Here is a 72,089-nt window from a genome sequence, read left to right as displayed (position 1 = left end):
ATAGAAAATCATTTACTAGCATATACTATAACATAATTTACTAGCATACTCCCTCTGTTTCAAATTATAAGGCATTTAAGCTAAAAAATTTTGTTTCACAATATAAGGCGTTTTACATTACCAATATAAAATTAAATACAATTTTATACTATCAAGATAAGATTATAGGCTATTTTCTATTATCAACACAATATTTAATGTCAATTCTTATTACCTATGCAAATCTAACTAAATTCTTAATATGCGTAAAAGTGGTTTACATGCCTTATAATTTGAAACGGAGAGAGTATACTATAACACTATATTATTCAGACATAAATTGAGGGTCTACTCAGATACAGATGTTCAAATATCCGACTCGATTATTCTATAAAATGAAGTTAAGTTTTTAGTTTAAAAATGAAATATCTAGGTAAAGTAACATGTCGTCCTCTTTTTTTAAGTAAATAAAAGTGTCGGAATAACACTACTCTAAAATATAACATACTCCTAAAATGAATCAAAATAGTGATAATCACTTAATAATAAAAAACTTAGAACCACATGCATGCATTAATTTTTTCTCCTCTCTCCTTAACAAATTACCATCAGCAATTGAATGTTTTAATTTTACCTCTCACAGATAATAACAATCAAATGTTGCTAGTAATTCCTTACGAAAAAATTATAAACCACAACTTAACCAACAAAAAGAAAAGTTAGTGATGATCAAAAAAATTAGTTTCAAAACTAAAATTCCCTCACTAATTTTAAAAAAACTTACAGGATTATTAAAAAAGGTAAACATCGAAGGGCTAAGAAACTCCTTGCGCTTGTTAAGGATCTCGGTAGCCGAAGGCCCAGTATACGGCGGCGGAGAGTATTCGAAAGCCGGCATCTTAGGAGTCGAGATGACGTCATTTTCCGGCGAGGTGACGTCAGCTTTTGCCGTCGCCTGAGATGCAACAAAACGCCTTGAGCCACCACTTCTGGTGGCGCTAATTATCGCCCTCCTCATTTTTACTCTTAATTAATTTTATTAATTAGTTTTTTTCTGGAATTAATTTCTTTTTTTTTGGGAAATGTATATTATATTTCCAAAGAAGCAGGAATTTCGTGGGTTTTAGGAGTGAAATTTGACAAGAAAGAAGAAAGCAGAGGAGAGAATGAGAGGAAAACAATGAAATGTGACAAAGAGTTGGCATGGTTTGTGCTGATTTTATAGAGGAGAGAGAAAGTAAGTGAGGGATTTTAGGAGGAATACATCATCATCACGTGTACGTCTCTTTATTCTTAAAAACGGACTTTGGACCGTATTCATGTAAAATCTTATTAAATTTGTACTATTTAAATATTAACTTTTTGTAATTTTTAAGATTATTGATAATTAGAAGTATTAAGGGTTAAATTAATATATCGACAATCTCCAAATAAATGCATAAACTAATAGATATAGCTTATAGGAGGGAAAGGATATAGGAGTTAGCTCAAGTGGATAGAGCCCCCTTGGCCCCTGCTGGTTCGATGCTTACTTCCAGCATTATGTTGGGGTATTTCCTTAGCATGCTATGCATGCATTACCAGCCAATTTGTTGGTGTTTTCTACGAGAGTAATAATTTTCTTATTGGCTTTTATTTTTGTTATTTTGGAAATTGAGATTTAACCCTTTTTTTAGCTTTTAGGTTATTGTAGTCTTGTAGAATTTAGTTGTGAGATTGGGATATGTTCATTGGTTTCATAATAGGGGTAAATGGAAAAGGACTACAAACCGAATTTGGGTATTAGTTGTTTTAGGTGATTGATGAATGTATATAAAGATATTGGATTTTGTTGGATTTAAAATGTTACTATCTCATAACTAGGGTAAGATACCATCTTATAATAAGGGTAAACTATAGAGTTTTCTATTAAGTTTGAATAAATATAGGGACTAGGGTAATAAAAGAGAGGAAGTTAGAAAAAGAGAGAATAGAAGTTTTATTTTGAAAACAACTCAATATCCTCAATAAAAAATTGTAACTAATCATATTTTCTCATTCAACAATTTTTCTGAATATTTTGTTTCCTTATATCAAACCTGCAGGACTTCTTTCTATCAATTGAATAAAAGAGAAGGTACCGTAACGATATAAACAAGAATACTCATCCGAGCCATAGGAACATGTACATAGAGAATACGAGAATTTCCAGCCCATTCAAGGCCAAGCGTTAATTCTAATTCGACAATTGGTGGATCGATTGGAAATGAGAGTTTAGAGGAGGAAGAGACTAAACCATTATTCCCTCTCTTTTCTTCCCACTCCCTCACCGGTCCCCTCTGTAAAGATCTTTTCCTGCTTAGGTGAGCTCTACTTCCTAGCCCACTTGGTTCCCCTTTTTTGTGGTTCTATTAGCCCAGAGTACTTCTGGCGTTTTAAATTTTTCTATCAAATGATGTTATTTTTGAATACAACAAAATTAGAAACACTCTTGATTGATTTACCTTTGTATAATCCTAATTGTTATTATTACTTTTTAATTGCAAGTCACAACATGATTGATCAGTGAATTATATGGTGAACCCAAAATCAAATTAGGATTCTTATAGTTTCTCAGGATTGCATCACCTAAAAGATGATTTATGTCAACTGGCATTAGATTATTAGTATTACAAGGCAGATGAATATACAATAATCTACAAGACTACAACTAAATTTTCATATTTTTTAAAAAAATTGGTAAGAAGAATTCTTCTAAATTGCTCTCGTACAAGGCCCCCACCCAAAGGCCTGTTACAAGCCAGACACCTCCCTCCCCCAATCCCCTTCCCCTAAAATCCCAAGCAAATACTTGAGATAGAAATTGAACTCTACACCTTATTAGAAAAAATGGGAAAGCTCACCACTTGAGCCAACCCTAATTCCTTATGACTAAATTTTCATATATAAAGAAGGTACAAAACATGCAAGAGTAAGACCCGTGATCCATAGATGATGATAATATAATCATCCCATCCCATGTTATAGAAGTTGGCAATTCTACTTCCAAAACTCTCAATTTTAAACTCCACTAATAGGAAATAGGAATGGTTTCTCTCATTCACATGTAGATTGGCTTCACTGCCCTTATTGACTGATTTTCTGTTCATTCATTCTTTTCTTTGAATCAAATTAATATTCTCAAATTTCACGGGTTTCACCCGCCATCCTTCCTTTTATAACAACTACTAGCCTTCATATGCACGCGATGCGTGCGTTAATTTCAAATTTTGTTATTTTATTAGATACTCCATTCGTACTTTATTTATGATTAAACTTAAATGTGAAAAATTCAACAGTTAGATGAATTTAGATATATTAATTCGCTAATGTAAAAAAATAAAAAGGTTGTGAGTGATTGTTAACATTAATTTTTTGTGAATGAATATTGAACAGAAAGAACAAAAATAATGAGTTGGTTTAACTGAATTAAAGAATATCAAAGGTAGTGAATGTTCAGACTTTTCATGTGGACGTTATGTATGCCATCTTTTTTATAAGGTATAAAGATTTTGTCCATTTAATTTTTGATTGAAGTATTTGATGCATATACCATTTTAAACTTGTTTTAAATGGCAAGTTGGAATGAGATTTTTTAAATGATTTACTTTTGTAATTTTTTTCATCCCATTAATTAGATCATTAAGGGTATTTTAGTCACTTCAAAAGAGGACACCACACCTCCTCCCTTGGTTTATATAATAGAGATATATACCTATTTAGATACTTTCCACATAGCAAATATTTTTATTTGATACGTTGTAAAATAAAGATATTGGTTATAATCACGGTTAGGGTACTAATCGACCGAGTCACTATTTGACTTAGCATAGTTCAACATTGTCACTTGGTAAAAATAGTATATCTTCACGTTGTAGCATATGCAACTTTACTAATAAGTAAGGATGTCTTGGCCTAGTGGTTAAGATTGATGTCAAAGGTTCGAATCCTCCCTCCTCTTCTTTGTACTTTGTACCGCCTTCGTGACTCATATGGATCAAAAAAAAATATATATGCAACTTTGCTATGTGCTCACTCTTTCACCTCGTTTTCATAAGGGATTTATTAATATGTTGTAGTTTTGATGTAAAATTAAACTTAGATTAATATACAATATTCCTCCCATATTAATCATAACACTTTTCATATCTGGTTGTCCCCTATTAATTGCAACGCTGATATATTAAGCATGAATCCACTATTTTTTTTAATTATTTCTCACTCTAAAACTATATGTATACCTCACTTCTTTATTGGAAATGATAAAACTAAAATATTAACATCTTTCATGCACGAACCTCTATTAAAGGACCCACATAATTTATCCATAATATAAAAATACCCACTATCTTCAATCAATTCAACTTGAACAATAAAAAATAAGTTTCATTCTCTACCTTACATACTTCCTAAAATTTCGTGGAGAAGGGTATATGTTGCAATTAATGTGGGACTGAGGGAGTAGTAGGTTATAGACGAAGAACTAATATTTACGAAACAATAAACTACTTCCATCAAAGAATTAAGTTATAGTAACAAAAAATCTCCAAAAAAATGTCGTTATCTTACAAAAAAAGATATTAAATCTAATACTACCTCCGTTTCTTAATAAGTGCAACATTTCCCTTATTTGGAATAGTCACAATAAGTGCAACCAAACTCAAAATGGTAAAAAAAGTTCAATATTATTACAAATATGCCACCAAAAAGCAACAGGGGACCACAACTTTTTTTGTTTCATCACTTGAATTATTCTACTTTATTGTGGTCCCAATTTTCTCTCTCTATATTCCTTGGTATTCCCCCACTTTCTCTATGTTGCACTTATTAAGAAACGGAGGAAATATATAATAAATATAAGGTAATATTTGAGTAGAAAAACTCTTCAATAAAGGAATATGAAGTTTTATTAAGCATGAACTTAATACTAGTATTGGAAGAGAAACAAGGGGTTTCGATGCTAAAAAGTGCTAGAGTGATGAACAATGGTGATAGTCTCTGCTAGATGGAAAAAATACGACAAATGTGAGAGAAAGAAACAAGAAAATAAAGGAGGAAATGGACACAAATTTATTACTTCTTATTTGAATTTAGGAATAAACTAGTTATTAGGTTCGGGCTAAGTTTCGAGTAAGGAAAATTTTTATTTATTAATATTATTGATAGGAATATATCTTTAGAGGGAAGTTTCCCTATATTTGTTATTCTATGTATAGAGGTTTCCTTATGTGTATACATATATATATGGTGTAAATCATTAATGAGAAGGCAACAATTTTACCCTAATCTTATTCTTAACGGGCCGGTAATGGTGCCGTCGAGAAAGGCCATTTTTCGTCGAGCTTGAAGCGCAAGTTGTAAATCTCCAGCCCAATCATCATAATTATCTTGGCGAAGACGAGTGGGTGTGATATAGTCACCAGGGCGATCACCATGGCTAAGAGAAAAGGGGCTAGTGATATCAAGTTTTGGTGAAGAAGAGTCACCGGAAGCTTTGTCGCCTATCATGAAGAAGACGGCCGAGAGAGAAAAAAAATTTGATTAGGGCTCCGATACCATGTTAAGAATAAGATTAGGGTAAAATTGTTGCCTTCTCATTAATGATTTACACTATATATATATGTATACACATAAGGAAACCTCTATACATAGAATAACAAATATAGGGAAACTTCCCTCTAAAGATATATTCCTATCAATTATACTTAGATATGATAACAATAAAGATCTAGTTAAAATTTTAGCATATAAACTTGAAGTCACGGATCGAATCATACATTATGTAATTTCTAATTTTTTTTTTGTTGAATGTGGATTACATGGAGTAAGGGCCTGTTCTCCCCAGCTTATTTTCAGTTCAGTTCAGTTCAGTTCAGCTCCAATAAGTTTAGTTCAGTTCAGCTCCAATAAGTTCAGTTCAGATCAGTTCAGTTCAGATCAGTTCAGTTCAGTTCAGCTCCATTCTTTTATAATTATTTTGTTAAATATTATTATTATGTTGGTATAATTTATTTTACTAATTACTCTTATTATTATTATTATTATTATTATTATTATGATTATTATTAATATTTAAATATATATCATTACTATTAAGTATTATTATTATTATTATTATTATTGTTGTTGTTGTTTCTATATATTATTTTGTTTATTATAGCTTTACTCATTATTATTACTATTATTATTAGGAGGAACATGATTTAGGTCAAAGCACAAATAAACCCACTTTTTTTAGCCCATAAACCAATCAAATCGCGTCAAGACGGTTTATGATGTAATTTTTGCGGTCCAACCCAATCATTATTTTTATTACTAAATATTTTTATATTATTAAATCTAATTATTAAAATAGTAATATTAATATTAATTTACTTCTTAGATATTATTGTTATTATATATCATCATCAAGTATTAATATATTAATACAAATAATATAAAATAATTATTATTAATTATCATTATTATCATTAATTATTATTATTATTAATTTATGATTATTAATATTATATATTTATAACTATCATTTAAAAATATCCAAAATACTATTATTATTCATTATTATTACTTATCTTTATAATTATTATTTAATATTCATCTTATTCTTTTTTAAAATATTATTTATATATTTATTACATTCAGTTTATTTCAATTCAATTCAATTCAATTAAATTCAATTCAGTTCAGTTCAGTTTAGTTCAGTTCAGTTCAACTCTGATAAGTTCAGTTCAGTTCAGTTCAGCTCTGATAAGTTCAGTTCAGTTCAGCTCCAATAAGTTCAGTTCAGTTCAGCTGTTTTATGCCGAAGAGAACAGGCCCTAAATAAAAAAACTAATATGAACCCGGTGCACACTAATTAGTGTGCACCCGATCCATATCACCTGAGTTTATGATAGTGTATATTGATATGATATAGTGTATGTTAAAATGATATAGTGTATGTTAAAATGATATAGTGTATGTTACAGTGATATAGTGTATGTTAAAATGATATAGTGTATGTTACAGTGATATAGTGTATGTTAAAGTGATATAGTGTATGTTATAGTGATATAGTGTATGTTAAAGTGATATAGTGTATGTTAAAGTGATATAGTGTGTGTTAAAATGATATAGTGTATGTTACAATGATATAGTGTATGTTAAAGTGATATAAGGTATGTTAAAGTGATATAGGGTGTGTTAAAGTGATATAGTGTGTGTTAAAATGATATAGTGTATGTCACAATGATATAGTGTATGTTAAAGTGATATAGTGTATGCTAAAGTGATATAGGGTGTGTTAAAGTGATATAGTGTATGTTATAATGATATAGTGTATGTTAAAATGATATAATGTATGTTAAAGTGATATAACGGGTCACGTGCCTGGGCCTGGTCCATACTATTTTTAGTGTGAACCGGGTCCACGCAAGTCGAATTATGGAGTAAAATGACCTTAAAAAGAGCGCCACATGACATCATTCTTTATTTAGGAACGTCTTTTAATATATCCCCGGTTACTTATACGATTTATGCATGATGGAGTCATCTCATCTTTGACGTGAATAATATAGCCAGGTGTACTCCTGGCTTTAAGAACATATAAGTGCTTTGTGAATCATATGCTAGTTTGAAAAAAAAAATTGGAAATTCTGTTGCATGTGTTAATTAAGGAACGACGTAATAATAGATTAATGTATGGCCGAATATAGCTCAAAATTCATTTTCTTTTGGAGTCAACTCATGATATGTTATACAAATTATTATATCGTTTTGTCTATAATCGTACTTTTATATAAGCACTTTTCTTTTTTTAGCTTATACTAATGTATAATAAGAGAAAATTATGCTCAAAATTCATTCTTGGAAACTATAAGAAAAAAATAGAAAGAAAAAAATAACGAAGGAATACAAGAGATAAATGTTTTATTTTTAGTTTCTGGATTTAATTTACATAGTATGTAATTAAAATCTTTGAATCTAATCTAAATATTATCGAAATTAGATCATCTAATATAATTTAGGAATATGAGTTGAGATTTCAGTTTAAAAAATGGATCTTTTATAGAAGAACTTATTCCTTTTAAAAAATATCAAAAAGAAAATGAGACAAATGTTTTTTCAAAGAGACTATCATGCATTATGCGTAGTTTTTCTTTTAGTAGTACTAGTAGGTAAATGATCGATCATATTTTAACTTATGTCATTTAATATGCAATAGTAGAATAACTTTATTCTGATTCCTTCATACTAGCTAGCATTATCTTAATGTATAATGTATTATCTCAAACTAGTATAAGAAAACCATAGTATAATATGATAAAAGGGAGAACTCTCACCCATTTTTTTAATTAGCTAATTTATTGGTCCAAGCAAATTCAACCCTCATGAGTTAGGAGTAAGAAGGGAATTTCAATCCATAAAGAAACTTCCATAGACTAAAACTTGGGGATTTATACCTAGAAGCAAATATCCACACAAACGCCTCAAATATGGGGTTGATGAGACTATGAGAGTCGAACTCCCGGGCATGAGGTTGGGAGGTGGGAGCTCCAACCATTGGACTCCTACATGATTCTCGTTCACCCAATGAGATTATTGAATTCGGCTCCCTTCAACTTATCTTTATTAAGTTACTTTAAATTTTGTTAACTTTTTAAAACTTTATTTTAAAATTAAGTAAAAATTAATTGAAAAGAATGTAAACAAACCCTTAATTAATGACTTATCTTTATTGAGTATCCTCTAAATTATCGCAAAGTCTTTTAAATGACTGTCTCACGTTAACACTAACGTGAGACCGCCCGAATTTAACATTGAGCTGGAGGAAAGAGATGCAGGCGCGACACCGAGATGATAAATCCTATGACTTTCTCTCTCCGCCTCAACCTACCAACATTCTTCTTCTTCATCTTCTTTGTGCTTCACTTCGATCGCACTCGTGGCTTCGGATCGAAGCTTCACTTTCTCTCTCCTCTTCTCTTTTTAGTATTCATGGCGGATAGAGAATCTCTTAATCCCGGAATTCGTCTAGGTGTGAACTCAATTCGCTTACTTTTTTTTTCGTTGTTTAAGTTTTAATTTATGTGTTGTTGATGATTTATGATTTTGATTTTAGACTTGTTTTAGCTGATTTTTGTACTACATTTTGATGTGCGAAGAATATGCATGCTGATTTTCGTGATTAATTTATTGATTTAGTTGGATTTTTAGTTAATTGTTGTTTAGTGAATGAAAATTGAGTGTTTGGTGGTGAATTTGATTTTGCGAGTTTTATTTTTAGATTAATTATGAGCTCATTGTGGTGTTTTTCATGTTGTTTGTGTTCAACGACTGTGTAATTGATTATGCTCAAATTAAATTGAGATTTAGATTTACTTTTTTTTTTGTCTATTTCAAGTTATAGTTATAATTTTTCAATTAGTTAAGAAATTTTAATAATTAGTTACATATTTTTGGCTCTTAGTTATGGTTTTCTGATTCATAGTTAACTTTTGCTTAATAGTTATGAAATTTAGATACTTCCTCCGTTTTTTTTAGATTAATAATTAGTTACATACTTCTTCTCTTCTTAAAATCTCCACTAGGAACTTTAATTCCTTCATTAGACACCATTAGTAATAAATAAACTTTACACACACAAAACTCATAAAACCTAATTAATTTGTCATCATCAAAACCTCGGTAACATCTTTAAGTGAAAGATTATTTTAATTTGTCATCATCAAAATTATATTAAGTCAATAACTAAATGTATTTAGATGATTAAGAGGCATTTAGTGAAAGATGAAATGGCTTACTATATTTCACTCCTTTATTCTTACCTAAATTGTAGGTACAAACATCGATAACATCTTTATCATAAAGTCCTCTCAGCAACTACAAGAACCATCAAACATGAATTAATCAGGAGTGATAGCCTCATAAGCTAGGGTTGGATGTAAAAATAAAAGGGATAGATGCATTCTATTCAAAAGAATCTAGACCATTTCTAATGTTCCATTCATCTAAGAGTACTTATATAAGCTTGGTAGACATGACTTGATTTTACGACAGCACACATAACAATAATAGTATATCAACGTAATAATCAATATAATTCAGACCAAAGGTATCGTGGAGGAGCATTGTCTTATTGGCCACTCATCGTGAGAGGTCAAAATGGTCTCTCATAGGGGCACGCTTGACATTTCGTACGAAAAGACAAAAAAAAGACGCTGAAGTTTGGTACCAACTTATATCAAAGTTCAGTAAAATAGATATCAGTACCAAAATATCTCTTATTTCGATACCTAGTGTAAATGAACTTTGGTATCAACTTTGAACTTTGGTATCACTAATATCTATTTTAGTACAGAAATTTGGTATCAACTAGGGGTGAAAGTTATTCGAGAGAAAGTTATTCGGATAAAATCCAAAATTCAATCCAATCCAAATTTGCAATTTGGATCGGATTGAGATTTTTCAAGAAAATTGGATTTTCGAATCGGATTGAATCGAGGTTAATTGGATCCAAAAAATCCAATATAACCGAATAGTAATATGTATTGTATTGGACTTAAGTGCTTAAATGATATTTTTATATAAAAAAAACATAGTCCATACCCTAGTAGGCGTAGCACTTCAAATGTTCCCCTAAACCCCTAATTCCTCGTTCCTAAAACTACTAGGCTGCTATTGTGCTTAATTTATTTCATCAAAAAACTAGAGTTCTAAAAAATCGGATTTTCGAATCGAATCCAATTTAGAGTATGAAAATTCAGATTGGATTGAATTAGATTCAAACTCTAATTGGTTTGGATTCAGATTGGAAAACTGAAATCCAAATTTTGTTCGGATCGGATTGGATTAGGCCCTAATCCAAATCGTATCGAACTTTCACCCCTAATATCAACTTAAAATTTTGGTATCACAAATATCTCATTTGGTATAGTAAATACCTATAAAAAAACCATTTTGACTCTCATGATGAGAGGCCAAGTATTTCTCATCGTGGAGTGCTTCTTTAATTTGGTTATTTTCATTTTGGACATCCACTCCTCCAAAAAAAATGATAAAGCTAAAGCATAGTATTAAATTTACAATCAATCTTATCTTTGCATATAATGATGCCTATCATACGTGGACTGATTGATGTGATCGAATACAATAACCTATGTACAATTGTTCTTGTCTTGTATCTTGAAAACACAATTATGTAATTGTTTAATTTTCAACTACTTCACGCATTGATCTTTGGCATTTCATGAAATTTGATGTTTGATCAACATATTTAGCCCAATGCTCACGTAATGTGGCAATCAAGCACATCAATTGATGTAATTGTGAATATACACTACATTAGAACATTGTGACTTGCATGTGGCTAAGTTATTAGGGAAAATGTTTGAGTAACCCTTAGGGTTGCCAACCCTTTTAGACACATTATAATAAAATATTGATATGTATGTAATAAATGAGGAGAGAAGAGACATAAAAATAATGTTTTAATGTATTCCTAACCAATGAAAATTCAATAATAAAAGGGTTGGCAATAATCAATGTCCAGTTATTAGCGGGTTTATTATTGCATTCGAATAAAAAACATAGAATACCTTGCGAGTTCATTATTCACCTTGTTATTATTGTTTGATGAATTTCCCCGGAGGTGCACAAAATTTCAATTAATATCAGCTAAAGAAGGTTGCCTTGGAATGAAATAAGGATGCAATGTTTCAAGACTATAACAGTTAGGAAATAGGGTTTTGTAGTTTGATTAATGCAGAACAAAATCAATAAAATAATAAAGGTGAGAAAACAATAAAGATAACAAATAAATAACACAAGGATTTACGTGGTTCAGTCAAGATAGACCTACGTCTACAGGTGGGGGATTAGAGCTTCTTCACTATCATGGAGAAAAACCAGAGAGAATAATTACAAGGAGTCCTAAAATTACTAGAGGCTAAAAGTGTTTCAAAAGCTGTATGTTAAATAATGAACACCATGAAACCCTTTTATAACATAAGGTACCCCAAACAAAACCCTAAAAGATAACTCAAAACAGAAAAGATCGAAATCGTGTAAAAGTTAAACCGCCCGATCGGGCATCAACTTTCCAAATCTGCCGACGTCTCGGCCCCCGATGTGGCGGACCTGCGAAAACAGAATTTGACAAGTTTCAAATGCACCAAACTCAACAATAACGACCAAGGTACTAATCGTGTTTACTCATCAGTTCTCTAAGATTAACACAACCATTTCATTAAAAGTTACTTTTGTGTGAAAATTTGGAAACATACAAACTTATGCCAAAATTATGTAACAAGAGAAAATTCAAGTAGATAATATGAGATGTATAATGAAACACAAATATGAAAAAAAAAAAACACACTCATCTTTTACACCTTCTTAAGAAAGGGCAATCTCTCATATATGTTGGTTATATAGAAGTACAACCCTCTCATGACCCCCGAAAAATAAGGGTGCTTTGGATTCATGAAAAATTAAATAACATTCTAATATTTTGATTGGTTGAAGAATAACTTTGTTGTGACAGATAGATGTAATTAGCGAAGCAAAAAAATAATGAACAATTAAGACACACTAACAATGTGTTAGCTACGTCCACAAGTAGAGGAGAAATGATTTTATTACGTTTAGGAAAGAGTACAGATTACAGAAAATATAGAGGCAGAAGTTAATTATAGGATTTATATAGTACTCTATAATTAACCTAAACAGATGGGCATAATCCAGAGATTAAAATAGACTTGGTATGTTAAATAGCATAAGTCGACTCGCTAACCGGATAGAGAGACCTCCGTGCTTGATTAATCCTAGCGTCAGATAATTAATTCAACGCATAGTTCAAAATTTGATTATAACTCATAGGATTTACAACATTTATAGATAATATTTTATCAAGAACAAGAAACTATTGAGATTCTATGTAAAACTAAAAGATAAAAGAGTTATTAGAACGTAACAACATCGACATATCAATAATGTTGTACTTACTCTGTTATTTATTAGTTGACCCATTTCTTTAGTCACACTTGTTAAGACACTAATTTCAACCTTAATAGCTTTAATTATCAGTAAGGAAAAAGTAACAAAAAGTTGATATTTTTAAAATATGCATTAAAATTGATCTATCAAGATCTTCACATGAGTATATTTTTCATTAAGTAGAAATCAAAAGAGATACTCAATGTCATATATGCGAATAATATCAAAGTCAAAATGAGTCATTTAATAAAAAAACGGGTTCGAGTCTCAGCAAGAGAATCCATAAGCAGCACAACAAGATTCATGATTTAGCTAATTAATTTAGGAGGTTGTCAATTATTTTTGGACAACTTAAAATAAAAACGTGACCAGTATTTAGGAAAGGAGTATTAATTAATTATTTTATTTTATCTATATGGGCCACGAAGGCAGTACAAAAAAGAAGAGGGGAATTCAAACTTGTGACCTATCATTCACAACACCTCAATCTTAACCATTAGGCCAAGCTATCCTTGATAGGAAGGAGTATTATTTACTTAGTGCTATCGTAATTTTCTGCCGTAGACACGGTGCTTAGTTTTTGCCTTTTGCATACATCCAAAGGAAACCCAATTGATCCAACTTTTGAGTGAACTTATGGGTTATGGCTCACATAATATCATACTTTATGAGATACCTAAATTTCCCATAACAGAAATAACCATTACTACCAAATGGGAAACAAAAAACATGGATACATAAAGGAGTTAATTCTGATCAGCCGATGTCAAAAACCTGAAGTAAATTCAGTATTGTCTAAAAGTAAGATTAAGCCTGCCAGGCAGAAGCCCGGTTTCTTCGAACAAGAAGTGAGGAGCAGAATTTGGTATAATGGACGCGACACCATGAAAAACATGCCTCGATTCACCACCGAATATCAAGACATCTCCTGAGTCTAGAATCAGATTTTCTGCCTTGTTTGCATCCCTTTGATCTCCATACAAGAACTCAGCTGAGTCGCCTATCGAGAAAGAAACGACTGGTAGTCCTTTCTTGAGAGACTCTATACTCTCATCACGATCCTGAATGAAAAGAAAAAACCAAAGGAACCCATAAATATCAAAGATAGACACCAATAAACAAGAGAACCTGTAAAGCTGCTATTGTTCTTGCTTCCATTTTGGTTGGACAGAAAATGTATCAATATTTTTAGTTCCTAGTACACAGCAGTGAAGGAAAAAGTGATTTATGTAATCTATTGGGATTGGTTCGAAGGAAAACATTGTTAAACTGAATTCTCTTACAAACAGGAATCAAGTTTTGAACTTCATTAGCAGTTTAATTCAAGAGGACTAGAGAGGAAGGGAAGAAGTGAAGATCAAGGGATAGGAAAAGAATTGTGGCATTACTTAAGAAACTTAAATGTTTTCCACCATCGGAAAAACTAGGTTTCTTGAATAACGATTATCATCCCGACCAACAAGCCTAAAACATTTGACTTTCACTATCCTCGTTACAATATACAAACTTTAGTCATCATGTTCCTCCTCTCTTTCAAAAAGGGTCATATACTTAATACTTAACTCTATGCACTAAAACACATCAAGATGTTTCTAATTTCAGCAAAGGTAAAATATTTTGTGCAAAGTAAAAAAAGGAAGAAGATTGCATTACTTGTATATTTTCATAATATCTACTCTATGCACTAAAACACATCAAGATGTTTCTAATTTCAGCAAGGTAAAATATTATCTGCAAAGTAAAAAAAGGAAGAAGATTGCATTACTTATCTTGTATATTTTCATAATATCTACCTAAATCCCAGTTGTACCAACATGCCATAAGTAACAGCAATGTGAAAATAACAGTAAACAATTTATATGCCCAACGTTTTTCAGCAAGTTCTGGAACTATCTGGAGTACACAAAAAGGTGAAAAATTGCAAAAGTATATACCTGATGTAGACCAAGTCGTCCGGTCTCTGAGTAGAAGTTGACTATGCAAATGTCTGGATTTATCTGAGGAAGGATGTCTTCAGCACTGGAAACTTTTGAATCGCTCCTTATGAGAGCTAGTGAATCTAGCATAGCCCGATCAACCAACCCAAGAAACTCGGGGGGGATACCAGGTGGCTCAGACCTATCTATTCGTCTTCTTTTCTGATACTTCCTTGTCTGAGGATCCCAATCAAGACCAAGGCACATCATATGCAGTCGAAGTTTTCCTCCATATTTGTAACCAGGTTGGTAGAAGCCCCCAGGACCAATGCCAAGTTTTCTACATTTCCTTACTATAGAAACCTGGAAGAAATCCACAAACCAGTTATATATTATAAACAATAAATCCAGCGCACAAAATTTAGGTCAAGCAAGCTCATATATGTTCAGGATGTTCAGTCCCCTGAAAATTATATCATACATGATTATGCAATAATTTGAATATGATAACTACTAGATTTAGAACCTATTCTCTTCTTTCACCTAATGCAAGGGAATGAGCTTTTCTGATCTGAACTTCGCTATATTACTGATACTTGGTGAAAAGACTGATGTAAACCTAAGGGTCATTCCCACGTCACGGGGAGCTTCACCTGTTTTTCATCTAGTGGTGGATTACCCTAGTACAATACAAAACGAAGAAAGCATATATAAGGTAAAGTAGCTATTCATAGTGTTCCAGGACGATGTTGCACTTAACATTCTGACATGTTAATAGATAGTCATATGTTCCATTTTAAACCAAAAATGTATGAATAATCCAAAAATGGACCATTCTAAATATAGGCCACATATATGTGTTGCATGCTTGTTAGGAGTACTTAAAAGTTGAAAAATAGGTTCCTCAAATGATAGGAAGTCAGGATAGTTTTCCAGTATGACAAGGTCTAGTAAATCACCTGGTCACTGTTGGAGATGTAACTCTTTAGTAAGATCATCCCTGGCCTGAGCACTATTTGTCTAGGCTCATCGCTCAGCTTACCCACCTCAGGCACTTTTGCTTCATCCACAAAATCTAGAGATGAGCTCAGAAACCTGTAGTCATCAGCTTCAGACTGGCACATATCAAACACTTCAATAGGGGCGCAAGTCCTCTTCTTTGGGTATTTATTCCTATTACTACCATTATCTTTCACACTATGTTTGATAAATTTTGGCTTCCTGGAGTTTGCTGGCTCATGCTTCCCAAATCTATTCGGCAAAGAGTATTCATCCAGCATGAGTGTACAGCCTATATCAATCGGGAAGTCATTGTCTTTCACAGATTTCTCACCTGAGCCACTGCAACCAGAACTCACGGAGGGCAAAGAACATTTATCTTCTTGGTCAGCATCTACGACAGCAGGATGCTCAGGTTGCTTCAAAGAAGAAATAGGCACCTCTGATGCAGAAATTTCAGCCTTTGTATTTGGCAAAGAGCACTCCTCCAACACATGACAGTCTACAGCAAACAAACATACATCCCCTTTCATGGATCCACTGCAACCAGACTTCTCAGAGGGCCAAGGATGACTATTCTTCTGGTCAGCATCTACAAGAGATGGACGCTCAGGTTGCTTTGAACAAGGAATTAGCGCCTTTGATGCAGATATAGTAGTCTGTTTACTTACATCCATTGCGGAAGACTGGTTATTGGTTGAAAATAAGGAACAAATTGTGTTATTTCTAGCTGTTGTTGAGGCATTAGGCTGCTGCTTGTCGGTTTCATAACCCAGATGTTTCCTTATGGCATTTAAACCACCAAACGCTAATCTCTTCCGAACTGGTTTTGCACTGCCAACATCTCCTTGCTTGTCATTGGAAGTATGGTTGTTTTTACTCATTTCAACCTGTTTCCCGTTATTATTAATACTTGTTTTCAGATGAATCACCTTCAATCCAAAACATTGATAGCAGTTGCAGTCAAGTACCAAGAGGAAAAATGTATACTCATTATGTAACTTCTTGTAGTGTCTAAAATTCTCCTCCATATTAATACCTAGCATATGAAATATCGATCCAGAGAAGCATGGGAATCCTCTATACATAGGAGTATAACATATAGTGATGCTAAGCATTGAACACAATATAGATGATCCTTCTGCTCTAGGCTACCCATCCTCCTAAACAGCTGTAAATGGTAGCAATAGTGTACTTCCTCCGTATTTTTTTTTTATAACGTAATGTCTTTTTTTGTGGTTAAAATTCACAAACTTTGTCCACATTTCTAGTGCTAATATATATAAATACATATCATGTATGAATGTGTTAGATTTATTTCAGTGTATTTTAGAGTACAAAGTTTCTATAATTTACTAATACATGATCAGAGATATTTGCTATTTGGTCATATCAACTTAAACTTCATGAGAATATGGGAAGATTTAGTGTTCGGCGATGGTACTGCTATTACTTTCCAATCTCTATAATCAAGTACCTATAAGATCAAGTTCTTTTTAACTTGGAGAATTAGGAACTTAGAATTGAAACTGTTGACCTTGAGTTTTTGAAGATGACATATGACGAAGTCAAACTAATACTTCCTCCGTTTCTTAATAGATGCATCATATTGACTTTTTAAACTATTTAACTTCGACCATCTTTAATTACGAATTTACAAAGACACATGTCATAATTTGAATTGTTAATGGGTTAATCTCAACGTATATTGTCAAAATAGTATTTTTTTTATAACTTTTAATAATATTTAATTTGAGATATTGATGGTCAAAGATGTGTATTAGCAAGTGTGCCTGGACAATATGATGCATTTATTTTCTGTGATCCTGGACAAGGCCTAAGCAAATCAATTTTTCGGGTTCTTGTTAAAGTTCCTAAGTCTATCATGTTATTAATTTGTTCTATTTTTTAGGGGTTAAGCTAATAACTAAGTGAAACATCCTAATGTTACTCGAACCTATAAATAGTGCACTTCTAAACCTAGTTTTAGAGAGTAACTAATATAGCAAAAATAGAGTTTATAATATTTAATTGAATCAGTGAGTTCTTAACAAGTGTCATTGTTCCTACGTTGCTCGTTTGTTCCCTTAGTGAGAATTTGATATCATATATTCGTTTTGGGTTTAAGATTTTGAGTGAAATCTTGTCTTCAAGTGATCTTTGAGTGAAGCAAGAGAAAGGACTTTTAGTTAAGACTTTGAGTTAAGTCAAGAAAAAGAACAAAAGTTGTGGGAACTATTGTTGTGATTGGTGGTGTTCCTAGAGGAACATGAGTAGTGACTCAAGTGTGATAGAATTCGGCCTATTTTTAGTGAACAAAGTTGAGTCTAAAATCTCTTGTGGTCGACGTTTCTACTCCCTATTAGCCCTAAGATGGTTTTCCTCGTAACTTAATTCATGTCTTTACCTTGTTCCTTTCGTTATTTCTTTGATTCGGCAAAAAGCATATTCATAGTTCCTATCACTACAATTCACCCCCTTTTGCAGTGCTCCTAGACTAGGTTGCACATAGACGGATACAAGTACGGAGTGCGGATTCGGGTACAGGGACATAAAACGACGAGATTTTGAAATTTTAGGAATGGGTACGCATACCCATACTGGATACGTATTGTATCGGGTACGGGTACGAATACGTGACCTAGAAGAAGTACCCATGCTACATAGCTCCTAGATCAGCAACATAAACTTCCCATGTCCATTTCGCTTATAAATTACAATACTACATTATTACTCGTAAAACTGCTCTTCTCCATAAGTATGTCAAAGATTGATCTATAAACCTTCACAAAACTAACCCTAAACATTATAACAAGAATCAATCATTCTCAATTTGAACACAGAATCATAATTCAGTGTGTTAATCAGAAATTTTGTCACACTTAAGCATATCATTATAAACAGAACCTAACTAATGAAAATAAAATTTCTTTTAATCAGCAAGATTTTCCATTAAAAAGCCAACACTTAAGTTTATACATTCTTCAACAAAAAATTCTGCAATCAAAATGACTGGGATTACAATTATGCAGTATTAAAACTTGATCAAAACATGATATGAAGTTCTTGAATTATAACACGAAGCATACTACACATAATATGAACATAATCAAAACAAATTTCCATTAAAAGGTTCATTTTTTCCGTGTTACAGAACAAAATAAACAACAACACAAAATACCCAGTATGAAAAATTAACAACAATTACTCACATGTGCCATGGATGATGATGAAATTCTGCAACTGTGACGGAAAGCAGGTGGTCGGAGGAGCATAATACGGTGACGTTTTAAAGGAAGTACATCAGAATTAAGTTGTTGAATTTGTACAGTTTTCGAGGGAAGAAGAAAGATCAAACTTCAAAACTCAAAGGGTTTTTTTTCTTTTATGTTGTTGTAACTCATTACTTAGCTGATGATAATAATAACTGCACTTTACAAAACCTGAAAATTTACATAAAGGGCTATATACAGAAAAAAAAAAAAAAAAGTTAATATAGCATCTAAAATTATGCTTAACTTAACTACAGTTAATTTTATTTTATAATAATAAAAAAATCTCGTACGCAGGGTACAACAAAATACATTACCATAAGTACATATGCACACACGCCAACATGTCACATCTATTTATAAAGTTGGATGCGTTAGGGTCGGGAAAAATTCTGAAATGGGGCTATCGCATCCCCCCTAACATAATAGCCAACGTCCAAACTTTTCGTATCAAGTTATATTATATGTTTGACGCGTTAGGGGTATGGCGAAATGGGGTCATTTATCATAGATGACCCCCATATGACGGGAATGAGGCCATTTGTCATAAATGATCTCCATATAAGGGGGTCATTTGTCATAGATGATCCCCCCAAAGCGGGATCATCTGTCATAGTTGGGGGAGTTTGTCATAGATGACCCCCTAAAGGATAGGTTTAGTCTTTTAATATGTTTTGTTGTATTTAGCCTTTCTTTTGTTGTATATAACACACTCCAAAAATTTATTACTATGTCTTATATATATGGGATGGTTTCGATAAAAATATAAAATATATTAGGAGTATATTTTGTTTTTGGGTATATCTTATAGAATTAAACTTTCTACTCTAGTTAGGTTTTCTAATATATTTTTTTTTTTTTGGTTTAAAAAAGAATTTCTAATATTATTAGGATTATCTTTATGTTGTAACCTATATATTAAGATCAATGGATTCAGAGAGTTTTACCCAAAATCTAGCATGGTATCACAACCACAAGAAAATTAACCCTCTCCAACCCACACTTTTTTCTTCGATCTTGAGCACTTATCCACGGTTTCTCCCTACTGCCGATCAGTGCTCCACCTCTTCCGACTTTCTGGAGCCAATATGACAAATGAAGCCGACCCCAAACAATCGTCCTCTATACCTCCTCCTCCTACGGCCAACCAAATTATCACTCGGCGTCCGTCACCAACATCAAGAACGACATACATTTGATTATTAATCGTGAGAAGGTTCACTACTCTAATTAGATAGAAATGTTTGAAATACCTTGTCATGCCTATGATGTTTTAGATCACATTGACTTTACCAAATCCTGCCTTGCTAACATGACTAACGCTCTTTGCCTCTTTGGTAACGTCTTGACTCAGTCGTCAAAAAGTGGTTTTTTGGCACTATCTCATCAGATCTATTACAAACCATCCTTTACCGTGGTTCAACCGCTCAAGACACGTGGGATCGCCTCAAAGCAATATTTCAAGACAACAAACATACTAGCTTGGCTATTTATCTTGAGAATCAGTTCAATACTTTGCACCTCTCTAATTTCTGTGGCATTACTACCTATTGTCATCAATTAAAGAACCTCCGCGATCAGCTTTCTAATGTTGATCAACACATCTCCGAACAGAAATTGGTGTGTATTATGCCTAGTCGCCAGTCTTGTCAATACTGACTTTGACACGGTTGCCTCAATGATCAGCAAACCGAGCCACTGTATTCCTTCGAAACAACCCGCAGTTGCCTACTTCTTGTAGAGTCTCGGAAGGCCCACGACAGCTCATCCACCACATAAAAGTTTCGTGTTCCAAGAGGTTGACCCCATCACCCTCCACTGTGAGTAATTCCACCCAGCAACACAACTCTAATTGGATAGACAACATTAGCGGCAGTCGAGGCACTGAACATAGCCGTAGCGGCGGCCACGGTGACAAACCTTGTCGTGGGTGCGGCCGGGGTGGTGGCATCAATCAAAGTGACACTTAACAGCAACATCAATCCTCTAACCAACAACCCGCACAAGTCTACCTCTTCAAAATGGGCCGACCCCTCCCATCCCCATAACAACGGGACGCCTCTCAGTCATGGCAGCGTAACTCGGCTACTCCCCCAACCCATTACACCTCTACAACAGCCCAGACATATCTGAGGCCCATGCTTGCTCTAGTGGCCCAGCACCCTTATACACCTCATCCTCCACGGGGCCTATGGTGCTGGCCCAACATCATACGGCTCAATGATGACCCCCACTAAACTTAGGGCAACTTTTTCGACCATGACTTTACCTCATCCCAATGATGCTTGGTACATGGCCTCAGGTGCAACCTGTCACATGACTCACTCCTCAGGTATCTCTTACCCTTGTTTAATTTGAGCACAAAAAATCATATTTTAATTGGTAATGACAATTGCATTTCGAGTACGGGTTATGGACACACCACTCTTTCCAATCAACCCTTAACCCTTCGTGATGTCTACCTTGCACCTCAAATCATTACGAACAAAATTTCTGTTAGAAAATTTACTTCTGATTATTCTGTGTCTATAGAATTTGATCCTTATGATTTTCTATGAAGGACCTTCGAGCGGGGACCATTATAACGAGATGTGATAGCTCTTGGGACCTATATCTTGTGAGTTAAGCCCAACCATCCACCTGCATAGCCACGACCCTAGCTGTTATTCCCTATCCCACTTGGCATGACCGACTGTGACATTTGGAATCTCAATCTATTAGCTCTCTTAGACACAATAATTTTATAGCTTGTAATATAGAGCATGACTCTACTTTTTACAACTCTTGTCATATTGAAAAACATATTAAATTACCTTTTTATGAATCAATCAATGCTACTACCACTGATATTAATATTATTCATGCAGATTTATGGACCTCTTATATTTGTAGTAGTTCAGGTAATAATCTTGTTCTTATTGATGATTTACTCATTACACGTAGACTGTCCCCCTTGCCACATATCTCGAGCTTATCAAGCCATCCTTGAATTCCATGCCTATGTTAAAACTCAATTAGAACGCCCGATTAAAGCTTTTCAAGTGATCATGGTCGTGAAATAATCCATTTAAACAATTTTATCTCACCAACGATATCATTTTTTGATTCTCATGCCCTCACGCATCTTCCCAAAATGGCAAAGCCGGAAGAATGATACATACCTTAAACAATATTAGTTTCACCATGCTCCACCATGCCTCACTATATCGTTGACGTTTTAGGACTTTGCTATTGAAACTGCTACAGATCTCCATAATATCTTCCCACCAAGACCCTACCCAATATGACCCTTTTTTAGGCTTTGTTTCATAAAATCCAAACATATGATATATCATCTCGGAGTGTTCGGGTGGCTATGCTATCCTAATCTGACATCTACTACCCCTCATAAACATGCTCCAAGGTCTACACCTTGCATATTTCTAGGTTATCTTAAAAATCATCGGGGTTATCGTTGTTTTGATGTATCTACAAATAAGCACATCACATATCACTTTTGTTGAACATCAATTCCATATCAAACATTATCCCAACCATATTTTATGACCCATGGCTCCCCATCTCCCTCATTCAATCCCTCCTATCATCCCTAGATTACAGACAACCCAGCACCCAAGCCTACATACCAGGCCTAACGCGCGTTATCCATCCCCAAGCCCAAGGCCTCACCCCTACTGCTCAACAGATTAGATGCGCCTCTACCCCTCTTGCTAGGCCTTCTTCTGCGCCAGCGCCTCACGAGTCAGCTGGGCATGACACGAGCCTTGTGAGTGGAAGCCTACCAGCCTCCCCAGCTAGTCAGCACACCCAATCCATAGCGGTGTGGTATACCCCCCCACACCAACGCAGTCCCTCAACTGCATCCCCAGCCACCCTCCGCTCTTTTCTCCTTAAGTGACTACTCGAGGGCCGAGGCCGTTATGCTATGCTAACTCCCATCCCACCTGCACCTATGTCTCACTCCCCTATTCCAAAAAGTCGCGAAATTACACTGTCTGACCCAAATTGGAATGCAGCTATGAACGAAGAATATAACGCTTTAGTTCAAATAGGGACTTGGAAGTTGGTTCCTAAACCTACGGGGTGAAGATTGTAAATTGTATGTGGCTTTTCATCATACAGAAAAATCTAATAGTGACCTTGAAAGACATATATCTCATTTCGTGTATGATGGCAGGTCACAGGAATAAGGTGTTGATTTTGATGAGACTTTTAGTCCAGTGGTTCGTCCGACCACTATTTGTATTGTATTAGGTTTGGCCATGGCTCGACGATGGTCTATTCATCAATATGATGTGAAGAACACCTTTTTTACATGGTGATCTGTAGGAAACAGTATCTATGTATCAACCTCCCGGCTTTGTTGAAATACCAATACTTACCCAGTTACGACTAATGATGGCTAATCACCTCGCTGCAGGTGCTCTCGATAAGAAATTAAAAGTAAATAACTAGCTAAGATAATTTCTAATTGGGAATCGAAGTCTAATTCAATGAGTTGATCGACAAAGTAAACAACCAATACACCAAAACCAACTTAGTGAGGTAGTTAGGTTTGGGTTCCTTGGTTTGTACTTAGAATCACTTAATTAGATTAAATCATATGATATCGTCAATTTTCGTTTCATATGACAATTTTCGTTTGATATAGCTAGTTTTATAGTAGTATAATATAATCACATTTTATACAGTAAGTTTTTATATAATATAGTCAATTTTTTTATACAATCAGTTTTTGTATGATATAATCATTTTATTTTTAATATAGTTAATTTTTATATGATAAGGTCAGTTTGAAACTTTGGATTTACAATAAATTGTTTGTGAACCCGGTCCATCAAGACATTTGGCACGGAAAAGTACCCCAATATGTATTATGTTCTTTTCATATTGTGAGTAATACGTCAGAATATCGTAGTACCAATGTCATAAACAACTCATGGTTAGTCTTTATTAAACAAAACCCTCCATAATCCAGCTTTTCAGATTGCATTCATCAAAACAAAGCAATGCTCAGCAATTCATTTACAAAGCCACTTGATATCACACGACAAATTTAGAAGTTATTGGGCCCCTTCTTGCAACCCTTTCCAAGATGTATTTTAAGTATGTTGGATTATAGATAGCCAATTAGCCACATATGCCTAATAGTACAAAGAGATAGATAGCCTTATTTGGAGAAGGATGAGGAGCTAACTCATGTGGTAGAACACTCCCCTCTGATCCTTGAGGTCAGGAGTTTGATCCTTATTCCCAGCAGTATGTTGGGGTATTTCATTAACATGCTTTACCAGCCAATGTGCTGGTAGTTCCTACAAGGCTAGTAGCCTTGGTAGGGGTTACCTCCTTATTTGGAGGGAGTTGTCTTTTTTTCTTGGAGGAAGTATATGTTAGTTTTACCTCAATTGAACAAAACGTTAGAAGAAAGCGACTTATATTAGTGTATAAAGGTTAATCTCACCTGAGTCTTATTTTTAAACACGTCTTCTTTATTACTTCTCTGAATAGAATTATATACTAATTGTATTTATCGTCCAAACATTAAAATTTGAGCCAGATTATAGAAGTGTCGAACTTTTCAGTCGTTTCATACTTTATAATCTTAAAATTTTGTTAACATTTCACATTAATCTATACAAATATATTAAAAGACGTGCATAAACAAGAAACTATGTCACGTGGTGCTTTCCCTAGGAAGTTTTAGTTCATGTAATTAGAGTTTGATCTCGAGACCTCAAGTACATATACTAAAGTTTTAACAAACTAGGCCAAGTTTTATTTAGTGTTATTATCATAAAGTATTATATCAATAAATGAAATTTTTTCTTACCCGGAACATAGTCGGGCCTAATAACTCGTTTTCTCTAATAACAAACCTCAAAATTAGCTGGTTGCTTTGATTACCCATCTTTTCTCTTAGCCTCTCACCAAGTACAATGAAGAAGCAGGCCACACTTTTAGTAATAATACCTCCCCACTACCCCACCAAAGGCAAAAGTAACCTCTTTTTGGTACAACACACTACACACTTGATTATTAAAACATGTAAATCTCACAAACTATATTCATTACTCATTAGTGGAATACACAATACCATAGACAAAAAAAGGCAGAAAATAAAAAGTACAAGTGAACTTTTTTTCTTTGATCCCAAAATTCAACCACCTGCTTCAACAATCTTTCTAGGAAAACACAATCAATGTTAAAACTACAACATAGTATAACAACCAATGAAGTTCATCTACATGTTATGTTTCATAATCCTAGTAGTTTTTATGTTGATAATACTAGGATGTTGCAGGTCTGATATATCAGTAGGTTACAGGTTTACTTTAGCTGTACCAAGTGATTATAGTGAAGGTTTCAATGGTAAGGCATATCTAATGGAAACTGATCAAATGCCACTGAATTTTCGAACTGCCATGAGTGTTGATGCCATTGATGGGCGGTACGCGTGCTCGCTCCAGGTCTTCCTAGGTAATGTTGAGGTGTGGAGTTCAGGGCATGTTTCTAAGTTCTTTACATCTGATGCTTGTGTGCTCGAGTTTACGAAAATGGGGGATCTACGGTTGATTGGGATGAATGAACAGATTGGTTGGCGGACTGCCACTTCAGAACAAGGTGTGGAGGTAACACTTTATTCTAAATACAATGGTTTGAATTTCATTAAGCTTAAGAACACTCTTTGTTCTTAGACTTTTCTCTATATCCAGGTACTTAATTGGGTTGTTAATGTTTATAAATTAGGACTTTTAAGACAAGCTCTAGTAATAAAGATTAAGCTTATGGTTGAGGCACCAGGAATAGATTTATACTCTATCACGCCCCCTCACGCAAGAGCTCTTTGAGCTTGATGTGTGGATGCAACACAAATCTCTCTTATACTTGGCGCTAAATATTCCACTGAGAAAGGAGGGGTGGATGAGATTCGAACCCGTGACCTTTTTGTCACGCTGACTCCGATACCATGTCAAAGGACCAACTCAACCAAAAGCTTAAGCTTATGGTTGAGGCCCCAGGAATAGATTTATACTCTATCAACATACAATTTGAGAACACAGTATTTGTTAATATATCTTAGACTGGTTAATTATAAGAATGTATACATCAAAATTTCCTACATTGTATCTGTTTGGTGAATTTTGAGTTGTTATTGTTGTTTTGTTTAAGAAGATGGTACATACAGAAGATTTTGATTCGAGAAAATCATACACCGAAGTTTTCCTTGATTGTTTTAATTTATTACATTGATGCAGAAATTACTATTGCTGGACACTGGCAATTTAGTACTGGTTGATGCACAAGATAACATAAAGTGGCAAACATTCAATTTCCCAACAAACATCTTACTCTTGGGGCAGAGACTAAGTGTAGCTACTCACTTGACCTCATCTCCTACTAACAACTTCTCCAAATCATTCTTTTCATTTGAGATTCACCATGATAAAGTTGCTCTCTACTTGAATTCAGGTAGTAACAACAAGTATTCTTACTGGGAATATCACCCTTCCAAGAGCAGAAACATCACCTACATCGAATTAGCTTCGAAGGGTCTAGAATTGTTTGATGACAAGTTCAGAAACTTTTCACAGATTCTTTCGCCTTATCAACAACAAGTAAGGTTCCTAGCCCTCAATAATGATACAGGAAACCTCGGTTTTTACTATTATTCACCCTACAAAGACAAGTTTGAGACATCATTTCAAGCTCTAAATACTACTTGTGATCTTCCCCTGGCTTGCTCACCTTATGGAATATGCACGTTTTCGAAGACTTGTTCTTGTATTCGTTTGTTAACAAGGGGCCGAGATAGTTCAAAGGGCGGTTGTAATGCAGGGAAGACTGCAGGACATTTGTGTAGTAAAGATGAAGTTGAGATGCTTGAGTTAAAAGATGCTGGTACATTACTTAAAAATGCTACCTCAATGAGTAATTTTAGTAAAACACAATGTGCAGATTCTTGCTTAGATGACTGTGAATGTGGTGCTGCATTGTATTCGTCGCGTACAAGAGAATGTATGTACTTTGATGTGGTTAGAGGGGTTAAACAGGTGAATAGAGGAAGTGGATTGAGTTATTTGGTTAAGGTTTCTAAGGGAAGTTTTGGGAAACATAAGAAAAGTGGTTTGAGAAAATGGGTTTTGGTTTTAGTACTTGTTGCTGATGGAATGGTTCTGTTTTTGGTATGTGGAGGACTTGGGTACTTCATGGTTTGGAAGAGGAAAAAGAGGTTGAGTGATGGAAACTGTTCTTCATGAACATGAAAGTGAAAGACCTGATTTTGGTTCATTTATAATGAGCTTAATGAACAGATTTTGACAGTTTAATTAGGCCAACTTATTGCAAAGAAAGGTAATTTTAGCTGTAAAAAAGTTTGTGTAAAATCATTTCTATTTACTTTTGTGTTTAGTATTGTTTTTTTTTACTTTTTTAATTCAATTCTTTAATGCTCATTCATGAGCTTAATTAAGAAAGTTTTTTCTTCTTATATAACTTTGATGTCCTGAGATTTGGAGAAATTTCAATTTGGTGACCAGAGTTTATGTATCTTTCCATATCAGAGTATTCACTTTTTTCCCACTCAAATTAAGTAGTATCATAAATTTATAGCAAGTTTGAGTGACAAAATATAGAAAATGAGAAAGATTAAAATTGATTTTAGATGCAATGACTCCATGTCTCCATCAAGAAGTCCAAAGTCAATAGAATCAAAATATCAAATGTTTTTATATGCTTACTAAGTTTTCATCGAATTAATTTGATAGTTAATTTATTTTTATTTTCTAGATAAGATGAAATCCATTACAGATGGATGTTAATTTAGGGATCCGACTTTAAAAAGGGAAAGAATCGAATTCCTATCACATCGGTGGAAGGAGAGCCTCCAACTAGACAATCTTGATTCTTATTTAATTCATTTTTATTAAACCGAACTATCAGCCGCTCCCCCTCCCCCTCGCAAAGCAAATCAAACTTTTTCTATAGTAAGGGGCTGACAGCATGGATGCTTTTACCCATGGTAAGCCCCAATTTCTCTCTTACTTCCGGCCATTACTTTCGTTCTTGTTTTCCACTTTTCTTTACTCCTTTTTGTCCTTTGTATTAAATAATTCTCCATCCTTTGTGTTGGCTTTTCTCCCCCTTTCGGGGTTAACTGTCTTTTATGGTATATCCATGGGATGATCATAAGTGTCAAATATTTTATCATCAACAATGAAATCACCCCTTCCCTATTCCTCTCAAATTAATTGTTAGTTCATTTAAATATAAAGTATCTTCAATTTTTCATTAATCTTATACTCCATTATTTTTTAAAAGCTCATTAATTCGAATTCTCGTTTAGATTTTTTTTTCTCAAGAATTTTCCAATTTTTGTTGATTTAGTTTTCGCTTCTAACTCTACTGTGAAGGAGTCTACTCGAAATTGGTGGTTGGTTGGTGGATACTAATTCAGGTTCACTTATTTGCTGCTCCTTCGTCCCAGCAAATAAGTGAACATATTGCCAAAAATAGAAATATTATTGCAAATAATAGAGAATTGTCAAATGTGAGAAACGTCATAAGTAAAAAAGAGAGGAAGTATGGTTATACATGTATACTATATTAGGGGAAAGGGAGAGGTGAACTGAAGTGTTAGGCTTATACCTGAAACATGTGGTTCAATACATCAATCTAGGTTAGTTTTATATATAACATTTTTTTATAGAAAAAAATACAAAAAATGAACCGCTAGTCTACAGAGACAAAAATTTAGCCACACAATATTCATTAATAAGGAGAGTTTAATTAACCCATGAATTGAAGGGAATTACCAAGGATGTCTAGACCTAGTAGTTGGTGCTGTGAACAATAGATGACATATTCGACTCTTTCCTCCTTTTTTTTATCTCTATTATATAAGGGAAGGGGGGGAGCAATGGTGTCCTCTTTTGAAATGCCTATTTTGCCCCCCTTCCCTTTCTAAATTACAAAAGGAATGTCAAAATCAAAATTCGCACTCAAAGAAAACTACCGAAAATAAATTTACAACACTCACTCACAAATCACTTAAAAGAATAAACTTTACAAATCAACCATACAATTGAGGAAATCACATTATAAAAATCACGCAAATCACTCAAATAATCAGGAAACTTTATTAAAACTTAAAATTAATGTACAAACTAAAACTAGCTAATAACCTAGAACGTCAATACATACAAAAACATTTACAAAAAATTACTTACAAATCACTATTCTCAAGAACCATTCACAATTAATGGTGGGTCATGATAAAAAAAATAGAGGTGTATTTGTAGTGAAATCAGAATTTAGAAGTTAGACAATAAGAAAAAAAAATTATTTACTTTTTTATAGTATTTTCTATATATAATGAAACTTTTACATATATTTGGACCTATTTTTTTCTATTAAATAATAGCGATTAATTATCAAGGTAAAAATGTTTATGTAAAATATCATTTAAGAATTAAAGCACAAGATATCTCTATTATATAAGGGAAGGGGGGAGCTATAGTGTCCCCGAATGAAGAGACTATGTTACCCCCTTCCCATTATAAATTACAAAAGAAATCAAAGGGGGCTTCAAACAAAAATATCAAAAAAAATAATTATAACAATCACTCACAAGTCAACTAAAATCATAAAATTGCATAATTTACGTTATGCAAATCACTAAAATGAGGAAACTTTACAAAAACTTAAAAACTCACTTACAAACTACAACCTGTGAAAAAATTGACTTGAAATTAAAGTGTCTACTTTCTTTACAATTTATGAAGTACTGTACTTAATTCAAAAATCAACTAAAAAATTATAATATTAAAAACATAAATAAATTCAATAAAATTTCTATTTTGTTCATAGAATTTAACTTTGAAAAGTTAAAAAAAACAAAACAAAAAGAATGGTGAGAGACTTAAGTGACAGAAACTAAACCAATCAAATTTTGCAACTAAAAACAATTATAGTTTGTATGTCTAATTAATGTTTAAATTTTGACTGTTATGCCAAAGAAAATCGAATTTCTGTTTCGAAAAAAAATTTAAGCACGCATCGCGTGCAAAAAATTCTAGTACTTTATACTACATTCGTGATTCATATAGATAAAAAAAATAAATTGAAGGAAATTTATATTCCTCGCGAATAAAATGGAGCGTATTAAACTATTGAAGTAAGATGACCAACAAAGTTTGTAATTCCTTGAAATGAAATTTGGGTCTCAACTACAGCAAACGTGAATGACTGAATGGTACTTGGAGTTGCATTTTGATACTCTGTGGGGCTTTGGCCCACCCCGGATAATAGGCAACATTTTTGGGACAGCTGCGATGCATGGATCATGAGATGGGCTGTGAGATGGAAGGAGTAATGGGGTGCAACATGTACCAGGATAATTTCTTACTGGGCTAAACAACTGCAAATTCTTAAGTGCTTACGAGAACACCTAGAACTTTCAAATATATTCTCGTTCTTGTTCTTGTTCTTGTTATTGCACGTTTGTCGCATATTTAGTATTTTGCTTAAATGAGCAAAATGAAAAATGTGCACATATAAAATGTGAGAGGGAGCATCTAGTTCTAACTTCTAAGAAGTCTTAAGAGGCGAGAGCACTATGATGTCTTTGCTAAAGAACACGCATGGGCCATCTTCTATGTAGCACCTAATGGACAAGCTAGTAATAAAGTAGCATATGTGTTCTACCTAATTAATACTAGAATTTTTTGCACGCGATGCGTGCTTGAATTTTTTTCGAAACGAATACTCGATTTTCTTCGGTATAAAAGTCAAAATTTGAACATTAGACATATGAAGTATGATTGTTTTTAGTTACTAAATTTGATTGGTTTAGCATCTGTCACTTAAGTCTCTCACCATTCTTTTTGTCTTTTTTTTTTTTTTTTTTTTTTTTTTTTTTTTTTTTTTTTTTTACTTTTCAATGTTAAATTCTATGAACAAAATATAAATTTTATTGAATTTATTTATGATTTCTAATATTATAATTTTTTAGTTGATTTTTGAATTAAGTACAATTCATTTTAAATTGTAAAGAAAGTGGACACTTTGATTTCAAGTCAATTTTTTCATAGGTTGTAGTTTGTAAGTGAATTTTTAAGTTTTTGTAAAGTTTCCTCATTTTAGTGATTTGCATAACGTAAATTATGCAATTTTATGATTTTAGTTGACTTGTGAGTGATTGTTATAATTATATTTTTGGTATTTTTGTTTGAAGTCCCCTTTGATTTGTAAGTGAATTTATAATTTAGAATGGGAAGGGGATAACATAGTCTCTTCATTCGAGGACTGATAAGTGACATTTATGTCACTTCTAGGAGTAGTTTTTACATTATTTTCATAGTTATTTTCATAAATTTATACCTATTTTAGCCTTTATTTCTTATTTTCACATTTTGCAGCTTAATTTATTTATTTAGTATTTTTTGTTTGTTTTTAGGTCTTCATTTCGTAATTTCTTTCTTTCCTTTGTTTTATTAATTTTATAGATGAATTAGTTTAGTTTTTTGTATTAATTTTCTATTTAATTCCCTTTAGTCACTCTTGTTTTCCGGTCTCGTGCTTTATCTTTATGTGTGTAGGTGAGTGTTTGCGGAACTGGAAGGACGAAATTTATGGAGTTAAGTTCAATTTAAAAGTCCCAAAACTTCATCCTTCTTCATGGCCAACATATCCTACACCACACCATGACTCTTATCCTACACCACATCGTTCTATATCCAACACCACACCAATCCCCAATACACTACCACCACTATCTTCCTCCATCCATATACCCACAGTACATTAAATCTCCTGCTCAGATTAATCGCAACGCTACCATTTCAATCCAAGACACTAAACTCCATCTCCACTGCAATCCAATCATTTGTCCCAAAACAGAACGGAGCGGGCGCTCCTCTGTAGAACGGAGCGTGCGCTCCGCTGGACTACAACAAAAACAGAATGGAGGCAGAATGTATGAGCGACCATGGAGAGACCACGGAGCGGGCGCTCAAAGAAAAAAACGTGCTCAAACACTCATTAAGTAGATCAAGGGTTGTCATTTATTGGAGCAAAATCTATGGTGAAAATTGAACAGTAAAAGAGATTGGATTGGAAAAGAAACAACGGTGATGATTGATAGACATTGATGATGAAGATCGACGATGATGATGGATGTTGACGTCGGTGTTGATTGGTGATGAAGCCAAGAAGTGCGAAGGAAGGGATAAAAAAAATATCTCCAAATGAAATGCAGACCTCACCGAAGAAGAACAGGAGAAAAGTAGTGTGGTTTTGGAGGTTTTGATTTTTTCTATTTTTCAACTTTCTTTTTCCTTTTTCTTTCTTCCTTTCTTTTCTCCTCTACTGTACTTCACGTGTTCCCACTTTTTCATTTTTATCTTTTCCTTTTTCCTTTTTCCTTTTTTTTACTTCCTCTTTTTACTCCTTTTCTTTAACTTCTCCTTTTTATCTTTTCCCCCTTTTTTTTTCTTATTTTCTATTTTAATTTTAGTAGGAGTATAAATACTTTGAACCCACATTTTGTGGAAGAGTTTTTTTTTTTAGCCTAGTTTTATTTTTTTCACCACTTTTAGATTTTAGGGTTTTTAGAGAGGTTTAACCTCCATAGTTTAGTTTAGGGAGAAAAAGGGGGAAATCTCAAATAAAGATGGAGATTGTAGATTCAAGAGTGACACTTGTATTGAAACTTTCAACCATTAATCAATGAGCATTTCTTACTCTATCTCCTCTTTTATTGTTTTATTTTCATTGTTTTTCTTAGATTAGTTGTTCTTGATTAGTTTAATTATTTATGATTTATTTTATTTAGTTTAATGTTAGATTAATGATTATTATCATGTTATTAAAGTTTAATTTCTCTAAAGTCCTCATTTTTGTATTTATGGAGTAGTTTGTTGGTTAGGGTTTGGGTGAAAACCCAACCATGATTGAATTGGGCATTTGAGATTAGATTTAGAGATTTGTGTGATTAAATTATTGCTTGTTTAGCTCTTCTAATCTATGTTGCATTCTTTTTGATCACTTGAATGTCGTATTAGATGGAGTTGATTGATTTAGGTTGGCATGAGAGTGTGACCTATTGATTTCTATTTTTGACTTGGGTTACTTTGAACCTCGGGATATGTTAGTAATGGATGAGAGTCCTTATTTGATGTCTTTGAGGATTTCTCCGCCTATGAGAGTAGGATGGGAGTTGTGTGTTGGGTCAATAGCTAATTCAAGTAGTGTTCATGTATTATCTCTATGTTTGATATTCTTATGCCTATTTCATGATTAGTTGGTGTTTAATCCCATCTCCTAACTTTAGTTATCTTTGATATTTAGCTTTTTCGTAGTTTTAGTTGGTTATTGACAATTTCCGACTTGATTCCGGCCTAGCTTATTGTTTTATCAATACATTTTGGTGTTCCTTAGTCCCTGTGGATTTCGACCCTTACTTATCACTTTACCTAGTTTAGTGATTTAGTTAGGTTTTGTTTGATTTTAGGAGGCTAGTAACGACCTAATTTTTCCTATATCAAGGACACCATAGCTTCCCCCTTCTCATATATAATAGAGATATGTTGTACTTTAATTGTTAAATGATATTTTACATAAACTTTTTTACCTTGATAATTAATCGCTATTATATAATAGAAAAAGATAGGTCCAAATATATATAAAAGTCTCATTATATATAGGAAACACTATAAAAAAGTAAATAATTTTTTTCCTTGTCTAACTTCTAAATTATGATTTCACTACAAATACACCTCTATTTTTTATTATGACCCAACATTAATTGTGAACGGTTCTTGAAAATAGTGATTTGTAAGTAAATTTTTGTAAATGTTTTTGTATGTATTGACGTTCTAGGTTATTAGTTTTAGTTTGTATGTTAATTTTAAGTTTTGATTAAGTTCCCTGATTATTTGAGTGATTTGCGTGATTTTTATAACGTGATTTTCTAAATTGTATGAGTGATTTGTAAAGTTTCTTCTTTTAAGTGATTTGTGAGTGATTTGTGAGTGAGTTTTGTAAATTAATTTTCGATAGTTTTCTTTGAGTGTCGGTTTTGATTTTGACATTCCTTTTGTAATTTAGAAAGGGAAGGGGGGCAAAATAGGCATTTCAAAAGAGGACACCATTGCTCCCCCCTTCCCTTATATAATAGAGATAGGTGTTGCTAATTAGGATTTCGGAAGTTTAATTTGATGGAATTTAGCACATGCTTAAATAATACTTCCTCGGTTCCTTCGTTGTTATTTACTTCCAACACTTAATATTCTGAATTGTTTCAATTTACTTGCAACACTATATTTTTTGGGTATCTTTTTTTTCTCTATCTCTCTCCTCATCACATAGGTCACTTTTTCTATATGTGACAGCTCAAATGAGACTTCTACATATATGAATTAGATCAATACTTTCTAGCTCTAGCTGAGGCTGACCTTCCTCTAGTCTAGAGAAAGAATTAAATTAAATAGTGAAATAAGTTATATATAAATAGTGAAAGTTGTCTACACAAAAGCTAATCCATCCATTGGAGAAAGAAATAGATTAAATACGTGGTGAATCTAATTCAATAATACTTAAAACTTTTTATTCATTAATTTCTAATAGGGTTGATTATTGTATTTTTTTCACGTGTTTGTATATCACCGTGTTATTATCTACACAAATTTCTAGTGTAAATGCTGCACCATAATTTATGCTGTAATAATTTACAAATCACCACTTCTTTTGTAAAAAAAATTCAAATGACATGAAATAAATGTTAGAATGACATGAAATAAATGTCAGAATGACATGAAATTTATGTCATTATTTATATAATGATATATAGTCTATGTCTTTTTTGTTAAGCTGTAACAAATATTATATAATAAATTATGATATAACATGTTATATTCAAAACGCATTCTAAAATATAACATTCCTATCCAACAACCATATAGTCTCTTACTCTCTTGCAGTTGGAGGACTTGGAGTATTTCCAATCAAAAGTTATGACATTCCAGCTTGCAACCATGAACAATAATATAGGAAAATAAAACATGGTTGAAAAGAAAATTTTATGTGCTTCGTAAAACACAACTCCACGAGTAATCTAGAGTTACCCTTGAATAGGGGTGAAAGTTATTCGGATAAATCCAAAACCCAATCCAATCCAATCCGAATTAGTAATTCGGATTGGATTCGAACTGTGTTCTTATTGGATTCAGATTGAGATTTTTTAAAAAAATGGATTTTCGGATCGGATTGGATTGAGGATAATTGTATCCAAAAATCCAATATAACCGAATAGTAATATGCCTTGTATTATGTATCTGGATTGGGCTTAAGTGCTTAACTGATTTTTTATTATAAAAAAACCTACTCCATAGCCCAATACACATAGCACTTCAATCCTTCCCCTAAAACACTAACTGCATTTAATTCCTCATTTCCTAAATCTACTAGGCTGTTGTTGTGCTTAAGTTATTTAATTGAAAAACTAGAGTTTGAAAAAATTGGATTTTCGGATCGGATCCAATCTAAAGTATGAAATTTCGGATTGGATGCAAACCCTAATTAGTTTGGATTCAGATTGAAAAATCGAAATCCAAATTTTATTCGGATTGGATTAGGCCCTAATCCAAACCACACACCGAACTTTCACCCCTACCCTTGGCAATGTATTAAAAATAATAATGCAACTCAATGATTGGATGTAATGAAAGTTATCGTGTGATATATTTTCTCTTTTTTTTTTCTATTTAGAATTTTGATACTATTCATAAATAAATAATTTTTTAAATTTTTTTTCGATTAATAAGAAAAAAACATAATCACGTGAGATATTATTTGATCATTTTTATAAATACATTAAAAATATCAAGGGAAATTTCCTCAGGTACCCCTAAGGTTTGACGTAATTCTCAAATTACCCCTCACATTTGGGAAATTCCCCAGATACCCCCGAACTTTGACTCTGTGCTCAAAATGACACCTTAAACTTTCAATCTTCTCCCTCTTCTTCCACCTACATGCCTCTACCTCTCCTTCCCATCTTCATCTGGTGAATTTTTCCCATTTTTTATGATGGTGAAGTTAATTCTCTCTCCTTGTTAATTTTCCCCAAATTAATGATGGTTATTGTTGTTATTCTTATAATTGAAGCTGCCATGAGAATTTATGGGTTTTAGAAATGGATTTTATACACCATTTTCATGGAAGTAGTCACAGAAAATTGGCCTAGGTTTTATTTTCTTCTTCTCGGTGTTGGGGGGTTGGGTTTTCTGGGTTTGTGTTTGAATGCTATTCTGAGAACAACGAGGAATGAAGTTGAAGGGGATGTGAAGTTTAGGGGAGAGAGAGATGAAGAAGATAGAGAAGAGGGGTTTAAGAGGGATTGAAAAAGGATTTATGGGAGACTTGAGTATGAAAAGAGATGAAGAAGATGAAGATGGGAGGAGAGATAAAGGCATGTAGGTGGAAGGAGAGGGAGAAAATTAAAGGTTTAAGGTGCCATTAATGGGGGATTGTGGGAGAAGAGATGAAGAAGATGAAGATGGAGAGGAAAAAGAGTAAGAAACCCTAACGGCGTTGGGGTTCCATCAATAGTAAGGGTATTTTGAGCATAAAGTCAAAGTTCGGGGGTATCTGGGGAATTTCCCAAATGTGAGGGGTAATTTGAGAATTACGTCAAACCTGAGGGGTACCTGAGGAAATTTCCCAAATATCAAACTTATAATTTTTTTACTAATATGTAACTAAAGATATTAATAATATAAAACGTGCATATTGGCAAATGTGAAAAAGTAAGTAGGAAAAACATTTTGTAACGGAAGAGTATAATTGTGGAGTCAAATTATTTTAGACATAGACTTTTATACACTTTTAAAATTTTGCTTAATTTTTGATAAATTTACTAAATTTTTAATGGTTACGAAATTTTGAACAATCAAGACAGGTCAAAATATCCGCGCTGGGCCCTCTCTTGACTTCCAACATGAGGTGAATTGGGCCACTTCATCACAATTATATTGGCTTTCCTTTCTCCAAAAAATCTTTAACACCTCTCATATTGCAATGGGTCAAGATCATCTGCTCTGATGTCATGATAAACTTCATTGAGCGGAGCCTTATACAAGGCCGCACCGGAAAAGAGTTTGATAGTTGGAGATGAGAATGCAAAGTACAAAGCAGATGTTGGAAATAAAAATTTCTTCATTCTCTCATTCATTGAATCACAAGTTCGAGCTAAGTAGTAGCTTTCTTTCTTTTAATGTTTTTCATGTTAAGCGGTGTGGGAATACTGTAGCACATTATGTAGCTCGAATCCCTCCCTCGGGGGGGAGGGAACAAGTGTTTGTGGATGATTTTCCGCAAGGTGCTTTGGTCTTAGCGGAACTGGATGTTTATTAATAATATGGTCTACGTTTCCCCTCAAAAAAAAAAAAAAAAAAAAAAACTAAGCCCTAAACAAAGCTAATGACTTGCTAAAAATATGGAGATAGTAGCTATCTAACTTAACAGCCCACTATATTACCCCACTAAACTTTGACTAAATAATAACCACATGCATAATAACCACCTTGACTACATGACTAAAAATAATGAACCAAGGACAATGGAATTACAACCCACTAATAACTAGTTACTTTTTAAAGAACATTGTATTGTATAAGGTTGGTAGAGTTTCATTCTAAAAATAACTGGTAATAAGTGGAGTACCTATCAATCTATATGTTAAGTATTCTCTCTTAATTTATTCAATGTGGAACAATTACTCCCAACTCACATGTGAAGATAATGCTTAATTAAGGAGTATAATATTTCGTTTGATGAGTGATATAAAATCAAGCAGGAAACCGAGGTGATCATATAGGATTAAAACTTGATTTCTAATACATTGCAAGTTATATGTGATATCATTATCATTATTGTAGATTAATATCACCTACGTACCAATCATGTTGTTATTAGAATTATCCATGTAATTTCTGGATGCACATATATTTTATCAGTGGCGGAACCATATTAGGCTAAGTGGGGGTCCTTTGATCCCACTTGCATATGAAAAAATGAAATTATTTTTTATTAAATTTTGAATTTTCCATTTTTTTCTTAAAAGTTTGACCACTTGACCCCAATAAATTTTATGAAATGTTTTTGACCCTATTTAGTATTATTTCTAGTTCCACCAATGCATTTTATTGCTTTTTTTTTTTATATATATAAAATGTAACTTCTCAAGCTCCTTATAGAAAACCAATATTCTTATCTATATGAAATGAAAATGAGTGGGGCTACACAAAATTGGAGATATGAGGATGTGATAGAGAAATATAAAGACAAAACTACATATGCATGAAAGCAAATATATTACAAATGAACATGCAACAAATACAAAAAGGAATCTGCTCGTGATCATACCTGGTTTTAGAGAGAGATTTGAAAGTGAGGCTTTAAGGAATGATATATAGAAGCTGTCAAAGTTATTCTTCTGTTTAGCTGTCAATGCTTCCAAACATCTCTCACGGGGGATTATTATAGTGAAAGGTGGTTCTTGGCCCATGCAATCATGACGACGGAATAGGATCCAAAAATATAAAGACTCCATAATATATTTATTTTTAATTGTTTTAAGATTAGACAAAAGAAAACATTTAGATCAGTAGTAAAAGCGAGGCGTTAAGGAACGATAGAAGCTGTCAAAGTTATTCTTCTGTTTAGCTGTCAATGCTTCCAAACATCTCTCACGGGGGATTATAGTTATATGCATCTTTAATAATGATCTCTCTTTTTCTGTTATCTTCTCTTCTCTTCTCTTAGCTTTTTCTGTCATTAATTTTATGACCTTTTCCCCACTTCTAAGTACTTCTTTGATCTCCCATTATATATATGAAAAGAGTACTACTTTGATATCCTTCAAACTTCTTGGTCCGACGATATATGCATGCACATCACATTCTGTAATTGTTGGTTTCTACTTTTACCTTTTGTGCATATTTATATGACATGCATGCAATATAGTACTTAGGGGTTGTTTGTCTTTAGTACGTAATTTCAACACTTAATTGTACGGAATGAGTTTCACTATGTTAATTTTCGGATTATATGAAATGGGTCTGGATAACCCAATAAGGAGGGAGAGAATTTAGTCCACTTACAAGACAAGGAGGTTCCATCCTAAAACCAATTGGTGATAGGAGGAGTGACTCCTAATCTTATAAAGTGGTTTAGTCTCTCCTTTTTCTAAACACTCACATGTGGTAATTAATGGAATTCAACAAACTAGCTAGTATAATAAATCTTACTTCATCACTAATAGATGGTTATAAACTAGTTTCTATTTTACGTATTTTTCAAGTGGTTAATGCAAGTTCTATTGAATATCAATCTAGTAAGTAATATCAAACAGTAATAGAACAACGAAACAACAAAAGCAATAAATGATACATGAAAACTATTACGTGGAAACTCAAGAACTGGGAGAAAAACCATGAATATGCACTAGGAATTGATGAATGTTCAAGAAAAGATTACAAAAGCTCTCCAAGATCTCTCTCTAGCCTTTTCTCTCTTGAATATGACAATAATAATAATAATAATAATAATAATAATAATAATAATAATAATAATAATAATAATAAAATAATAATAATAATAAGAAGAAGAAGAAGAAGAAGAATACAGTTATAAACGCATTAGGGTAAACCTATTAATACTCCACTCGAAAAAAACGCGTTTCCGCATCATATTAACCACCGCTCGATCTGGTCGGGCGACACCGTCCGATCGGGCGACCAATTCGCCAAATCAACTCTAGATGCGGGCCCGATCGGGCGAAACAGCCTGCTGCACACTTCGTCTCGGCCCGATTGGGCGACACTGCCCGACCCAATTAGGCAAAGCCTCCATAAAACATTTTGACGCACTTTCTTTCACGCAACCTCATCTCCACACCATACACACGCCTTGAGCCCCATATTGACTATATGCCCAAAGTTAGTTCTTTAGGATTAATAAGCTTGTTGATTTGAGAGTCAAATTACTTATGATTGAATGCACTTTAGTTGCAATTAAACATGAACATTATGTCATGCCGATATTTAAGAATTAGCTAGAGCAGGACTGTCTTAAATATTTTGGAGGCCCTGTTCAAATTTTATTTTTAGGCCCCTGATATTAATTTTTTTTTTTGCAATTTAGATGATACTTTTGTTTTAATTATTTTACGATTATATATTTATATTCTTGCAAATTGAAAAACTAAAACCTCAAACTAAATTGAAATGACTAAATACAAAACCAAGATATTAACAATATTCTACTTACACAAATACCATTAATAATATTACTATCCCATCCTAAAAAGTTATAGTAGGAAAGAATAATTATATGAAATCAAATAGTTGAACATGTGAACAAGTGACAAAGAACTCAAAAAAGAAGAAAGGAAAGAATATTTGGAGTATATCACACTTTCCCAAAAAAAAAAAATTACAAACAATGCATAAAAGGAGGAAGGGAAAGAGTGGAAAATAAGTAGAGATTTTAGGCTCATAGTAGTTTCGAACCCGCATAATTAGACTCCATTCTTGGAGTAATAAAATGAGGGTTTACCAACTCCGCCAACATTTATAACTGAAGTATAACAACGCCACAAATACATTTTGCTGTCTATTTTCCAGATTTGAGGCTTCTTAAAATTTGGGGCCCTATGCTATTGGAATGTTTAATTTGCACAACCTAATAGTTGGGCCTGGCTAGAGTGGCGTGTAATAGACAAACAATTTATATGTATGTCATCAATGAAGATAGAAATTTCATTCGTTTCAAGTTTTAGCTTAAGATGGAAATTGAGTTGTATACAATAATCTTTCTGCGCTTTGACATTTCCATATTTGGTGATTTGGTCGTGTTCAGAAAATAAAAATCAAACTCTAATACTTTGGTCGTGTTATAAAGATTAAATATACTTCATTCATTCTACATTATTTGCAATATTTTGACTAAAAAATTCTCATATTTTTTGTTAAAGTGTTATAAGTAATTCAAAATGGAGGAAGTTTAAGAATCTCTAATATTTTAGTCGATTTAGGGTGCGTTCTATTCAACTTATTGGACCTGAACTTATTGGAACTTATCTGAACTGAACTTATTGAACCTGAACTGAACTTATTGGAACTTATTAAACCTGATTGGACCTGATTGGACCTGATTCAACTTATTGGACCTGATTGAACTTGATTGGAACTTATTGGACCTGATTGAACCTGATTGACCTTATTGGACCTTATTGGAACTTATTGACCCTGATTGAAACTTATTAGACCTTATTGGACCTGATTGAAACTTATTAGACCTTATTGAACCTGATTGAAATTATTTGACCTTATTAGACAAAAGCATTGACCATGAATAACATAAATATTACCACTAACGTAAATACTGCCCCTCAAAATTTTTTATGGAATAATAATTATTATAATTCGTCCTTTAAAAAATAATGATTATTAATTATCTCTTATGATAATTTATTTAACAAAAAAAATATTATTTATATATTTGCCTATACATAACTTTCATCACTAATATATCTAATAGTGTTGTTTTAATTTTATAAAACACTAGTAGAAAATCAAAAAATTAATTTTATAAAATACTAGTAGTTACTAATTTAAGCTGAGCAAAAGGCAGTGAACTTTCATTGTAAAGAGCTTTACATGAGCTGAAAAGGTTGCTTACACGCATGGATAACATACCATTGCATGTTGGAGGTGAAAATCGTTCTCATTGGATCCATAGATTATTGAATGGTCATCCACAATTATGCAAGGAACAATTAAGAGTAGAAAAACATATTTTCATCAACCTTGTGAATCTGCTCATGGAAAAACAACTAATCTCAGATGGAAGGTTTGTACTTGTTGCGAAGCAGGTTGGCATATGTTTGTATATCCTGGCGAAAGCCGATTCATATCGTGATGCAGCTGATAGATTTCAACACTCAATATCAACTATTTGTATCTATAATAGAAAGGTATTGCTAGCCTTAGTTGCATTATCAAAAGATATCATTCGGCCATATCAAAGTTTAAATGAAGTTCCAACAAAAATCGCCAACAATGATAAGTATTGGCCTTTCTTTAAGGTAATAATCACTTCCCTCAACTTTTTCAATATTGTTATGAAGATGATCGCCATTACTTTATGATTACTGTTTCTATGTAGGATTGTATTGGTGCTCTAGATGGGACCACATAGACGCAATAGTAGGAGATAAAGCTGCACAACCATTTAGAGGTCGTAAAGGAAACAAAACGTGGAATGTGTTAGCTTCTTGTTCTTTTGATATGCTTTTCATGTACATTTGTGTCGGGTTCGAAGGAAGTGCACATGACATAGCGGTTTTGAGGCATTGTTTAAGCGATCCTAATATGGGATTCCACCACCACTCCAGGTATCATATTATTGTTGCTAAGTATTTGAAGCATTATTTAACTATGATTATAAATTTTCTTTTTTGCACTAACAGGAAAATATTATTTGGTTGACTCTGGATATCCAAATTCTACCGGGTATTTGAGTCCATATCAAGAGAAAGGTTTGAGAGTTCATACTCCTGAATTTAGGAATGGTCCTCCACCAAAGGGAAAGTTAGAGCATTTTAATTATCGGCATTCTTCATTACGTGGGACTGTACTGTTGAAAGAATTTTTGGTGTACTAAAAAATAGATGGAAGTTCTAAGATGAATTGCCGAAGATGGATGATGCTTACCAGTTGGCTATCATCGTGGCAACATGCACGCTACATAATTTTATTCGTTTACATGATTTAGGAATTCCAGTTTCGCAAGTAGTTGAAACCGTGTAACCAAGAGCTGATTTGGATTTGACTGACAAGACGAGAACAAAGAATATGGAGATAACTCGGGCGAAAATTGCAGATGAAATATGGTTGGCTGTTGATGAAGAAAACGTATTGATTGAAGAGGATGATGTAGAAGATGAAGAAAGATACTCCGATGAAGAAAGATACTCCAGTGATGATAATGAAGCAATCAATTGATAACATTTATATCTTTCGTAGTTATTAGTAATGAAAACATGTTATCTCTAGTTATATAAAGACGAATTGCAAAATATTGTAATTATAATAATTATTATTATTATTGTTAACCTTAATTATTTGACCATGATTATAATATTATTCAATAGCAATATGAATAATCAAATAATAGACAATAATACAAGTATAATACTATACATTGTGGTACTTTAATAAAAATTCTAATAATAACATAATCAGCTAATAGTAATATGAATAATAAAATAATAGACATAATACAAATAAATAATAAAATAATAGACATAATAAAATAAATAATAAATAAAAGAACTAATACAAGTATAATACTATATAATTCATTGTGGTACTTTAATTAAAATTCTAATAATAACATAATCCGCTAATAGTAATATGAAATTATGAATAACAAAATAGTGGACAATAATACAAATGTTTATTAAACATTGATTATCTGGACCTTATTGGACCTTATTAGACCTGATTGGAACTTATTGAACCTTATTAGACCTGATTGGAACTTATTGCACCTGATTGGAACTTATTGGAACTTATTAGACCTTATTGAAACTTATTGCACTTATTAGACCTTATTGCAACTTATCTGAACTTATCTGAACTTATTGGACCTGAAACTTAATTTTTTAAGTTGAACAGATCGCACCCTTACATGTAGAAGGCATGTAAAAGTTTGCAGTAAACCCATAAAGGGTGCGTTCTGTTCAACTTAAAAAATTAAGTTTCAGGTCCAATAAGTTCAGATAAGTTCAGATAAGTTCAGATAAGTTCAGATAAGTTGCAATAAGGTCTAATAAGTGCAATAAGTTCCAATAAGGTCTAATAAGGTCCAATAAGTTTCAATCAGGTGCAATAAGTTCCAATCAGGTGCAATAAGTTCCAATCAGGTCTAATAAGGTTCAATAAGTTCCAATCAGGTCTAATAAGGTCCAATAAGGTCCAAATAGTCAATGTTTAATAAACATTTGTATTATTGTCCACTATTTTGTTATTCATAATTTCATATCACTATTAGCGGATTTTATTTATTAGAATTATAATTAAAGTACCACAATGATTATATAGTATTATACTTGTATTAGTGTCTATTATTTTATTATTTATTTGTATTATGTCTATTATTTTATTATTTATTTGTATTATGTCTATTATTTTATTATTCATATTACTATTAGCTGATTATTTTATTTAGAATTTTTTATTAAAGTACCACAATGTATAGTATTATACTTGTATTATTGTCTATTATTTGATTATTCATATTGCTATTGAATAATATTATAATCATGGTCAAATAATTAAGGTTAACAATAAGAATAATAATAATTACATAATAATAATAATAATAATAATAATAATAATAATAATAATAATAATAATAATAATAATTACATAATAATAATTAAGGTTAACAATAATAATAATAATAATAATAATAATAATTACATAATAATAATTAAGGTTAACAATAATTATAATCATGGTCAAATAATTAAGGTTAACAATAATAATAATAATAATAATAATAATATAATAATAATAATAATAATAATTACATAATAATAATTAAGGTTAACAATAATAATAATGATTATTAATTTTTTGATTTTCTACTAGTGTTTTATAAAATTAAAACAACACTATTAGATATATTAGTGATGAAAGTTATGTATAGGCAAATATATAAATAGTAATTTTTTTGTTAAATTAATTATCATAAGAGATAATTAATAATCATTATTTTTAAAGGACGAATTATAATAATTATTAGGAAAAATGGAAAATAATAATCCCATCTTTTGGTGGTCTGCTCATAATAGTCCCACATTCACTTAATATCATAACAATCCTAACTTTATGCCCCATCTTCTCAAAATGAGTCTTTTTACCTCCAACCTGTTTAACAGGTTAGATTTTTATTTTTTTCCCTTTAATCTCTCCTCCCACCTCACAACCTTATTTCATGGCATTACCACCTCATCACCACCCTGAAATCCTACCCCCTTCCATCTGACCCCCACCCTCACTAGACCAAGACCCCACCCACCAGAACGAAACCCCACCTCACCCCGACACCCACCACCTCGAACTGAAACCCACCCCACTAGTCAGAAACTGCCTCCCTCCATCTTTTTCCATCCCTGCCACCAACAAGGTCCCTCCACCACCATTTCCCAAACTTGTCCCCTCAGCCACCCTTTATCTCTCCTCCCACGGCCACCTAAACTGAACTCCACCCCACCTTCATTGCCACCCCGAAATCCTACCCCCTTCCACCCCACCCCACTAGACCAAAACCCACCCCACTTGACCAAAACCCACCCCACCTTACCACGACACCCACCACCTCGAATCAAACCCACCCCACTAGTCAGAAACCCCAACCGTAAAGACCCACCATCCTCAAACGTTAGTCCGCCACATCCCCCTCTTGAGCCGACGCCACCATCACCATCCCGTTCTATTCACCTTCACAGTGAATAGTGGGATGTCGGGGAATAGAAAAAAGAAAAGAAAACTTGGAAGAGATGGGTGGATGGTATAGTGGAGATCAGATGGTGGCTATGATGGAGTGATAAGGAGAGGAGATGGTGGCGTGGTAATGTGGCGTGATATTTGGTGGAGATGGTGGCGTGATTTTTGGGTGGTTTTAATGGTGGTGGTTGGTTGCTTGCTTGCGGTAGTGGTGCTTCCTTATTTTCGTGATTTTTGTGGTGCTAATTGTGGTTGATATTGTGGGTGGTGGTGGTGACGCTGGGCAGGGGAGATGGTGGTGTGGTAACTGGTAATGTGGAGAGGAAATGGTGGTGATGACTGGTGAGTGATGAGAGAGAGAGAGAAAGGGGTGAGAGGGGTTTATTTTCTTTGTTTTTTAAAAAATTTTAAAAAAAAACCAATCACAAGGTTACATGTGGCAAGTCACCTTCTAAAACAAGTTACCAATTTCAAAAACAGGTAAAAGACTCATTTTGAGAAGATGGGGCATAAAGTTAGGATTGTTCTGTTATTAAATGAATGTGGGACTATTATGAGCAGACCACCAAAAGGTGGGATTATTATTTTCCATTTTTCCTAATTATTATTCCATAAAAAATTTTGAGGGGTAGTATTTACGTTAGTGGTAATATTTATGTTATTCATGGTCAATGTTTTTGTCTAATAAGGTCAAATAAGTTTCAATCAGGTTCAATAAGGTCTAATAAGTTTCAATCAGGTCCAATAAGGTCTAATAAGTTTCAATCAGGGTCAATAAGTTCCAATAAGATCCAATAAGGTCAATCAGGTTCAATCAGGTCCAATAAGTTCCAATCTGGTTCAATCAGGGTCCAATAAGTTGAATCAGGTGCAATCAGGTCCAATCAGGTTTAATAAGTTCCAATAAGTTCAGTTCAGGTTCAATAAGTTCAGTTCAGATAAGTTCCAATAAGTTCAGGTCCAATAAGTTGAATAGAACGCACCCAAAGTCGTAATTTTTACTTGGACTGCAGTAAAAAGAAAAGGCAAGCTAAGATGCGTATATAAATATATTGGCTAGCAAAAGTTATTTATGACTGTTGGCTAACTTGGCTTGGGTACGTAATGTCAAACTGATCTCTCACATGCACACAGCAAGGAGGAAAGAGAGACGAACAAATAAAAAGCTAAGTTCCCCAACTTTCATGGAAGTGTCTGCCTCTTATAGGGGCAAAATTCTTGAAAATTACGTGCATTATTAAATACTCTAGCTGATTTCCTTCGCGTCAGGCAACTAGATGATGAGGAATCCGATCATTAAAAAAAACAAAAATCATGAAGAAGCCATATGAAGTATATATGTTGCACCTTGTACGTACATTGCATACTTTGTTTTCCTGCATATATACTTTGTTTTCCTACTATAAGAGTAGGAATATCAACTAAAGATGTGATTTTCTTTTTTTCGCAGTAAAGCAATATAGGTTATATTTTTTTTTTAGGTTTACAACTCTTTGAGTTCACGTTTGTTGATGTACATTTTTGACGATTAATGCTAGAAATTAATAGAGTATAAAGCTATTATTAGGATTTCAAATCGTCATCAACTTAAACTTTATACTCACAGGAAGCCTGGTGGGTCCATAACCCACAGGTTTCATGAATAGTTTTACACTATGTCACCCCTCACACGAGAACTCACCGGGTTTGAAGTGTGGATGCACGCAGCACAAGCCTTCTTCATGCCTGCCGGTAAATATTCCACTTAAAAAGGATGGGTGGATGAGATTTGAATCTGTGGTCTTTATATCACGCTTGTTCTGATATCACGTCAGGATCAACTCAACTAAAAACTTAAGATGATGGTTTGGAGTCCCAAGAATAGTTTTATACTTTATCATAAATGACAGTTCAATCCGAATCCGAATCCAATTCGAGTCTCCCCAATCCGAACAGATACACTCATTTTGAATTCAAAAATATTAAAATTCAATCTAATGTAGGTGCGTGTAGCCTAATTAATATGCCTAAGCCAACACGAATTTGATAAATATTGTCACCTAGCCTCATCAAATTATAAATTAAATCTACATTTGTTATAGTTAGAATATTATGTTTTTATTATTAAAAAGGTAAATTAAATATAATATAATTATACTAAAACTCAGATATATGTGATATGATAATGTAGCCTAAATCCAACTTAGTCTGACCTACTTCGAGTCAAAATGATCCGATATAAATCGGAGAAATATAATCCAAGTACGAATGTATCTGATTTGAAAAAACTCCGAAAAGAGGTTAGTTAAATATGAAGTTCATAAAATCTAACCCGATCTGATTATCATCCCTAATTAATATCTTGTTTTATCTATTAATAAAATTTTAAAAAAATTAATAAATTAAAAATACATGTTGAGATTAATCTAAATATCTTACATACTAAATTCAATAAGTCGGTAAAAAATTTCAATCAAGGTCCATATATAAATAGTGAAAAAAAATATCAAAAGGTTGAAGGTTCTATTACTTTAATTTGTCAAAAGACATGATTGTTATAATGTTTGATATATAGCAGTGGCTAGTGTAGGTACGTAATAAAAAAAAAAAAGTTAGTGAAGTTGATGCTTAGCAAGAAACCCTATGCTTTTAGATCTCCATTCCACACTAATTCGATATTTTACATCCTCCAAGTAGCAATTATTCATTAGTCATTACCTCCAAAGAGAAGAAGAATAGTATATATTCACAAAACTAATTATCAAATTTCAACCATACAACAAAAGACAGAGAATTCTAACATCAAATCTTCATATTGCATTTTAAAAACACGACATAACATTATACCCAAGTAAAACCACGGATTGACGTCTCCTCACTCCTGCATGGTTCTTCACAAAACTGTCCCTAGTATGGCCTAGGACAAAAAGGATCACGTACCCACCCATTCACGTGCTTCCTTATTATGATTACAACAAAACAATAATCATACTCCATAATACATAACCAGCTCTTATACTCCTTTGTCTCTTGGCCTAATGAGTCACCTACGTACACGGTTTTCTCAGCATTAGTGTCCAAAGCCTAGCTAGGGTGTCCAAATATTAGGATAAAACTAGTGTTTAGGCTCGGACATTGCTCCAAGTTGGTATTGTGTTTCCAAACTTGATATTTTTTTTCATTCTCAATAAAATATATTAAAGAAAACTAAATATTTAATTTAAAAGGTACAAATATAATAATGTGGATACTTAAAGCATGATTAAAAGTTGGTTGAGATGGTGATTGTGTCATGTATAATAGCAAGAGCTCATGTGTTCAAATCTTGTTGCAAGCTAATTTTTATTTTCTTAATTAACATGACTTATGTACACATTGGACAATTCTACTAAAGTAACAGAGGTGCCACGTGGCATGTATACACTGTCACGCACGCCTTTTAATATATTTGCATAGATGAGAAGATTTATAAAATGAGAAGTATTTTTTAAATATTTTTTAAACTAAATGTGCATATTTTTGTAGTAATTGTATAACTTTTAATCATATATATATATTTTAACTTAATGTGCATCTTATTTTTCAAGCACATATATTTACAATTAGAATTATTGACTCTAATATGTTCCCTTTTAAAAAAAAGAACTATTGACTCTATGCCTTTGTTCATTTTCTATACCCTTGTGTATTGTATATTGTAGTTGAAAATTAATTTCACGTAGTTTAAATACTTTACATCAAAAAGAAGGTGAAGAAAAAAAGGAAATTTAAAGAGTAACAAGAGATTGTCAAGATATTATTAAATACAATTAAATACAAATATATACATTAATACTTATTAATCTAATTAATGTCAATAATAGCATGTCCTATCTTTAGTACTCTTATATTAAAAAAAAGAGTTTTTTAAGTTTTTATCACCTTCCTAATTAACATCACTACACTATGTAATTGCATTATCTATATTCTTACACATTAACCTAAATTTCAAAAAAAAATGTTAATGTTTTGCGCCTTGAAGTTGTCAGAAATTGATTTCGCAGGCCCGTCTGATCTGATCGGGCGTCCGTCGCGAACTACGACCGGGCGGACGTCGCCCGAGATGGCAGCACTTCGGAGAAGTTGGCTGCCCGATCAAGCGGATGTCGCCCAACCCGATCAGGCGGTTTAGTGGCTACACGTTTTCACTTATTCCAGTTTTTTTTATCTATTTTTTAGAGTTTGTATGGGGTTTCTTATGTTATAAAAGGACTTCCTGGTATTCATTATTTAACACACAACTTTAGATACACTTTTAGCCTCTGGTAAATTTAGGACTCCTTATATTATTCTCTTTGGTTTTTCTCCATTATAGTGAAGAAGCTCTAATCCTCCATCTATGGACGTAGGTAAAATTTGACTGAACCACGTTTATTTTCTTGTGTTCTTTGTTTATTTGTCTTTATTGTTTTCTCACCTTCATTATTCCATTGACCTTGTTCCACATTAAATCAAACTACAACACCCTCTTTCCTAACAAACTAGTATCAAGAGCTTGGTTGTTTAAGATCTTAGATGTTTATGGAACAAGTTTAATTTGATTTTTTTTATTATGTCAATGAAATTCGATATTGAGAATTTTGATAGGCAAGCAAATTTTGGTTTGTGGCAATTAAAGATGAAAGTCATCCTGGTTCAAAGTGGTTGTCACAAGGTTCTTGAAGGTGCATCCAAAAAGCCTTCGGGTATAATGGATTGCAAATGGGAGGAAATAGATTTGAAGGCACTCTCAGCGATTCATCTATGTGTATCTAATGAAGTTTTGAGAGAGGTTGCTAAAATGACGGCTGTTGCAGGTTTATGGTTGAAGTTGGAGTCACTTTATATGACAAAGTTTGTGACTAACTGTCTACTACTAAAATCTAGACTCATGATCTCAGTCTAGAAGAAGATAAACCGCTTGAGTCTCATTTAGATGAATTCTTCTCTATAATTATGGATTTGCAAAACATCGATGTTGAGATTGATGATGATGATATAACTATTAGGTTGTTGTGTTCTTTACCACCTTCGTATAAGCACTTTCGAGATACCTTATTATATGGTAAAGATAATTTGAGTTTGCAGGATGTTAAGGAGGCCTTAACTCAAACAGATTTAAATGACAACAAATTGGTTAATGAATCTAATTAATCTTCTCACACGAATGCTTTGGTTGCTCATGGTGGGAAAAATTCTGGCAAAATCTGTAACTATTGTCATGTGAAGGGTCATATTAAATCTGAGTGTTGGAAATTAAAGAAGAAAAATAGAGAAAGGTCCAATGAGGATCAATATGCAAATATTGTCGACGCTGTTGTTGATGATGATCTTGCACTTTAATTAGGGTTATAAGATTTGGGGTTGCGGTTTCTACGATCTCTTTATGTTTGGTGTCCTCTTGAGATCTCTTGGTAAAACGAGAAACCTCGTGGATTTTCTTTTTGGAGTCTATGATAGATTGTTTCTGAGTTTGTAATAAATTAACAATCTTGGTTATGCATTAGATTTTTTGTTTTCTAGTTATGTTGTTTCTTATCTCAAAAAATAGGTTCTATTGTGTTTATTAAGTACAATTGCAATTCGGAAATTATTATTGTCATTCAGTTTTCTAGAATTGCCTTTTGAGTTTTGTTGTTTAGATGAAGAAGTATTTGAAGAGAGTTTGGTCAATTTGAGAAAGCATGCTTGGCGTTGGTGACTTTATACTTTCGATCTAGGCCATGTGATGGTTTTGTATACGGATTTTGCATTTGAAGACGCATCGGTACATGTACAATTATAGAAGATGTCCATTTTCTTGATTGCCTACAATGGGTAGGCTTGTTTGATCGTTTTCAAGTCAAGGTGGAGATTTGTTAATGTTTTGTGCCTTGAAATCGTCAAAAATTGGTTTTGCAAGCCCGCCCGATCCGATTGGGCGTCCGTCGCGAACTACAACCGGGCGGACCTTGCTCGATCGAGCCCGAGATGGTAGTAGTTCCGAGAAGTTGGCCGCCCGATCGGGCGGCTTAGCGGCTACGTGTTTTCACTTATTCCGGTTTTCTGATTTTTTTTAGGGTTTGTATGGGGTTCCTTATGTTACAAAAGGGCTTCATGGTATTCATTATATAACACACAACTTTAGAAACACTTTTAGCCTCTCGTAAATTTAGGACTCCTTGTATTATTCTCTCTGGTTTTTCTCCATTATAGTAGAAAAGCTCTAATCCTTCATCTGTGGACGTAGGTAAAATTTGACTGAACCACGTAAATCATTGTGTTCTTTGTTTGTTCATCTTTATTGTTTTCTCACCTTTATCATTATTCCATTGATTTTGTTCCGCATTAAATCAAACTATTACAACACCTTGTTTCCTAACAAACAATTGATTTTATTACTTCCTCCGTTTCGTTTTAAATGCATCAAAGGGATACTTTTTGTGAGATATAAAATATTCCTTTATTACATTTAAAACGAAACGGAGGAAGTATAGTTTTTGTAATTAATTATATATAGACTCCCCTAAAATTTACAATTGTATTAATCAGTAAATCATATTATAATTTACTATATATGACTATAACTCTTTTCCTCCGCTTAAATACTTTAAATTCACATTAGTAAATGATAAGGAAATCACTCTGATTCGCAACTAGTTGTCCATTCAGAATGCAGAATCCACATATATTATTGTCCATTCAAATTGCACAATATACTATTATTTCTTCCTCTTTTAATCGATTTGAAGATGGAATCATCGTCATTTAGCACAACTCATCTTGCGACACGTTGATCAATTAGCCAAGGAATTCATTACCATGATTATCTTTCTCCCGGGAACATTTTTTTTCTGTCTCTTCATGTATTGTGGTTAATATGACCAATTATCTCTAATCACAATACTTTTCCACACATTACAAAATATGTCCCAATCCCACCCTCCTAAAATATTTCAAGTTGGTAATCTCTGGAATTGAAAGAGTGTTGTTTTTGTTTCTATTTTCAATGAGGATAATTAACAACTACTGTGGACATTTAGCTTAATCAATACTTTATTTGTTTCAAACTATTTGACATTTGACACTTCTCTTAACATGCTTGTCAATATATATTTTTAACCATTAATCTCTAGAGGAAAAAAAGCCAAGGGCTGCTGTTACTACCATTTTTAGATGATGAATAAACATTTATTATGGTACATTGTATTAGGCCCCAAAGGGTTTAGTATTATGTCAATATAGAAGCGCAATCACATTATGAAGCATGAAAGAAGGTCAATGGAAGTCAAGGATCGGAAACCCATGAAAGAAGGTCAACAGAAATAAAGGATCAAGTAAAGTATTAAGGAGATGGATCAAGTCAAACAAAGACGAAGGCATGGGCAGTTAACAACATGATCATGAGGCAAGCTACGTGAGATCCAAACATGCATATTTGAGCGCTAGAAAAGCAGTTATGATTTGAATCAAAGATGATTCAAATCATTTCCTTCAAAGGATGCATGGGAGTTACGTATCATATTGGCGTATAAATACAAGTGAAAGGATCAAGCAAAAGACAACAAACACAACACACAACAACTTGCAACTTACTTTCTAGCGTAGTCTTAGCCTAGTATAGCCAACCCCCTTCTGGGGTTATAGTTTAGTTCTTAGATCTAGACCATGTACTAGTGATGAGTTTTTTCATCTCCAGTTTTAGCCGGAACTCATGAAGGTAACCATCTTTGTGTTTTACTTTAATTGTCCAACATGGATTATCCTCATATGTCTTATAAAATTTTATTCTAGAAGTTTGTGATGCGAATGGGAATATTTGGCTTTAATTAATAGATTAGTTCTATTTAATATTTTTCGCCTGAATTCATTAGACGTTGTAGTTTAACCAATTAGATTACAACAAAGTACGGTACCAAGGTTTTATCAAATTAAAACCGATAACCCTAGGGACTAAGACTCCTGTGGCGCTCATTATCAAACTATTTGGTGTGCATTGACTTGTTTGCAAAGTCAACCAACCGATTTTGCACCAAGTTTTTTGGCGACCACAGTGGGAGGAGAAAGATTCATAACCAAATTGTGAAGTTTCTTCTTTATAACTTTTACAATTTAATTGTTTATAAACAGCTATTGTAATTTTTCTTTGAATGCTGGATACACGTTCTCGAATGAAGAGGGAAGGTCCTAGAATTGAATCAACCTCCCCAAACATGGAGAATAATGATTCAATACCTTCAGAGACTACGGTGCCAGAGGGCAGAGGATAGTGGTGAACAAATTCATCAACTTCTAGGAGAGTCAAATGGAGAAACTTCCCAAAGAGAGGTTTCATCTCCAAGTAGCACTAGTCATGGATTTGTACATCAATTGTATGAAAAATTCACAGAAATAGTATAACAATTATTATTGGAAGCCAAGGAGAGTCAAAGACAACAATTTGATTCTAGCTATATATAGAACTCTAGCGCATGAGTCAACTAGAGTTTTCACTGACATCCTCCAAAGGATAAGTGAAGAGAATAGAGATATCAACTCTAGGCAAATTGACCAAATACTTGTAGATATCAATGATACTATGACTGTAACTTTTACGATAATGTCATCAACATCTCTTGCTACTGAAGTAGTTACTCGCTTGGAACCGTTAGTTGAAAAACACTATCAGTTAAATGAGAAATTACTTAAGGCTTTAGAAGAAGTCCCACTAAATAGAACACAAGGAGATCGTGGTAGATCTTCTAATCCACTAAGGGTACATTGGTCTCGAATGACACACAAACTTCCTCCCATGAGCGCCAAACAAGGGAATTAAATTCCCTTGGGCCTTGGAGAGAATAATCATGGAAACTTTAGGAATGGCAGTGGGCCAATCCTGTTGCTCTGATACCCTGAAAAGAATCAAAGACTCAATCTTGGATATAACCTAGAAAATATCTTCCAGTTTCTTGTATTGAATGAGAGAAAATTTATAGGAAGAAATTACTTCCATCTATTTCATTCTAACGACTATACAAAGCACTACCACATATATATACAAAGCAATGGGGAAACCCTAAACCTATACAAGAGAGCTGTACATAGGACAAAAAGAAAACAGACAAAAATAATGGTTGTCATCCTAGGTACAAGATCCTAGGTAGAATAAGCTGTAATGGGAACATGAAAGTAATATGTTCCTTAGCCACACAAACAATATGAAACTTGTATATTCCAATAGTTATATTTTGAAAGTATATGACGAGACGAGTCTAACAAGATTCACTTGCACACATAACACACAAAGAACCCACTTGTACACTCTATCTCTTCATTACCTTGGTATCCATAGTAACAGTAACAAGGTAAGATCTTTGAAGAGCACAAGAAGGTTATATGTATCTAAATTGATAGTCTTATAGGAGTGACACCTACAATCTAAGATTGAATCTCATCTACATCGAAACGCTTAGTTGCTCTGATGCTCTCCAGACTCTTAGACCCAAACACAAAATTCGTCGTATATAGTGATGTACATAGTAACCTAGTTTACAAAGATAATACACTATGCTAATTATGGACCAAATATTTACATATTATGTCTAACACTAACGTTTCTCGTCTCGTTTTCCTCTAGTATAGTGTATGGTCTACCACCCCATCATACAGCATCGGACAAAAAGTTAGGGATTGATTTATAAGGCTCTCCAACCTTCCCACTTTCTCAGGGCAGCTTTTGGAGAGAGAGATCACTAGATCATCGAGAGAGAGAGATCAAAGATAAAGACATAAATAGAAAGATGTCAAGAGATAAAAAGAGGGAAGCTTTGGAAGAGAAATACCAGCTACTCCGTTCAGTCACCAACTCCAACGCCGTATTTTTCCTTAGATCAACTTCATTATTCCAAACAAAGCTTAGGAAAATTAGTCTTAATGTTACTTAATCTTTTTATGTCTGCTAGAGTTTATTGTATATTGCTTGATTATTGATTGATTTGTACGTTGTTTTGCATTGGGTTAATTATATGCAGGCAAGCAAAGCGTCGATTTTAGTTGATGCTTCAAAACACATACAAGAGTTGAAGGAAAAAGTTGCAAGGCTTAATGAAGATATTAGCACTAGTTGTAGTTATCAGATTGATCCTTCCATTTCGAGTAACGTTGAAGATCATCAAAGATCATTTCCTAAGGTAAGATTAATTATGATATATGCATATTTACATACTTCATCAGTTTTAAAAGTACAGATGAAACCCTTCTTTGTTTTATGTGAGAGATTATTGACTGTAGCGTTTCATTTATTTCTGAACAGATCGAGGAGGTATTAGGATATCCTTCGCTCGAGAGAAAAGCAGAAAAGAACATAATACAAAACATTTCATATTATTTGTTAAATTCTATTTATTTTCTAGATTAATGTTATGGGTGTCAAATCTAGCTAAATTAGCTATACAAATATGCATGTGCCAACTCAAATTTATACGTTACTAAAGTTTGTATGCTAACTGGAAAAAAAAGTGTTTGGTAAAACTAATTGAATAATAGTAGTATTTTGAGGAGGGGATCTGGGGGTAGGTTGCATTAGTACCCGAGACTAAACGAAATTTATCTTATAATTTTATTTAAAGAAAATGAATCAATTTTTCTGCAATATATATAGATCAGGATGTAAAACTTATATTGATATTAAAAGGCGTTCCTAAATAAGAAACGGTGGCACATGGCGCTTTCTATTAAGAATTTTTTAATCTATGTAATTCACATAAAATAAAAGAATTAGAAAATATTTTGTATAAGATTTGACCCTCTGACTTCAAGTTCATACATTTAAGTCTTAACTACTAAACCAAGTCATATTAGTATTATCTTTTGAAAGTAAAATATTAATAAATGAAAAATGTTATGATATGAAACGTAGCACGAATCTAAAAACTAGCTTAAGAATGAAAAGAGGTATGAAAATAAACAAAAGATTAAATTAGGAACAGCTTCTTAATTTGACAAACCTACTATTTAAAGCACCATCTCAATTAATAATAATTTTAACTCAAATTAATTTCATACACTTACCAAACAAATCTAGTTATTCAAATACCTTAAATGATTTCAATTCAACCCTAATCAATTTAATTAAGATAATCGAAACAAGTTACCAAGGATAGCTTAACTGTCTAAACTAGTTTTGTGAAATCGGATAAATATTTCATCAATTAGTTACATGAATTAGAAAAGCTTTTGTGGAGAACAGAAAGTTCTGAATAATGACAATACTTATTTCTTGTCCCGATTAGGATATTTTGTTTTTCATGTTCGCTATTGCATTGTTGTATCATTTAAGACAATGTCGTCTGAATTGTTTGTCTATAATAATTTTTAACATTTGGCTTGCCCTTTCAAATTATTACTATTAATATATACATAATTGATCAAACAATAGTTTCCATATATATATAATACTACAATGAAAATTTGAAACAATTAATGCTTTTCATATATACAACTATCATAAAATGTTCTACCTTAATAACATAAGATTCTCCCGGTAACTTAGTAGCATTGCCCTCACATGTGACACTACAGCTTTCTTTTAGAGTACCTTGGTAAGATTGATTTTGGAAATATTGAATGTCTTATCATTTATAAAATATTACAAGGAAAATGATAACATAAATTCTTTGTGTAACTGGTACATAATAATTTATGGTCCAACAACTCACAAACCACCGCTTCTTTTGTAAAAAGAACTTAAATGTCATTAAATGAATGAGAAAATAACATGAGATGTATGTCATATATCATTTTTGTTGAAGTTATGTTATTATGCATGTTGCACAATAAGTTATGATGTAACATGTTATATCCAAGATATACTAAAAGGATAACTGGATAAATTACATATGAAAAATACCATTAGATAAGTTTCTATTGGAAAAACACTAATATTAACTATTCTACCTAGAGCAAATTGAAAATTATCAGTAATAGCTACTCTTATATTATGTATGTGGCTTTTTGTCAACCGTGATAGTAAGCTCCGATAACCATTTGTTTTCCACAAAACAGTTAAGGTGAATAGCTTAAATTTATACTGGGCTCGAATATTTTACAAAAAGAAAAATTAGTAAGAAGAATTTCTCTGGACTGTCCTCGTACAGGGCCTCAACTGAGATTGAATATGAGAATGCTAATAATAACGAAGTCCTAAATTGCTGGAAACTTATGTGAAAACTCAAATTACTCTTCTTACAATTTTTTTTGCTGATGAGCAAAGTTATATATAAGAATTCATATAAAATTTTGCTCTAAATTCTCAGGTGAGTGTTCAAACCCTAGAAAAAGGGTTCCTAGTAAATGTGTACTCAGAAAGAAGTTGCCCAGGCTTGTTGGTTTCCATTCTTGAAGCCTTTGAAGAGTTGGGACTCGAAGTGCTGGATGCTAAAGCTTCTTGTACGGATCGCTTTGAGCTTGAAGCTGTTGGCGAAGAGGTAATTCTTCATCGTAATTTCAATAAATTAACCAAGTAATTACTTAGGGCCCGTTCGGTATTACTGTGGTTTTCTGTTTTTTGGTTTTTTGATTTTCAAAGTCATATGATATATTTTCTATAATGAATAAAAATTTAGTCAAATTTATTGAGAACATGATGATTTTGAAAATGACAACTAAAAAGTGAAAACCACTCATTCTGATTTCTGGTTTTTAGTGTTTAGTTTTTTTTTTTTTAAATGAAAACAGAAAACAAAAAACGATAACGAATGAGCCCTTAAATTTTCCATTTGAAATGGTCATCTAATGTTAGTAAAAAAAGCTAAATCGACCAACGTATCTTTTATAACTCTTTGCACATCAGATCGACAAATAAGATAAGTTTTAATAAGTTCAAATAATATACGTTTAGATTTAGATCAGAACGGATAATTTCATATTAGGTTAGAATTAATTTAGTACTTCGTCATGTCATATCATATAAGTTTCGACTTACCTCTGAAAAGCTTATTTTACAGATTATTATTGTAATAAAGTATTTTTTATCAACAATATATTTAGTATTTTATATCGTTTTGTAGTACCTTGAATAACAGTAAATTTAATTAAAGACACTAGATAAAAATATTTCAGTTAATTACTCCCTGAGAAGAGAATATTAACAAATCCTAGGAACAAATTTTAAAGTACAATGAGAAACACAAATTTGATGTGGAAAATCTCTGACTAATTCAATCAAATAATTTATATTCCTAATAAATATATCATCTTTCAAGGAAATAAATAATCTTATACTTCCTCCGTTCTATAATAAGTGAAACATAGGGATTGGGCACAAGATTTAATAAACATCACTTTCAAAAGCCAAAAAGTCATAAAATACCCTTCTTATTATCAAAAGGAGGAGAGAGAAAAGCAAACCACACAAGTTTGTGATGGGCACTCTTGTCATTTTGTCACTTTCTTTTATCCATTTAAGGTATGTTTCACTTATTTTGAAACGTTCTAAAATAGTAAGTGTCACTTATTATGGAATGGAGGAAGTATAAAAATAAAGTAAAAAAGAAGCAATAATAAACAAACTGCGAAAAACTCGCATTTCCCAACATATAGAGTTCACTCATGGTAAACCCGGGTGTACCATGAGCATGGTAGAGGTAATTGTTGTAATAAATTAGAACTTCAGGTGCTCATTTGACACCAAATTTGCTCATATGGACATTTTGCTCATTTACTCATTTGCTCATTTTGCTCATTTTGTAATAAAAGTGTTTGCTCATTTTCTTAAATGAGTAGAAATATTTGCTCATTTGCTCATTTGCTCATTTGCTCATTTGTTCATTCGCTCATTCACTCATTTTGCTCATTTGAAGAAAATAGTTTTGGGTGTACTATAAATATTCTCCAACAACATATATGGCCATGTAGACAATTGTGTGGTTTGCTCGTTTACTCTTCTTCACTTACGAATGCCCTTGAATATTCTTAAAACCCTCTACGTGTCTCTTGAGTACTGCCCTTGAATACCTAACATAGAAATCTTTACCGAGAGCGAGACTGTAAAATAAGAGTTTAGGTTTAATTGTTTTGTCTGACTTTTTCATTGCTTCGGTTTTGCCATATATAAGATTATACAAGGAAGGTAATACATCAAGGCATTATATGTTGCCTAATTTACGTAATAGAAAATACATCAAGGCATATTATATGTTGCCTAAAATATGTGATATCCCAATACCCCCCCTCAAGTTGGAGCAGGGGGATCATAAATGCCCAACTTGGAAAACAAGGTGTCGAACTGGAGTTTGCCGAGGGCCTTAGTGAAAATGTCGGCCAGTTGCTCCGTGGTATGAACGTATGATGGAGCAATGAGACCCTCCGTGATAGCATCACGTACGAAATGACAATCCACCTCAATGTGTTTCGTACGTTCATGAAAGACAGGATTTTTAGCAATGTGAAGAGCAGACTGACTATCACAAAACAAACGAATAGCCGCAGGATGATTGATACCCAAACTCAAGAGTAAACCTTTCAACCATTTTAATTCACAAGTGAGAGCCGCCATGGAGCGGTATTCAGCTTCGGCCGAGGATCGAGACACAGTAGCCTGCTTCTTGGTCTTCCAAGAGATAGGAGAGGCACCAAGAAAAACAAGCCATCCTGAAAGAGAGCGGCGGGTAATAGGACAAGCCGCCCAATCGGAATCACACCATCCTGAAAGAGATAAGTCACTGTCAGCACGCAATAAAATCCCCTGACCAGGTGTGCCTTTCAGATAACGAAGGACTCGTAAAGCAGCTTCCCAATGATCAATACGAGGTGCCTGCATAAATTGAGACAAGATATGCACAGAATAAGCCAAGTCAGGACGGGTGACAGAGAGATAGATAAGACGGCCAACAAGGCGACGATAGGACTCAGGATCGTCGAGCAGAGCGCCCGTAGCAAGGCCAAGTTTGTGGTTCTGCTCAATAGGAAAGCCAGCAGGCTTAGAACCCAAAAAACCGGCTTCCGAAATAATATCCAAAGTATATTTGCGCTGACATAGAAAAACACCAGATGAGCTACGAGCAACCTCAATACCAAGGAAATACTTTAGAGCACCCAAATCTTTCATTTTGAAGCAGTCGGAAAGATAGGCCTTAAAAGCCTTCAAAGCAGCGGAATCATTCCCAGCAACAATAAGATCGTCCACATACACTAACACATTAAGCTGAACAGAGCCCTGAGTGAAGGTGAAGAGAGAATAATCGGAGTATGATTGTAGAAAGCCATACCCTTTGAGAGCTGTAACAAGCTTGGAGAACCAACACCGAGGAGCCTGTTTAAGACCATAGAGTGACTTGTGAAGACGACAGACCATATTGGGTTGAGAAGCTTCAAACCCAGGAGGAAGTTTCATGTATACCTCTTCCTCCAAATCACCATGAAGAAAGGCATTGTGAACATCCATTTGATGGAGTTCCCAATTCTTAGTAGCAGCAATAGCAAGAAAAGCCCGAATAGTAACCATCTTAGCAACTGGGGCAAAGGTTTCAGAGTAGTCAATGCCCTCCTGTTGATGATTCCCAAGAACCACCAAACGAGATTTCTGACGATCAAGATTACCTGCAGAATCAAACTTGTTTCGATAAACCCACTGACTACCAAGAGCCCGTTTGCCCGGAGGCAGATGAACCATAGTCCAAGTGCCATTTTCTTCTAAAGCGCGAATCTCATCATTCATAGATTTGCGCCACCCGGCATCCTGCATAGCCTCTTTAAAAGATTTCGGCTCAGAGATAGAGGTTAGAGTAGCAATAAACTTTCGATATTTCACAGAAAAACTTTGACAGTTAATGTAGTGAGCTATAGGATAGGAAGTACCTGAGGAATGTGAAGGAGCAGAAGTAGAAGGAGATGGACTCTCTACCTGGATATTGTGAGCAACATAATCACGAAGAAGAACAGAAGGAGTTTTAGTACGAAGTCCACGACCCAACTCATGAGAGGAAGTTGGCCCAGTCGTAGAATCTAGAGAAAGAGTAGGAGATGCGGTGGAATCCGTAATAGAGGAATTGGGTTGTAAAGGAAGTGTGGGCTCAAGGGAGGCTCAGGCCCAGCAGTGGAAGGAGAGGATGCTACCGCAGTGGGCTGAAGCGCGGCATGGGCTGAAGTAAGGGGTCGGGCCCAGCAGCGATGGAAGGAGTGTTAGGAGATGTTGTGGGCGTGTCTGAAGTGTGGGCCTGGGAAGGATTGGTTTGTGGGTCAGGTTGATCTGGCAGGATGTTTGTGGAGGTATTAGGAGGCTGGACATCATTTTGTGAGGAAATAGAAGTAGGAGGCTCAAATTCAGCAAAATCCAAGTGGATATCATCAGTTTGAGGGACGATAGTATGAGGGTCAATATTTGCTGCTTCAGGGTCACAAAAAGGAAAAGTTTCTTCAAAGAATTTAACATCACGAGAGACAAAAAATTCTTGAGTGTCTAGATCAAATAATTTCCAACCCTTTTTACCAAGAGGGTAACCCACAAACATACATTTACGACTACGGCTAGCAAATTTATCCCCTTTTGTGCGATGATTGTGAGCAAAACACAAAGAACCAAAAACTTTGAGAGCATCATAGGAAGGAGGAGAACCAAACAACAATTCATAAGGAGTTTTGTTTGCAAGCAAGGAGAAGGAGTGCGATTAATAAGATGAGCAGCAGTGAGAATACTCTCTCCCCAAAAAAATATAGGAAGATTAGCATGAAAACGAAGAGCTCTACCCACATTCAAAATATGACGATGTTTACGCTCAACCCTCCCATTTTGTTGTGGAGTATGGACACATGAGGTTTGAAAAAGAATGCCCGTAGCAGTGAAATAATCAAGAAGGCAATTAAACTCAGTTCCATTATCACTTTGAACAATTTTAATGGTTTGAGAAAATTGTCGATCAATCATAGCAATAAAGGCCATAAACATCTTAAAAACTTCAGTTTTATCAATCAACAAATAAACCCAAACAGCTCGAGAATAATCATCCACCAAAGTCAAAAAATAACGAGCACCACAAGAAGATACATGTTTATAAGGTCCCCACAAATCACAATGAACCTTTTCAAATATCCGACTAGCTCTATGATCACTAATTGGAAATTTAGAACGAGGATGTTTGGCACGAAAACACACCTCACATCCTTTATTTAAACTACCCCGCAAAGATAGAACAGGAGGAAGTAATTTCAAGATCTTTTCAGAAGGATGACCCATGCGATGATGCCAAAGAGTCAGAGAAGAAGCAGCGGCATCAACTGAAACGTGACACATAGAAGAACCACCTCCAAAATAGTAGAGTCCATCCCGCCTAACTGCCGTTCCAATCAGATTCCGCGATGGGTCCTGTATAGCACAAACATTAGAATTGAAAGAGACAAGACAATTCACTGTCGCAGTTAATTGAGAAACAGAAAGTAGATTGCAGTGTAAGTGAGGTACATAGAGAACATGAGTGAGAGTGAGAACATCAGAAAGACGAACTGAACCCTCATGTTTAGCCATAACAACAGTACCATTAGGGAGACCAACAGGACAATCTGGTATGCAAATAACATCAGATAACAAAGAGAAATCCCCAGTGATATGATTAGAAGCACCCGTGTCTACAATCCAGTCAGTAGAAGAAAACATACCGTGAAGACGATCATCGGAAAGTTTAGTATTACCAAGAAGATCGGCCAAGGCCTTCCACTGATCAGCAGTAAATAAAGTGGAAGGAGGAGCAGTAGAGGCTGCCCCAATCACGGCTCCGGAAGGAGCAGCAGCCACGGTAGTAGTAGTGGCATTAGCACGCACGGTAGTGGTAGTGCCACGGCCACGAGGAGCCGGAACCGAAGAAGAGGACCGAGCAGCCCCACGAGTGGCAGCATTGTTTTGACGCTCATCCCACCATGCTGGGTAACCAACAAGTTCAAAGCATGAAGAAACTTCATGGCCAACCTTTTTGCAGTGAGTACATGTTAAATGGGACTTATCTTCCCTCACCCGAGGACGAGGTGAAGCAGAAGAAGAGCTGCTGCCACGAGGGGCAGCACGCATAGCAAATCCTACTACAGTAGGAGAGTCATCATGCACGGTTTTGGCGAGCCGAACTCGCTCGGCTTGAACCACCAACTGATATGCCCTATCAAGAGTGGGCAAAGGATCCTGAGAAAGAATGTTAGTGCGAACATGGCTATAATAATCTGAGCAAGCCCCATAAGAAATTCATGAAGTTTACGTTGAGCGCGTCGATCCTCATGTAACAATCCCGCAGAACAAGATGTACAACAAGTGCAATGAATAATAGGTTCATGAGTGTGTAATTCCTCCCACAAAGCATTTAATTGACCATAATAATGAGCAACAGTCATAGACTTAGATTGTTCACAACGAGCGATAGACGAAGTGAGTTGTTGAATACGAGGACCATTAGCCATAGCAAAGCGAGATTTTAAAGAATCCATAAACGTTTTGCGTCACGGTATTTCGAGAGCGTACCTTTAATCTCCGGAGAGATAGTGTTCATTAGCCACGAGATGAGCATGGCGTGAATCGTGTTCCAGTCCGAGGAGGTACAAGGAGGAGAAGGCGATGTGATCGTGCCGTCTAGGAACACAAATTTACGCCTGGCTTCAAGAGCCATTTGAATATCTGATGACCATGCGTCGTAGTTATCTGCCGTAAGTCTCGTAGGAGTAATGAAGTCACCAGGTCTATCCTGGGGGCCAAGAAAAAATGGAGAATAAGAAGGTATAGGTGGTTGTGGGGTGTTTGTAGGCGGCGGATTTTCATCACCTGCCATGGATGTGTTAGTGTGGTGGCTGTAAGCCTGATACCATGTAAAATAAGAGTTTAGGTTTAATTGTTTTGTCTGACTTTTTCATTGCTTCGGTTTTGCCATATATAAGATTATACAAGGAAGGTAATACATCAAGGCATTATATGTTGCCTAATTTACGTAATAGAAAATACATCAAGGCATATTATATGTTGCCTAAAATATGTGATATCCCAATAGAGACTGAAGTTTTATTGTAAACAAAAACTTAGAATTAGTTATAGAACAAAAAAGGAACTTATTTCTCCCCTAATGGTGATGGTAGTCCTACATTGAAATTGAAATTGAAATTTAGGGATTTAAGAGAGAAAGTGACTCTAAAAACCTCAGATAAAATTATATATAAAAGCCAACTTATTTCATGGATCCAAAATTAAAAATTAAACTAGAACCCATCTTAGCAAAAACTTTATAAAATAAGCAAAAAAAAAAATAAAAAATGAGCAAGAGTATAAAATAAGGCGAAAACTTAAAATGAGCAAATATATAAAATGACAGAAATCTAAAATAAGCATAAAAAAGTTATATGAGCAAAAAGCTAAAATTATTAGAAAAACATTAAATTAGAAAAAAAGTTTTGAAATGAGCGTAAAAATATTAAATGGGAAAAAATATAAAATAAGCATAACATAAAATGATTAAAAATGTTGTAAAATAAGAAAAATCTTCGTAAAATGAGAAAAAATGGGTGGTTCTTACGATTCTCACTATAAATATGATTCTTTTATGAATTTAAACCTATCTCTATTATATAAGGGAAGGGGGGAGCAGTGGTGTCCTTTTTTGAAATGCCTATTTTGCCCTCCTTCCCATTCTAAATTACAAATTCACTTACAAATCAAAGGGGGTTTCAAACAAAGATACCAAAAATATAATTATAACAATCACTCACAACTCACAAGTCAACTAAAATCGTAAAATTGCATAATTTACGTTATGCAAATCACTAAAATGAGAAAACTTTACAAAAATTTAAAAATTCACTTACAAATTACAACCTATGAAAAAATTGACTTGAAATCAAAGTGTCCACTTTTTTTACAATTTATGAAGTACTGTACTTAATTCAAAAATCAACTAAAAAATTATAATATCAGAAATCATAAATAAATTAAATGAAATTTCTATTTTGTTCATAGAAATTAACTTTATAGAATTTAACTTTGAAAAGTAAAAAAAAAAAGAATGGTGAGAGACTTAACTGACAGAAACTAAACCAATCAATTTTTGCAACTAAAAACAATTATACTTCGTATGTCTAATATTCAAATTTTGACTCTTATGCCAAAGAAAATCGAATTTCTGTTTCGAAAAAAATTCAAGCACGCATCGCGTGCAAAAAATTCTAGTATATATAGATTCATTCATTCACTCTAACAATTTACTATGTGACTTTCCCATAAATACTTTCCCTGATTTGTGATTGTTTTCGCGGCATCACCTAGAGGTTTCACAAAGCATGTGAAGATCAAGGTAGTGAGCATGTCTTATTCCCATTATAACGTGATTAGTCATAAATACTCATATATTTGTGATAAAAATAAACTATTAGCAAAACTGAAAATCAAAGCGTCAAATAGATAGGCAGTCCGCAGTAATATGTAAGACATGCATATAGTGTACGAGAAAAGTTTTTTCTAAAAGTTTTGCTAAATAATCCACTTAATATAATAACAAAATTAACTAGGCTTGTGTCTAGTGCTCTTATATTATGAAACAGATTAACTGTAATCAATGTATTTTTTTTAGGGTAAAAGAAAATCATATTATTAAGGAACATCAACTTCGCCAAGGCTAAAACACCTTGCGAAAAGGAATCAAAATGTAGCTACATTTTTGTTTAGGTGTGAACCTAAATGTAGCTACGGCAAACCAAGTAGTTAGGAATTTTTATGTACAAGAATTACTTTAACATAATATGGTCCTTTGAAGATTTGTCATGTAACTTTGATTTATAATCTATTACGACCTTGCATATCTTTATTATATAAGTGAAGAGGGGGAAGATGGTGTTCACTCATAAAAAGTGTAATATATCCTTAATGAGTTTAAGCTGTCATCTATATTAAATAACCATTTCTTTTCCCTATTTGCCATATATATATATATATATATATATATATATATATATATTATATATTATATATATATATATATAATATTATATATATATATATAAGTGAGTTCATATGAGAATGCATACTTATATGAGAAATGAGAATGAATTCTACACGCTATAACTCTTATGAATAAGTTATATAACTCCAATGAAAAAGTGATGTAACTCCAAAAATAAAAATATTTGAAAAAAAAAATTCAAAAAAAATATTTTTTTTTTTGAATTCAAATTTTTTTAGAGAGATATAACTCTAATGAATAAGTGTTGTAAATCTAAACCAATCGTGTGGTTGAGATTCATTCTCATTTCTTATGTAAGGAGCATTCTCATGTGATCCTTATATATATATATATATATATATATATATATATATATATATATATATATATATATATCAAACAAGTTTATAATAGAATTGAATTTGAAATTCCAATTAAATATTAAATTATGAAGAATGATTTCCTCTTCATGTGTGAAAAAATCTTATAAAATATATAATATAAAAACTTGAATTTCATATTAACTATTTTAAAACTTAAGTGTTGATTTTTCAGTAATCCCTATTATAGATATCAAATTCTTCCACTTTATTAATATTCAACGATTAAACCTGATATACAAATTCTTCCACTTTATTTAAGCATACAAGCTTTCTTCTGCTTTATATTTTCGTCTCTCAATACTATATTTGAATAATGATGAACAAATAAATAAATAAACCTATGAAACATTGATATGAGAAAAACATATTTAAATTTTTTTAAATAACTATAAATATATGTTTGAATCAATTTTTTTTTGTAAAACTGATGAATGACTAATTGAAAAAAAAAAAACATTACATTGACACACACGCATAGCGCGCAAAAGTTGCTAGTATAATTGTTGGAAGAGTATTGGGACCCATACATGTGGATTTTCTTAATTTCTTTGTCCCACTCCCTCTACATCTTACTTGTAAGCCCGTCTTTTTCTTACACTTAGATAGGTCGCACATCCTCATTATTGGGCCTTAATCTAGACTTTTAGCATGAGGGGCATAGCCCTTTAAATGTGTTGGGCCTCTCCATCTTGTATTCTTAAATTAATGGGTATTCTCTTTTAGGATACACAATGGGCCAAGATCTTCTGTCTAATACCATAAATTGGACACATACAAATCTATTAGGATTCCATCCTAATAAAACTAATATATTGACAAAAGGCGACATAGTATATTAGATTAGACTTTTAAGCCACGCATATGTTTTTTTTTTAATATGGGATGCCGGGGGCGGACCTATGAAGGGTCCTGGGTGGCACAGGCCCCCCCAAAATAAATAAAAAATTCATTTTTCCTTGCGTCAAACGTGCAATAAAGACAGCTAAAAGGACTTTTCCGTGCCTCTAATTTAACATATTGAAAGTTGCTCCAGTGGTTAGTGCTGTTACAATTAACTTGATTCCATGAGCTCTGCGGTTTCGATTCTCTTTGCAGCCATTTTCTATGAGTTTTGCTTTCCTTCTATTTCTTTCTCTGTCTAAGTTTTCTTTTTCTTTTCCATTTTTGATTTTAAATGAATGCCTTTATTTCACTTGAAAGCTACAGATCTACTTCCTTTTCTAATTAATTTTTGTTTGACATTTATTGTCTTAAATAGTTTCATCTCCAACTCTTAGTTTATAACCATCAATTTATCTATCACACATTTTTTAAAATTGTTTGATTAGTTTTCAAACAAATACAATAATTTGACTATATTATGCACTTTTTAGATACTAAATTTGACCAAGTAAAAAAAATTTAATTATGTAATATGTTGAACTAGTTGATCTCAATGTCTACTTTTAAGTATAAACTAGTATACATTTTAGTAAAGTTAAAGTATTAAGAAATGAATAGTCAAATTTGTTATTTAAGAGTATAACGTCAAATAACTAGGTATGTTAAAAAGATAGATGAATTATTAAAATATATTACAAGAAAAGTATTTATAATAATTGATGTATCGAGTGTAAAGTTTTAGCTTTGTCATCCAAAAACTCAATTTCTCATTATCAATATATGTCACGAAATTACTGTCCAATTTCTTTAGTGTGTTTCTAGATAGTTTCGTTAGGACCCCCCAAATTCAAAATCCTGGATCCGCCCCTGTGGGATGCTTACATGTGTGTTTCCAATTAACAGAATTAGAATAATTCTTTTACCAAAAACTCATTGATCCAATCAAGTAATGAAAAAAAATACACACATGCAATGAAGGCGGTCAACCATAAGAATCTGAATTGGAAACCCTTTTGCATCTCACTTCATCTATATTTTTCCATAAAAAGAATGTGAGACGCTTACATGTGTGTTTCCAATTAACAAAATTAGAATAATTCTTTTACCAAAAACTCATTGATCGAATCAAGTAATGAACAAAAATACGCACATGCAACGAAGGCGGTCAACCATAAGAATCTGAATTGGAAACCCTTCGGCATCTCACTTCATCTATATTTTTCAATAAAAAGAAAGTGTGATGATTAATTATGACTTACCCAATTACCAATTTACCATTAAAGCTTTAAATTCAAAATCATGATTAGTTGATTTGGCCAAATTGTTTAATTTCATTATATGATGGAACATATTTGTGTATATCAGAATGAAGGAGTAGACAGCTTGGACGCCCAAATAGTAAGACAAGCCGTGCTACAAGCTATAAGGAATTGGAGTGGGAGTACATAAAGGTGCAATGCAGATTGCGGGCTCGAGCCCATAAGTTGTTGTCGTTGCTGTGTACATATATCTTATGCTGCATAACATGTGCTACATGCTTACATTTGCTTGAAATCCACGTGAATGGAAAATGGGGGCTTCTTTGCATTAAATATTACCCATAAAATATAAGATTCTCAAAAATCAAAATTGTTATAGAGGGGATTTTCACCAAATTTCTCATCCCTCATTTCGGGCCTGTTCTCCCCAACTTATTTTCAGTTTTAGTTCAATTCAGTTCAGTTTAGATTAGTTGTAATAAGTTTAGTTTAGTTTAGTTTAGTTTGGTTTAGTTTAGTTCAGTTCATTTCTTTTATGTCGAAAAGAACATGTCCTTCACTTCTAACTAATGTTGCCTACTTAATAAATAACAATAAACCATGTACATTAAGATAGAAATAACATCTATTATTTGTGGATGGGGAAGTGGTTTCAAACTTTTTATAATCATTTTTAATAATAAACATGACTTGTTTGATTTTGACTAAATTAAGTTCATGATGTCGCTTATTATATAAATTCAAAATCTTATACTTCCTCCGTTCTGTTTTAAATGAAACATTGGATGAAATGACACTATTCATTGATCAATTTGGCCTCCAATTTATCGCTATTATGTAAAGAAAAACATAGTCAAGTGGGATCTTGTTAGATTCGTCTCGATGCATACTATCAAATTATAACTTTTTTATATTTTTTACGCGTACACAACTATAGATATTAATGACTAAAGAAGCGCATTGGGTTGCGTGAAAAAGCAAACGTTTCATTTAAAACGGAACGGAGGAAGTATATATATTATATAAAAACTGAAAAGTTAGGTAATGATGCCGAATGAGCCCAATTAATCACAATTTATCTTAGATGATACTTTCTTAGATTATTCTAGTAACATGCTTCAAAAGAAAAGATTATTCTAGCATAATATGAAAATTAACCTATATTAAATAAGTATTCACCTTTAATAAACAAAATGCTCCATTATTCTCACAGTATGCAGTTACCCCATTAGAATATTTGAAATTTATGCACTTTCGATTTTCATGTGTTTATTTGAGTTCTATTTACTTTTTACTAGCTTTTTATGTACTCGATGCGTGCGATGACATTTTTAGGCCTAATTATTACTAAGTAGTAAACAAAAAGAAAATACAAGTTAGTATTTTAAGTTCACCTCCATTTTGTGAATAAGATTCTTTGAAATACAATCAAATAGTACACCTTCTACATTTTGTTCTTTCTTTTGCAGTCATTAACTATTTGCATTTAAGTAGCATTACAGTATTACTCCCTTAGTTAAACTTATCTCTATTGAACAAAAAAAAAATTGAGTCCATATTATCTGTTACGTTGAATTTCTAATGCAACAATATTATAATTTGGCTAATTTATAATTTAATCCAAACTTGTATTTGAAACCCAAAATTTTGAGTGACGTGTTGTAGCCTGTAGACACATCCTTCTAGAATTTTAACAAAAAATATTTCACTACCTTTTCCACTACTTGGCAACATCAATATAATTCCAGTACTTTTGCTATTCATTTTTTCTCTCCTCTCACTACAAATCTACAAACCATCTTTTCAAGGAACCTAGTTCATAAAACTATATAGTATACAATAAGAAAATCAGCCTTTTCAAGTATTAAGCAAAGCAGTAGATCTAATTCATCAAAAATCCATCAGCCGTATCAACCACTTTTGAAGGAAGCAAACCAACTTCAGTTTTTTCTTGGGTCGATTTTCTAACAAAGAAATGTAATTTCTTAAATCAACTTCATTTTTTTCTTGGGTCGATTATCTACCATCCCAAAATTTAATCCGAAAAGTATCAATCAATTTCAGTTTTTTTTCCCTTGCCTAACATCTAAATTATGATTTCACAAACTTATATTTAAAATTTTCATCAGTCTCATATTTTAAATTATATTTGAGATAAAATTGTAAATTTTCATACACAATTTGATATTGGATTTTTTTTTAAAAAACAAAAATCGTTTCTTTTATCTTGTTTTCTGATTTAACATGAAAATAAATTAAATTTAAATTGTATAAAAGCCCTTTTTTCCATTTCAAAATTTTACAGTTATCTTGGTGCTTAATTTCACTATTTGTTTTCGCAAAATAATGTAATTTTTTTTTCTGAAAATGGTTTTAGCAAATTAATTTAATTTTTTTTTTCTGAAAATTGAGTTTTGCAAAAACCATTCGCGAAAACTTTGATTTTGGTTTTTTTTTTTTTCAAATTTTATTTGTGAAAATGGTTTTTTTTGCAAAAGTTATGAGCAGAATTTTAATATTGGAATTTTAAGAAAAAAACTAAATTTGTTACTTTTATCTTGTTCTCTCATTTCATGTGAAAATAAAGGGTTAAATTTAAGTCCTTTTTAACTAATTGCTATCATCTCCCTTTTTTCTATTAGTCGCTACATAACAATTGCTATTGTTTTTTCAACTAATTTGAAATAACCTGGAAGATCAAAAGAATTATGTACCTTTTTGGAAGTTTACAAATCGCCGATGGACAAATGTGTGATATCCCCGTCGAAATTTTATGTTTTTTTACAGATTTTTATGCATAGCGTGTATAGGTAAAGAATAATTTGTAAGTGAAATTGGTGAGTTCCTGAAAACAATGATTTGTAAGTGAATTTTGTGAATGTTTTTTTTATGTATTTACGTCCTACTATATTATTTTTGGTTTG

General features: G+C 33.1%; 4 protein-coding genes across 5 annotated transcripts in view; 2 read left to right on the top strand and 2 right to left on the bottom strand.

Moving 5' to 3' along the window:
• LOC104898212 (alanine--glyoxylate aminotransferase 2 homolog 3, mitochondrial) overlaps window positions 1–1,189 on the bottom strand; it is a 6,896-nt gene extending 5,707 nt beyond the window's left edge. Inside the window, exon 1 of the mRNA XM_010685258.4 lies at window positions 764–1,189. Coding sequence (XP_010683560.2) covers window positions 764–997 — 234 coding nt within the window. The 5' untranslated portion in view covers window positions 998–1,189. The remainder of the gene's footprint in view (window positions 1–763) is intronic.
• A 12,487-nt stretch (window positions 1,190–13,676) lies between these two features.
• LOC104898211 (uncharacterized) lies at window positions 13,677–19,303 on the bottom strand. 2 transcript variants are annotated; one of them, XM_010685256.4, is made up of 4 exons: window positions 19,097–19,303; window positions 15,845–16,816; window positions 14,904–15,248; window positions 13,677–14,030 (listed from the first exon to the last, which is right to left on the bottom strand). In XM_010685256.4, the coding sequence occupies exons 1-4, from the start codon at window positions 19,157–19,159 to the stop codon at window positions 13,755–13,757; spliced, it is 1,656 nt and encodes a 551-aa protein (XP_010683558.2). In that variant the 5' UTR covers window positions 19,160–19,303; the 3' UTR covers window positions 13,677–13,754. The 2 variants fall into 2 exon arrangements, with proteins under 2 accessions (XP_010683558.2, XP_010683559.2); XM_010685257.4 differs by having other exon boundaries at window positions 15,845–16,774.
• A 5,945-nt stretch (window positions 19,304–25,248) lies between these two features.
• On the top strand, window positions 25,249–27,835 carry LOC104898210 (G-type lectin S-receptor-like serine/threonine-protein kinase SD2-5). Its single transcript, XM_010685254.4, has 2 exons — window positions 25,249–25,785; window positions 26,413–27,835. Exons 1-2 carry the CDS (start codon window positions 25,387–25,389, stop codon window positions 27,412–27,414), a joined length of 1,401 nt encoding a protein of 466 aa, XP_010683556.2. The 5' UTR covers window positions 25,249–25,386; the 3' UTR covers window positions 27,415–27,835.
• Window positions 27,836–55,340: 27,505 nt separating this feature from the next.
• Window positions 55,341–69,451, top strand: LOC104898209 (transcription factor bHLH61). The gene is made up of 4 exons (XM_010685252.4): window positions 55,341–55,562; window positions 55,719–55,877; window positions 58,002–58,172; window positions 69,272–69,451. Exons 1-4 carry the CDS (start codon window positions 55,488–55,490, stop codon window positions 69,353–69,355), a joined length of 489 nt encoding a protein of 162 aa, XP_010683554.1. The 5' UTR covers window positions 55,341–55,487; the 3' UTR covers window positions 69,356–69,451.
• The last annotated feature ends 2,638 nt before the right edge of the window (window positions 69,452–72,089 follow it).

This window comes from Beta vulgaris, chromosome 7 (genome assembly GCF_026745355.1).
Source record: "Beta vulgaris subsp. vulgaris cultivar EL10 chromosome 7, EL10.2, whole genome shotgun sequence".
Taxonomy (NCBI): domain Eukaryota; kingdom Viridiplantae; phylum Streptophyta; class Magnoliopsida; order Caryophyllales; family Amaranthaceae; genus Beta; species Beta vulgaris.
This window is presented reverse-complemented; position numbering and strand designations above follow the sequence as displayed.

Coding starts and splice junctions, on each gene's coding strand:
- LOC104898211 (XM_010685256.4), bottom strand. CDS start 19,159: ATGCTCCTCCGACCACCTGCTTTCCGTCACAGTTGCAGAATTTCATCA. Junction 16,817..19,096: donor CATCATCATCCATGGCACAT/GTGAGTAATTGT, acceptor TTTGGATTGAAG/GTGATTCATCTGAAAACAAG. Junction 15,249..15,844: donor ACATCTCCAACAGTGACCAG/GTGATTTACTAG, acceptor GATTTCTTCCAG/GTTTCTATAGTAAGGAAATG.
- LOC104898210 (XM_010685254.4), top strand. CDS start 25,387: ATGAAGTTCATCTACATGTTATGTTTCATAATCCTAGTAGTTTTTATG. Junction 25,786..26,412: donor CTTCAGAACAAGGTGTGGAG/GTAACACTTTAT, acceptor ACATTGATGCAG/AAATTACTATTGCTGGACAC.
- LOC104898209 (XM_010685252.4), top strand. CDS start 55,488: ATGTCAAGAGATAAAAAGAGGGAAGCTTTGGAAGAGAAATACCAGCTA. Junction 55,563..55,718: donor CAGTCACCAACTCCAACGCC/GTATTTTTCCTT, acceptor AATTATATGCAG/GCAAGCAAAGCGTCGATTTT. Junction 58,173..69,271: donor TTGAAGCTGTTGGCGAAGAG/GTAATTCTTCAT, acceptor TGTGTATATCAG/AATGAAGGAGTAGACAGCTT.